Here is a 70,729-nt window from a genome sequence, read left to right as displayed (position 1 = left end):
CTTGGCTTGTTAACATTATGTCTCTGAACCAGAAGGAAGGAAGGAAGATAAAAACTGGACCAGAAAAACTGTGGGTTGTTGTGAAAAGCTTGTTATTCCAAACTTGTATGTGGCCTAAAAATCCTTAGTTCTTTATCATTTTTGTTGTATTAATATTTAATTACATTCTTTTATTAAAATAGTAAACTGTACCATATAATTGCCCACCTCTGCCCTGTTTGCTTATTTGTGAGTGTGTACTCTGGTTGTATTTCATGCACTTTACAACTAAATGTCATGGCTAGCTCATGATGTGGTAGCATCATGCAGAGATGAAAGTCTGGCTGCAGGCTGCTGCAGGCCACCTGGGACTATAAAACCTGACTGAAACTAAAGAGAGAACGGCTTTGCAAATAGACCCAATAGGAATTTTCCTCCCTTGTAGTGATATATTGATACGTCTGTTAGGTATCTGAATCTTGGGAATTGCATTACTGAACAGTATTTTCCACATGCACTTGCATGCGTGAAAAACCACAGGTATGTTTAATTTGAAGATACATACCCTTGTTAAATGTCTGAAGAGTCATTTCTATAAGTTCTATAATTTAATGCTTGCATTAAATATTATTAAAGTGTGCAGAGCCTTTCTTTCTTCATGTTTGATGTTTTTGGCATTCTTTCAACTAGAATGGTCTTGTTAAAGGACTACAGCAGTATCAGTGATGCAGGTAAAACCTCTTTTGTCACATCTACTCCCCATGATGACTCGGTTTCAGTATAGAGAGCCTAAGCCTCTCCTCTTTAGAGCCTCTAGCGATGCTCTGTACCACTTACAATTCAGTGCATTTACTTATAGAGGGCTTCTTTCATATGTTTTTTCTCGAAGCTAAAAGTATCTACTGTCACTGTACAGTTATTTTGTTAATGTTCTGTTAACATACTGATTTTCTGGTTTCCTTCAGTTTTTCAAGAAGACTGACAGAAAAACTTCTGTATGGGAAAGCTACATGTAAGGCTAACCCAGGTGTTTGGTTGGGACTTCCACTCTCCTCAGCCAAGCACACAAGTGTTGTCCCTGCCTTCTGTCAGACGACTGCACACACGAGTGTTTGAATTGAAGGCAGAATGATGCTGTGTGTTTCTGTCTGTCAAGACTGACAACCATACATAAGTATTTTCAAAAAAGCTTTTTTTTCCCTCCTCCACATATTTGTTCCACTCTAAAAACATTTTGAAAAGCTCAATTTTCAGTGGTACAAAATGTCAGCCTGGTGTGGCAGGTTGTGAAAGATGTGCTTGTGCCACACAAATCATACACATTAGTAAAGACATCAGTGTTTTTAAGCCTCACTCTGCATCCGGCAGAATGTCCTGTGCTTTATTTTAGAGTCATAATAAGCACTGTCACCAAGGTGACTGGCAAAGAAATAGCACTGTGCACATACTGTATGTTTGTACACTACTGTACCCAAAGACATGCTGACAGCTGCTGTAGTGGTTTTATGAGAGCTCTTAACCACTCTGTCTGTTTCTAATCTGTGGAAGAAACATCAGTCTACACATTGTATTTACAAAAGCAAAACTGTTTTGAAAATGGGATTGTGTAATATTTGTGAAAAGGGTCACATGCCCTCCTCAGCAGATGGGACCCATAAGTAAACACCAGGTGCACTCAGAACCAAAAAATGCAACCGAGGCTGTGGAAGTGTAGTAATATTTATTTGCTTGACACAAAGTGAAACAGACCCTTATATTCCACTGTACAGATGCACTTTACTCTGCAAATAATTTTATGTTGGTGTTTTGTGCGTAGGAGCCCGGTCATTTCCATAATTCTTTCTCTGCAGCTAAAGTGTGAATTAAAGCAACAACATCGACTAATACAGTGCGAACAAGGTTATGATGTTCTTATATACTTATATTGATTTGTAAACAATGTTTGCTCCTTACTCCTTATTCTGACTGTTATATGAAATTACACCTACCCACTGCTTTTGGCAGCTTGTGAGAGTTCGAGTGCATACTAAGGAACAGGAAAGCTGGATGACAGACAGATGGAGCAGCCTGCTGGAAAACAACGAGGCTTCCTGACCGGAGAACAATGGGGAAACAGGATTGTTCCTCGACGAGGAAGCAGCTGATAGGAAACAGGAAGATTTACTCTGCAGAGAAGGAGATGCAGTTTAGAGAAAAAAGAGACAAAAGAACCATTCAGCAGATACATGACCCCAAACAAAAATAGAGTTTGAGGTCATCCTGGCCTTTAATTGTTTTTTTTTAGGTGCATTAATTGTCTCTAGTAACATCTAGTGGCAGGAAGTACAGTGTACTTCCTGTGCGTGTCTTCAGATGCTTTTACTGATTCATTCTTTGGTTTTGACTTAACTCAGAGAGAAACCTGAGGCTGTGAATCATAACAAGATTTTATGTAATGACTTGGACAAGCCAAATCATACACTGACATTATCCATGTGTCCACCTGCAGGATTCCACTCAGGTGAGTCACACTGCTTGAGTTAGCAGTAGAAGCTAACCTTAGCATGCCGAATATTCACTTTCATTTTCTTTGTCTGACACTACTGTTGGATGCTTGTCTATTGGAGATGCTGTAGAGCTTGTAGTTGCCATGTTTTATCCAGAAACAGCTGGTTAGCTTGTGTGGGTAAGTTCTTCTGACCTGTGGTGGCCTGAGATACTGAACAATTCCAGCAAATACACACAGCCCCCAGGTAATATTAAGGATCTTGTAGTCCAGCAAATACCCAGTACATCCAAACAATCTGGGGATAGATCATTGGAACTGAGAAATGTAGAGCCTTTCCAGGAAATAGACACAGCCAGGTCAGCTGCATGGAATCCCCTGCACTGACGAGCAGCACACACAAAGACTCCTGTTGATACATTCCCATTATTTTGGAAGTGAAACCGTCTTCTTGTTGAGAGACTGGACTTGAATGGAGGTATTTTTTTCACAGTTTTTATATTTCAGTGTTGATTAATATGTGTTGTTTGAAAATACCATGATACAAATGCAGCACTAGAACACACTGTTATTTGTGTTTCTTACTTGTCATAAGGTAAATCAAAGATTCAAAATGAGGCTTGAATATATATCAGGTTGTTAAGAGGCTTCCAGGCTTATGAAGACACTTGTTCATGGGCCAAACAATTCCTGTTTGTTCTTTGCACAAATGAAACACTTCCACTGTTGAGTTGCAAACCATACTGACATTAACTTTTTAGGGAGGAAGAGTTCAAAATGGTCAATACTAGCTTATCAAAGGTCATTCAGTTTTCTATAACCCTGCTGTGCTGGAGTGTTAGGCATGGACTTTTGGCAGCATGCTGGTTTGTTTGCTTGCTGCTAGCGATGTAGTTTTTAACAGTAAGGTGGCTGATTGTATGGTTGTTGCTTGGTGGGTTGAACAGCCTGCTGCCAGCGGGCTTGTCAGTTTGGTATTATTACTGCAGCTTCACAAAATGTTCACTTTCTGCACTTTATTAGGTGGAGTGTCAGTCTACCCTCAATAACCTAGAAACCTCATGTAAAGCTAATTTGTCTTTACAGAAGCATTCAGGTCCTTCACTGTGACACTCCATGTTGTGGTCAGGTGCATCCTGGTTATGCTGATGATCCTTGACTTTGATTTGAGTCTACTTGTGGCAAATTGTATTAATTGGACATCATTTAGAAAAGGACACACCTGTATGGTCCCATGAGTCACACTGAAACAAAGCCATGAACTCCAGTCAATTCAAATCTCTGTGATATAATTGTGGGCATATATCAGGGCAGGGGTATGAAACTGTTTCTAAAGCTTTGAGTGTTCCCATGGAGCCCAGTGGCTTCAATAATTGTGATACTGCAGATATCAAGAGTGACACCACATAGACTCTCAGGAAACGTTTCTCACACACACGTGATAACTTGCAGCTGTATCCGGTGGAGTCAGGTATTCCTCGATGGGGGCTAGACAGGTGAGTGCACTAGCATTCAGATAAAGTCGCTATTTAAGCCAGTGGGACCATCCACTGTAGTTTAGCCTAAGCAGAGGCAGGATCATGCTGCGGAGTACCTGCTCTGGGTGGGCGAGTGTAGGAGGCAGGTTATAGGTATGTTGGGTCGGGCCTAGAGAAATAGTTCCCTGTCTCAGGGCCCAGTAGATTTATGACAGACCCTGTAGTTGTTTTATGCTGCGATCGTGTGTAATCACGTACAAAACCATTGACTTCTGTCACAGTCACTTTCCTTCTGTATAAAATGTATTGCAGTGCACAGTGATTGTCACGTTCTGCCAAGCAATCACAGCACATCTTCAGGTTGTGAAGCCAGAGGGGAGTGCTGAGCTGATTAATAGCTTGTGGTCTCTTCTGTGAAGAGGTTGGTATGAATCTCTCAGATGTGCAGGAAATTAGACTGAAATGCAAACAAAGCCCTTATGTTTTTTTGTTTTTACTTGGCAACAGATATGAGGAAGTGGGTGTTAAGACCTAAGAGATTTCTCCTTCAGTTCTTTTTGTGCTCAAGTTCATTTTGGGGGTATTATTTTCACCAGCGTTAAAAATCTAATTGTGGTTGGTGTTCCGCAGTATTTAACTGTTGTTTTGCCAACACTGCACAAAAAAGTGGCAAATGACAAATTAATTGTTCTATTAATGTCAGATATGCTAATGTTACATGAAATGTAAAAAATAGCTGAAATGATTTCTTTTTAGATTTCTGTTTAATTTGTAGGTACAGTATTCAAACATAATAATACTCAAGGGACTCAGTTCACAAATGAATATTTTAATAATAAAATGTCTTTAATTTTCCATCTGTAATTTCTACAGTGGAAATCATGATCTGTTTTATATTGCTTTGGCTCCACCACTGTATTTCTGGAAGGACTTGTCATTTTGCTGCAGTAGAGCTGTAATTTCTCTGACACTCCTCATGATAAGATTTGATAATACCACGATTTACTAGACTTCTTTGTCGTATTAGTTGAAACAAAACTAATAAGGAAAAAATATCAATAAACAGACAGATCTCCAGCCAGCATTTCTTTATTTACTGTTAACATAAAAGTGACATCAGTAGATTTTCCAAAAATGAACATATCTGTAGCACTCAGTTTATTAGGTACAGCCAGCTAAAACTAATGCAACAGGTGTACAATAAATCCTCCTGCAGGAAGGCGATAATGTTGAACTGTGGCGCTGATTGAACTGTATGATCGTTTTAGACGCTGTAGTTTGTGTTGCTGTTGAAACGTATTGCCTTAAACTGTTAAATGAGTGTACATACTACACTATATCCTGTAGTCATAGAAACAAAACAGATGAAAATAGCTTGTCATTTTGACAAATAGCTCACTCCCACAACTGTACACCCCGCTAAGACATCAGGTCTGTGATATGTCACATCTTAATCTAAGAGAGCACTGGAGCACTTATGGAAAAGTGGAAATACTACAATGGAAAAAAAAAAAACTCAATTTCATTTAAAAGGTATTGAAATGTCAAAAGTACAACCACTCACTGTGAAGAATAGTCTCCGACAGAGTGTAAATTACTGGTGCCTGAAGATTGAGCTACTGTAATATGTTATATAGTCCTGCATGTCATAAATGATGTAGAAATCTTTCAGCAAAAAACAGTAATGTGACTTTTTCTTACAGTAAAATATTAATCCTATAAGTAATGAACAACCACAGTTTCAGGAAAGAAAAATGTACAAAATGTTCTCTTGAGTAATTGTTGAGTAAAAGTAGAAAGCATGCCAAAAGTGTAATACCCTAAAGTATTATTACTGCAAATTATCATATTTGTGTAAACATATTTAATAACCTGCTCCTCTGCCTGATCCCAAAAAAGCAATGGTCTCCTGACTGAAACATGTGCTACGAATAGACACTTCTCAAAGAAGAGACTTTGGAAGGTAGTCTGGTCCCACTGCTGATGATTCAGCCTCTGTACTTGCTGGCATTAGTGTGTCCATGTTTTAAAATAAAGAATCCATCAACGCGTGGTGGATATACATGACAGACACTGCTGGTTAAAGAAGGGAGTGGGAGTATTGAAAGAAGCCACCAAGCTCCACTCGTTGTCAGTAAAGATAAATGACAGTGTGAAAATTTGTCAAATTTGCAGGAATTATTGAAGACAGATGTGACAAGATCCCGCTAAAACAGTCAAACCCAATCTAATTTCAACACATCAAAATAAAAATCCCAGGTCTGAGGAAAAACCAGTGGCTTAGGTCGCTTCAGCTGAAATTCTCTCTTTACCTGCAGTGGATCTGAGTGTATCTATATTTCAGTAGAATAAACTTGTTGAATGTATTAAATCTAAACATGGGAAATACTACTCAGAGAAAATGATCAGAAACTTGAATCTACAAATTCTAATCTGCAAGCAAAGTAATTCTATTTTAAATTTTTAAAGAAAATCAAACTCAACTAACAACCAGCAAAACTTTTTAGCTTCATGCTTTTTGCCTTAAAGGTAGACCAAGCACCACTAGATCCTCTCATTCCAAATGCCACTGAATTCAACAAGTGGAATTTAATTGTAGCTGCTGTTAAAGTACCCAAATCAGTTTTATTAAGAATAAACTACTTTCTAGTCATGGGTCACTTTGTATTGGTATATCTTAATGCAATGGTGCATGCTGTCGGATACAGCAAGTTGGCCCTCGGGAAGCAGGGTCAGGCCACGTGGACTACTCAAGCCATGGGTTACTAAGGGCCTCCCCATTCCCTGTGCTGGGTATACCAGGACTCTGTGCTGCTCCCCCCAGTCTGCTACCAGCACATTCCCATCTGTATCTATACAAATTCCCCAGGGGCAGGCCAGGACTGGTCCCATCCCAGCACATACACCCAGAACTCTCACTGTGTTCCAGCCTGGCTCCAGCACTTTGATGCAAGGCACGCGACCTGTTTCATTGCCCCTTTCAGACACAGCTATCATGCCTGAGCTCAAACAAGATGCCACTAAGTAGGGCCGATGGAATCCGGTCACCACTGTGCGTTCAAGACGGGAGCCTGTCTTAGGGTCAAGTTTTAGGGCTATGAGTGTACCTTTGCGGATATCAGCTACCAAGAACTCATCCAGCCTAGTTACAGTCACACCTCTGGGAGCCTCGAGCTCATCTTTTGCAGTGCCCGACCCTGACCCGCCAAAAGTCTGAAGGAGGCGACCATGCCGACTGAACACAAGCAGGGCTCGCTCTGCTGCACAGCTCAGTGCAATCAGACCTTTGGCATTGACGGCAATATCAAAGTAGTTCCGACATCGTCTGGCAGAGCCATCAGAAGTTGTGGAAGTGACTTGCTGGAGGACATTCCCTCGAGGGTCAGTCACCTATTTCAAAGTTTAAATTTAGTTTGAATGTAATGGGACATCTTCATTTGTTATAGTACATACAGTGTTGTACATGTCGGACAGACATTAATCATAACACGTACCTGAACACGTGCATTTCCACAGTCCACTATAAAGAGCTGCCTCTGTGGTGTGGCATGGATACCACTTGGCAAGGTAAGGTCAGCCCGACCTGAACCCTGCTTCCCAAACTGCCTGATCAGAGGAACATCTCTTGGGCTGAATACTGCCATAAATGGGTCTCCCTCCTCTTCCAACTCCACCAGGGCTGGCTCCCCTCTCTCTCCTCTGCCTCTCTTTGGCTCTTGAGAAGAACCATCTATGACAGACATGGATAAAGACCTCGCCACAAGGGCTTGCTTTGAGCCAGCTGCTGTGAGTTTTTTCTGTGGCTGGTGCAAAACATTACAACCTCTATATGGAGGATATGATAAGGTCTGTCCTAAGTCAGAGCTTCTAGGTCCCCTACTGAGAGTTGGCGAGGTTGAAGCAGAGTGTGACATTGAGTTGAAGTTGCTGTTCTTCACCCTCCACACTCCTACATGTTCATTTGTCCCAGCACTGATCAGAGGGCGTGTCTTGTGTGTCAAGTCCACTGCAGATTTTGATAGATGAGAGTTGTAGTTTAAAGAGCCTCTGTTCATGCTGCTGTCATGACAAGGGCTGACAATGAAAGTGTAGTTCGAGTCAAGGCTGTCGGTTGGGGATGGAGCTCGCCCAGAGTCACCAAGTGTCCCAAGAGAGTGTTCGTCAGAGGACTGGCTGAGGCAGGAGTGAGGCCGGCCCCTGGAGGTGAGGTCATGGCAGCTTTGGCTGGTCAGAGGGTCTCTTGGACTCATCCTGGGAGATGTTAGAGCACCGTTGCTACATCTCAAAAGTGTGTTATTGGATTGTTGACTCACTTTTCCTTTAACTGTGTTCTGGCTGTCTAAACTTGAGCAGTGACTCAGTTTAGGATAGTCCCGTCTTCGTTCAGGTGAGGGGGACAGCTTCCTATCACGGACCACAGTAAGGGACTTTCTCTGGGTTCTGGGAGAGTAGTGTTTTTCATTTTGCTCCTTGCCTTCAGTATGCATGCCTTTAAGTACAGGGACAGTCAGAAGTACATCTTCCCCTTGTTGCTCAAATGAGCCTGAGTCTATCTCATCATCTTGAAATGACCCCCCATCAGACTGTTCGCACTTTGGATGCCAGTGACCTGTCTTTGAGGAAACCTTTTGCTCCTCCTCTGATTCCAGGTCACTCCGGGTAGAGAGGCTGATCTTTCTGACCACCCTGCCTGTTGATGAGGGCCATTCTTGTCTTAGGATGCTTCTCTCTCCTGCAGAACCTACATGGTTTGTGTCTTCACATTGTATTTCCTGTGAATGAAGAGCACACATCTGTCCCTGTCTCCCACAACCACCCACATGCAGGCACAGGCTTTGATCTTGCACACGGATATCTCCAAAGGTGACAGCATTCGGTTGTGAACTCAGCTTGAAGTTCACTTTCTTTAGGGAAACAGAGATTTCCCAGGGTTGAAGGAAATCGCTGACCTCCTTCAGCAGCAGCTTTTGGTTTGGACCACTTTGATCTAGATCTGACAGCTGAACCAATTCCTGGAGCCGTTGCTGAAGTTGAACAAGTTCGAGCAGCCTCTGGTCCAACAGAGACTGGCTGACTCGAGCAGCAGCCATGTTTTCCTTCTGGACCTGCTCCAGATGCTGCTGAGTATCCCGATGGTCCTGTTCCACCCTCTCCAGCAGGCGCCGCTCTTCTCTGCGTGCTCCCAGGATGGCTCGCTCTACGCCTCGGTTCACAGATTCAATCTCAGTCGCATGACGCTCTTGTAGTTGAAGCATCTCTGCCTCTGCCTGGGCAAGGTCACACTGTGCCTGTGCTAGCCAGCATGGAGGGGTGTGGGGCAGGAGAGTAGGGGAGGGACTGTCTGACTGACAGTCTGAACTTGAGCTGTGGGCTGGGGTAGGCGAGGTGGTGCTACCCAAAGACGTTCCCACAAACATCGTTATGAATGTGTGGATTTTTACTTTTTTCAACAATCAATTTGAATTCCTGCGGAAAGACATTATAAAGGGAAACAAAACACAAATGCATGAACAAAAAAAAAATCATGAACATAATAAAAGTTTGGCCCAAACACCTACAGCCCAGTTAAATGTAGTAAAACATCTTTTAGTTGAGAATGAGATCTAAACTCTTTTCTGCAGCTATAGCTTGTGGTGTTGTAACATAAGATACATGCAGCACATTGTCTAATGCACCTGTGCTAACCAGAGACGTGCACACACGTCAACACGTCAACATCGGTGTGTGAGTGAGCAGGACTGTGTGCATGAATGGGTGAATGGCAAACAGTGTAAAGTGCATTGAGTGAACTTGAGTGAGGAAAAGTTCTATATAAGTAAAAGACCATTTACATATAAAACATTTCACTACAGTGAAAATGACTTTCTTCAGATGTGCTTCTCTTTACGTTTATGTGTGATGGGCTTGATCAAAGGATGTAGTTAAATCCTTAACACGTTCACCACTTTTGAGCCAGACTATTGTTTTATTGGAGCGATTGTTTCGCTGCCAACTCAACAGCTGCTTATGGAAAGGTCAAACAGCTGAGAAGGAAGGCAGGGCCGTGGGCAGAAAGAACCAGCATAGAGGAGGAGAAAGTTTTGAGTTTTGCACTGAGAACTCTATTAGCATTTCAAATGGTGGCAGACAGCCAGAAGCATCCAGAGTGAGGGTGAGAGTGGGAGGTAGAGAGACAGCCCGAGTGTCAACGCAACAATACCTCTCAACTCCCCACTTCTGCAAATAGACCCAGCTTTGATATTTTATTCATGAGCAGAACAAAGTGATGTAGAGAAACAGCAATGAAAGGTGTCTGTCCTCTGTGATGTGATGTGATGTGATGTGATATGATAATACTGGAACCTTAGGGAGCCATTGTATAATATATGGAGTGTGTCTTTCACCTGAAACCAAATATGTTTTTATATAAGAAATGTGCAGTTGACAGTCCTATGCATTATTAGTATATCTAATCTTTGTGCTACCTTATGTTGTTACGAGTGTTTCTAAAATAGGAAAAACACGTTATTTTAACTAATGAGCTTGTACCTCAACGTACAAATGCTCTAATGTTTTCAGTACCTACTTTAGTTTCTTTACGATGTATATTATTCAGTGTTGTGGACACATATTGAGAAATATGTTACACACAGACCCATTCTTATTGTAACTGTTAAAAAAATACTATAATTTATGTTTGCTCCTTCGGATTCTGACTTGAAGAGTTAGTGTTCTCATAGTTTCAGTCCCTGGCTATAAATATAATGAAAGTCTATTTGATGATTATACGTGGAAGTCTACCACACTTTCATTGACGGAAAATCAGACTTAGAAATTTTGCTTGTAGAATATTTGCACTGTTCAGCAGGCAGCATGCAGCTGAACACATGTATCAGAGCTTTGGTACATTTGGTAGAGAAAGAAAGTATTTCACGTCATGGTGCACTTCACAAAAACATACATAAATCCTTCTGATGAGGATTAACTGGTCATTGTTATTACACAATTAATGTTGTTCAGTTCAGCAAAAAAGAGAATAAAAGTCAAATAACATCTTGGGTCTGACTTTATTTCCCTGACAAACCTACATTGTACCTGTCAGTAATACATATCTTTACTCTGATCACAGGTGGTGTCACGGCTGAGGCTGGATAATCCAAGTGGCTATGGGTGCTGCTGATGACTCCTTAAAGTCTCCTTGTGGGTGAGTCTGGATTGTTTGTTTGCGCCTGTTGAGTGTGTTGTTTATCGCTCCTCTTGGTGTTTTAGGCATTTAAGGCAGCAGCAGCACCTGCATGTTAGCTCAGCTCTGGGTTGGTCTCTGGTGCAGGGAGAACCACAAGTTGATCCCTCCAGCTCTGCTCATATAGACCAGAGCTGGAGGGATCAACTTAAACACGGGGTGACAGTGTTGAAAATGGTTATGTTATGCTATTGCTGTGAACAAGGCTTATCTCTTATTTTAGCTACGGTTTGTTCCCTTTCACCCAGTGAGTGTACAAATTAATGAGCTACACCCTATCATTTTACCGTAACTATAGGTGTTATTGTAATCCCACTCAAAATCCAACTCAGCCCCGGTGTTTAACTCCGTTGTCATATCAGCAGGCGTAGGGTGGACTGACACTAGTGTTGTGCTTTGGGCAGTTATTTGACGTAATACCAGAAATACCAACAAGCTGTTGATGTACTAGTTGAATTGTAGTCTTTGAGGGGGTGGATTTAATATTTTTGAGTTACTGTGGCATTTGGATCAGGGGCATGAATAGTTAAACGTATCCAAGTAGTCTACTGTAAGTTCTTGGTGCTGTATCAGTTACATGACACACTAATATTTCAATCATCTGAAAAACGTACACTAAACACTTTAGCTGACTTGTACTTGGGTAAAATAATAAATGCAGAACTTTTAGTTGCAGTAGAGTTTCTTTTGTTACGGTGCAGCTTCTTATGTTTGAAGGAATGGATTTTGGGTACCAGTACTTTTTCCAGCACCACAGCAAGTGGAATTATTTATGTTGGAGATAAGTGACATGCGAGTCTGAGGCGCTGTACCAGCCTCATCTTTGTGTCTGCTCACGTTACCAAACTACATTATAGATGAGAAGGATCCAATTGCTCATCTTGTGGGTGCTCACTATAATTGAGAAGACTAACTACTACGTGTCTCTCTCAAACTATTAAACTTTAGAAGCAATTTAAAGACGTTCAAAACTATCAGCACATTTAATTATAAATAGTTATGCTTTTTATTTTTGAATGTTTAGAGAGAATAAATATTAAGTCAAGGGCAATACTTTTAATAATTTCAGCAAATTTAGGTTTTGTAGAATGATGAGACACATAAATCCATAAATATCTTACCTGTAGTCAGGTGCCGGTGCTGCTACGACCCCATGTTGGACTCTTTTTTTACCACATCTCTCGCACTTTTACCATCCACCCCGGACCCTCCCTCCGTGCCGACTCCCCTCTTGTTGGCTGTTGCTAGGAGACCACCAAACCAACTCCAGTTCCCTCTGTATGCAAACTCAGACATGTGCATCCACACTTTATTCAATTAATCGTTGCAGCTCTACACATTATTCAGGTTTCTGGTTTTCTGTTCATCGGTGCAGGTGTGTCTGACTTCACTGTTTCTGTGTTTGCATTTATGATGCTGATGCTTCCTTTACCATCTCTTGATGAGTAATGGAGGCTGAGACAAGAATTAAAGCTGTTCTCTACACACCAGACAGACAACGATCAGAAACCTGGACATAATGTTATTTTGGACTGTTTATTTTATTTATTTATTTATTTTTTATCAGAGGTAAATCTTGTTCTTTAAATCAGACTGTGGATGTGTTGGGGATCAGTGTGCAGGTAAAGTCGCTCAACACATGTCAGAACAGACTCCAGCCCCCAAAATAGATAAATGATTAACACTTTCCAGTGTCTGTGCAGGGTGTTAACAAGCTTTTATCACAGTTCTTCCTCACCTGGGCCTCAGACTCAAGGTGTCCCAATGAATATTTACAGGGTCACCAGATTCATTAGATTTTTAAAAACAATGTATATTTTTAACTTTTTCTTTTGTTTCTTGTTAAAAATTGGGGAGTTTCAGCTTTTAGAGCCTATAAAGCTCAAAATTTAACAGTTAACAGAAGAAAAATCCCTATTTGGTTTAACTACTGTTCACATTAAGCTCATGCACAACCTGTGTACATTACTTATTGGACAAGCCAGAAAGCCTGGGAACTACTGTTTTAATATACTGGAGTTCAGGGATTAACACTCTCCATGACTCAGAGTTACATTCATACAGTACGATATGACATGGCAACAAAGAAATGACACCAGGACAAAAGCAATATTGCTAGGCAAAGAATTTATAAATTAATAAAAACATTCCCTTTGTAGTGTTCTTCTGACAGCTTTTTCCCACTTTGTATTTTTGTCCTTTTTGTGATGATTTCAAAATATAGAAAAATATGACAACATTCATCATTACATTATTTTAGCATGATTTCCATTCTGTCCTGCTCACATACCTCTGCATTTTCTACCCATTACTTTTTTTTTTATTTTTTTTTTTTACAGTATTTACAGATTAAATCCATCCACATCTTCTCAGCCTCTGACAGGGGACATTAGAACATGTTTTGCATAGATCACAGGGGAAAGAAGTTAGTGAAAATTCAAAGCTTTACAACAGAAAAGCAGAACTGAGAGGACACTGTACATCCTGTACATGATAAGCATTTCAAATCAACACATGGAAAAAAAAAAAAAAGAAATGAAATCATTGAACACAGTGTTCATTTTGTGTAGAACATTGGCTCTAATAACAAATGCAAACTGGAAATGGAGTCTTTCAGATGAGCTGTTGTTGTAATATTGATATAATCACAATCATTGTAGAAATAACCATAAACACATTTGCAGCTGAAATATCCAGCAAATGTGGAAGCCTCATCTGACACACAGCTTTTCTCGCTAGAGCTCTGCTGCAGTTTGTCACGTTGCTGCTTATAATTTGAAAATATGAGTTAACTTCAGGCAATGTTTATGCAAAAGCCAATTGTAACCCACCCTGAAACACAGGGCATGTTATAAGCTATGTCCAATTCTAATGAAAATCACTGATGGTTGAACACTTCAGAGTATGTTTGCAGAACACAGAACCTCAAAACACAACGTGCTCCGAGTCCAAAAAAAAAAAAAAAAAAATCATCTGAAAGATTCTGTTTTCCAGTAACTGACAGATCAGTTGTAATATTCAAGTACATCTGCCTGAAACACATACGGCAAAAAAATGTTTTACATAACACAAAACTTTCTGAAGCTTAGCTTTGGGTTTCCCACTCACCATCTTTGTCAGTTAGCAGTCAAAAGAAGAACAAAAATCAAAATCTGATCAAACACAAAAACTGGAGTCTGAGTAGAACTGAGGTGAAACAAGGAAGCCACAACCATCGTGGCTGAGATGCTTGTTGATACATTTGTGTTTATCCATCTTATTATTTTTGTAGAGAGCTCATTAATTTGGTGATCTGTCTCTTTTATTATTTTAGTTTTTTCCTCTTCTGGTGGCCATTAGCAGAACTGTAATTGAAAACACTCCTGCATTATCTTCTGCATCCAGCTGTGGTAGCTGCTGCTTAGTTGAAGTCAAAAACCCCTGTACCAAATAAGTCAGTATTTGTCAGTATATGTATTATTTTAAACAGGCTGTCCTCCATCTACGGCTCTCTGAGCTGCTGCTGCAGGGCAAAGAAGCCATTCATTCCTCCATAAAGCTAGGTAATCCATCCCATTATCTCTGAATATTCATTATACTTTGCTTGCTTTTTTTCCTCTGTGATGTTCTTCCATGTCAGCACTGCATTATGTTAAATAGTCATCTGATAACTCCAGGACAAAGTCAAAGTTCCTGGTAGGAAAAAAAAATCCCTTGTAAAAACATCCCATTCCATTTGATCTTACAAGCAAAATTCATGCGAGCATTAATAAAATCCAAACTATAAGCAATAAAAATGACTGCAGGAAGTGCACACAGGTGAACACAGGCTGTTACCCCAAATCAGAAAAAAAAAAAAAAAAAAAATTCTCACAGAGGACCAGTGCCAACTATTTCATTTCTTCAACTTGCTGAGCAGAACATTTTTTTAAAATTAGGCCTGAGCCTCAAAAACACACTTTGCCCTGATCAGTAAAAAAAAAAAAAAAAACTTTCTGAGGATAATTCTGGTTAATTACAGTTTGGGTCTTATTCTCATAGGTTTGGATATCTGCTTTATCATCCAATGACGCTGTAGCACCAGGAGATTTGGTAGGTACGTTTTTATCTAACATTTTTGTTGTATTTGTTGTATTTACTCCAACTGTATTACAATAGGCATTGTCATATTCTGTGGAGTTATTTGAAAGCACTTTCAGCATTCGAAATGTGCTACATGAGTAAGGTTTATTGCAGTGTTCAGATTGTTTACCTGCAATTATCCAATTGCTTTAAACAGAGAGACTATCTTTGGTGTCCATGAGTGTGTCACAGAAACACAGAGCACTGAAACTGCTTAGTTACAGCGTAATGACAGCACTGAAACACATTTACCACCATGCTCAAACTATGACCTACCTTTAAAGAATTGTTTGTAAAAACAGGATTGTTAAAAATTACAATCTCGAGTGAAAAAGTAGTGGAACCTGGGGAACAGTGAGACCTTCTGCCCTTTTTTTTTTTTTTTGTTTTTTGTTTTTTTTTCTCTGTAAAGAAACAATAAATCTTTTTCTGAACACCGATGTGCCGCAGACTAGGTGAGCAGCTGGTTGGACGGATGGCAGTGGGTAAAAAAAACAGAATTGAGTCTTCTCCCAAATTTAATTAAGAGTGCACACATTCGCCGTGAAATGTGTTCTTGTTGTTGTTGCTGTGCTCTGCAGGCAGCAACTGATGACTCACTAGCCACTAAAACCTACTGCATGGAAGTTAATTTAGGCACAGCACTATTGGAGAAAAAAAACCAAAGAAAACTTACTCTAGACCACTTAAGTAGTATTTAATTATAAATCTGCCTTTAATTGGCATGCAGTAACTCTTTAACTAACGGCATTTAAAAACACACTGTGGAGTATAGAAATGTCTAAAAATTCTGTAGAAAAGTGAGTTACAGCAGTGATGGAGCACTACATTTCCAATAGGACGACCATGCCTATGGCTTTGACAAGCTGAAAAAGCATCAACTTGCTGAGAAAGATGAAAGTTGTCTAAAAAAAAAAAAAAAAGATGTGGTATTCACTTTCTGAGAAAAGTCTTTGCAGGATGCCAGGCAGTTTCTCTACTGCTAAAAGTGGAGACACAATGGGTATATGTGCAAAAAAACCCCTAATTATTTACAATGCAGTCATACAGCTTATGCTTCATTTTACAGGTTCTTTGTTTCCTAATAATTTACTCATCATTTCCTGAGGGTGTTTACAGAAAAGAACTAGAAAACTATTAGGAAATATTACCTTGTAAAATAAAACAAACAAAGAAAACCACCAACACATAAAAAATCCAAACCCCATAAGGTTGTTTCATGTTGAGGGGAGAAGTTAAGAGAGTATTTTGTCTTGGCAGAAGCTTTTAACACTGTGTGGGTGCAACATTCAACCTCAGACACAAGAAAATAAATTAAACGGTAATCACAACACTGGCACTGACTCCTCTGCATCCTCATATACGCATTTATACTTGGTACCCAACAATGAAATGAAGAGATAGTTGTCGTTAAATTAACAACTACTAAAATGGGTGTTTTTGTTAATTAGCAGCATATCACGTTCAGAGATAAACCGTTGTATGTTTGATTTGTCCTGTCTCACCCAAAGGTTGACCAAAAAAGAAACATCAAAAAAGTGAAATGGCGATTGCTTCTTACAAGCTTCATTTAAACTCACAGCTCAAAAAGTTAGGAAATTCCTCACCCTCTCCGCCTTTTGCAAATGTCAGTTCAAAACAAATGGAAAATAATGCCAGCAGTCCCTAGAAAAACCCCTTTTCCCTTCTTGCAGAATCTCAGGTCTTTAATTAGACTAAAAGACACATTAAAGGTATGAATTGTAAATCCCACTGCCTCCTTCATGGTGACAGCTCAGTGCTTACTGATGGCCTGGAGAGTAGCGGCACCTTTCGGAAAGGAGTCATGCTTTCAACTAAACTCAAATACACGACAGACACACCTGCTTCTGGGAGTTGCTGATATGTCGAGAAAACGGTGCAAATGCAAAAAAACAAACACGTTAAAAACAAAATACTAAAAATGGCATTAATTCCCAAAAGTTTCCAGTATATTTGTGGTTGTCCTGCTGATTAACAGGAGAGAAAAAGCGACTCTCTCACTTCTGTTTTCCAGTTTATATCCTACTCTTTGATGAGTAGTCTTTGCAGCAGTGCAGCTAATGGACACTTGAGGTGCTCCAGTGTTACTGGGAGCACTTAACTGTTTTCCTGTGCGCTCTTTCCTCTTTGATAGGAGGGTGAAAAACTCGGTGACAAAAGTAAAGATGAGCTTGTCACACAGAGATGGCCAAAGATGATTGGATCACTTCGTATCTGATTGATTAACCTGCATTTTCATTGTTTTCTGCCAATTTTTGGTTTTTTGTTGAGGGTGTTTTGTTGAGGATAAAACCTTCTTCTCTGTGCTGCCCTAAAGCATCGTTTTAACCTAAAAGATAAAGAGTATCAACTAGCACCAATATGTGCACCTATTTCTTTTACCTGTGGCTTTACTGTGTCATATTATACCATGACATGGTATGTGTATGTACAAGCTCAATCTCAAGAGTTTACTGAGATTTTCTGTGTATATAATGCAAATATAGTACATGATATGCACAATATCATATAAGTTTACAGATGAGGAAAATTCTTCCAGTCCTATAGGTATCCTATGATTTGGGTGCAAAAATGCCACTGATTTTCTGCTGCTTTTTTCTGTGTAATTGCAGACGACCCACTTCACTGACTGGAAAGTCTCTGTGCTTCAGTCTGTCCTCTGGGTGATGGGAAATTCATAACTCGTTTTACACCCTAAACAAAGAAGTGGAGAAGTCTGTTTACCGTCTATTCCTCTGCCTCCTGGCTGCGAGGGAAGGGCAGACTGACGGCGTGCTCTTGAGCCAGGGCGGCCAACTCCTTCAGGAACTCGGAGAAGATAACGGCGCAGTAGACGGCGTTTTTCACCCGCAGTGCCTCAGCTTGCTTCTCCAGACCAGATGTTCCTCCACTGCCACCACCCTTGAACAGAGCGCTGTGAAGTGATTGGCCGCCATCCCGTACGTGTGCGAGGGCCAGCTGAGCGGCATGTCGAGCCCGGGTCGGGCTGTTGGTATGACGAAGGATCAGATCGCCCAGAGACGTCTTACGACTCTTTACTGTAAGAACACAAGAGTAACTTTGACTTATAACAGTGGAAACAAGGATATGTGACGTCAAAATGAATCTGTCTTTAAGAGAACCAATTCTGTTTCAGTTCCCACCGGAATTCAACCATAACCTCTTTGAGCAGATAAGAGCAGCATGAGCACATTTCACTGGTTTTGACACTCACCCAGTGAATCAGAGCGACGTAGGGGGGGAACAGCTGCAGGTGAGTCAGTCCAATCCACTTTGCCTCGGGCCACCAGGTACTGTTGGGCTTTCTTCAGCATGGCAGGAAAGTCCTCATGGGAGGCTGCAAATGCCTCGATGCGGTTCTTCACAGAACCTAGAACCTGAGGAGAGCGGGGAACAGATCTTTACATTTTTCCAAATGCTGTCCTGGTTTAGGTGATCAGCTGGGTCAGTAAAAAGAACTTATGACTTTAGGAGCTGTAAGATAACTGGACTAAAAGTCTAATGCCAACAATGTTATTGTACTCTACAGCAGCAGTAAGTTCAATAATCGTGGAATGGAAAGGTACTTAAGTATGTTTTCTGGGGACAAATGTTGCCACTTCCTCTCTGTGATAGTGCAGTATTAATATTACAGACACAAATAGAATATGGAAAGAAACTCTATGCAAATATCACTGTGGGCCTGATGCTTTTGGAACAGGAGCTAGCACAGAAGTAAGGTGGGCTGGAAATGGACAACTCTGCCTAAAAACTGTCATCAGAGCAAATACAGAAACTTTTTTTTTTTATACTGAGCACCTGGTTGTGAAATGTTATGAAGTTAAGGTCAAAGAAGGACATACAGGGCATTCCTGGGCCTTTAAGTCACAGGTGTAGCAGGGTGCAGTCTACCTGGATCAGTGACTTGACACTGGGCTGGAAGACCATGTTGGTGTTGAGCAGGAAGGAGCGTAGGAGAGGCTGAGGATAGCAGGCCAGCTGGGCCACGATGCCCGTGAGCAGGATGTTGACGTAGAGTGAGTTTTGGAGCATGTTCTCCAGCTTGGCAAACAGAACCATCATGAATGGACCTGCACAGAGAAACATGGAACGCTGAATGGAAAGATATGACACACAACTTGCTGATCTACATGTGCTAAACCTCGGGATGAAGGCACAGGCATATTTCACAGTTTTTTTTAATAAGTGAGGTGGCATAGAGGCTGTCAAACTGTGAAAAATAGGCAGCGGGGTTCTTTCACAGCTTGAAGTTAAATGCAGACAATTAAAGTTGTCACTGCGGTTTTTGGTGAGCAAAAAAATCCATGATCTAACAAGAAGGATGTCATGAAGTGATGGGGTGGATACTGGTGCTATAATAAGTGTTCAAGGTGTTTTAGAAGCATAAAGTCAGTATTCCTCTCTGCTTCAGTGACTTGATGTGATGAATTTTTTTCATTTCCAAAAGACTGATGTTTAAAGTGATTTTACACCTGGGAGAGCTAAACCACTTTACTGTTCAGGGCCTGAATCAGTTTGTATCTTGGAAGTAATTGCAGACATGATATGGGGAAAGATAAGGTCATCAGTATGGTGGATTATATGTTATTCTATTGTAAAAATGAGAAACAGCAAATAGTATTTCAGTAAAGACTGACATGGAGCTCTAAAAACCACCAGACTTTGTAAATTATGATGCCAAAACATGAAGTGCTTCATAAATGGAATACACAATGATTTGCTACAAACTTGGTGGAGGTGTAAAGATGAACTAATACAACACAATAGTCAGAGAAACTGATCCAAATGCTGTGTGAAGTTGCTGCCGCTGTCAAAAACTGATCTTTTCACATAACTTTCTCTCTCTGCGCCCTTCTGGCCAAGCTTGTGCACGTGGTTGTGCATGTCCTGCCCCTCTCCTGTCGGCTCACTACAATAACAAAGTGACAGTAAAGTTCCAGAGAGATACAGCTGACCTGAGGGGAGTAAGACTAGAGTTAGCAGCTGCTGTTTCCAAGTCCTGCTTACTGAAGCCATGAGCTGTATCTGTGTGTTTATATACTGTGTGTGTCAAACTACATGAGAGATGCATCAACAATGCAAGACTCACCTGTGTACGGCTGAGAGGCAGGCTGATTTAATGGCCTGGCAGGACTACAGAGGTCTGCCTTGGCTTCGCCCATCAGTTTGACATCCACAGCGGAGGACAGCTGTTGTTCCTCCTCCTGTCGCTCAGCAGACAGAGGCTCTCGGTCAGTTTCCTCTTGCTGGCAGGTAATTCTGCCGCGCTCCTTCACACGGTCCTCCAGCTCCCTCAGCTCCTGTGTGAAGGCCTCAATGCTGATGCCCTGTCCGTTGGAGTCTGTGGAGAGCTGTGGGTCTCCTGGGGCCTGCTCCAGCAGCTCCTCAATCAGACGCTCTACAGATTGTTGCATCTGGTTGTCTTCTGGAAGATGTGAGGATACACTGTGTGGATTTGAGGTGTCGCTGGTTAGGAGTTTGGTGTCAGACGATGCTTGGGTGACGGAGCCCGGCGATGAAATCTGGTTAGGGCAAACAGATTTTGCATCGCTGATGTCACTGTTGCTAAAAATAGACTGTTGGAGAGCAGTGCAGCTTTGAGAGGGGCAGGTGACAAGGGATCCATTTTGGTTGGCATTTTCATCCAAATACTGCTGCTCCCCCAAATCTCTCTTCACTTTCTTTACCTCTAGTCCTCTGTCACGACTGTCTGAGCACCCATCAGCCTGCCCCATCGTTCCATTATACATTGTCTGGTAGCTAACAGTGATGGCAGAGGTGGGAATGTGGGAAGCTGGAGATGAGACAGGATGGGAAGTTGATAAAGGGGCAGCTGAAGAGGAGGAGGATGGGATGAGAGGAGGTACAGGTTTTGGCAGGAGCTCCTCTCTCTGCAGGCTGCGTTTCTTGGAGCGAGGTGTGAGGCTGATGCAGTTGTTTTTGCCGATTGTAACATCCCATTCTCCACTGTCCCGTTCTGAGCTGCTCCACTCAGACCGTGCTGCAGCTACAATGGCTGCCCTCTGCTGGCCTGGAGGGGTGTTAATGCTTCCACCTTGCTGGAAAGAAAAGTGCTCAGGAAACATAATCATTGAGGGGTTGGAGGTCGGTGGAGGTGGGGGTGGAGGGGCTGTATTTGGGGACGGGTTTTCTCCATCGTATAGTGCTGACCAGTCACGGCAGGCCCAGGAGGAGAGCTCGATGCCTCTCCGGGCGTCTCTGAGATATTCCAGGTATCCAGAGTCCCAATCCAGACACTCTGTGTGAGTCTGCTGCTGGTGCATTGGGCTGTCAGGGGACAGAGGGTGGGAGCTGGAAGGACCTGAATGCAGTGGGTCCATGCTGCTGGGGGCAGAGGGACCCCCTCCTCCTGATCCTCCTCCACTGCTCTGTTGGCGGATGAAGAAGGCTAAGCGTGATGGAGTGCTGGGTTTAGGTGGAGCTGGAGATTCTGTGCTGGGACTGTTCAATACTGTAGTGTGGAAAATGCAGATGCAAACACCATTTGTAATTTAACATTACGTAAAATGTACTGGCTTTATAAGTCTAAAAACACACAAACATTAAACAGTGAGCTTTTACCAAAGTTTGTCTTGGGCTGATAAAATAATCATGTAGAAAACTGGTCTGTCTGCAAAGCCCAGCAGATGTGCAAAAAATGGCCTGTTAAATTCATTTCATAATATTAACTTCTAGCAATATTCAGTTTGTGTTTCATTGCTCAGTCTACACAGTTGTACATGCACTTAATTGGCAGCATCCAAACCTGGCCAGTCCTCCCAAAAAAAAAAAGGGAAAATAGACGACTGAAGTAGAGGCAAAATTATTGTTTAGAAAAACTAAATACTTCTACCCAGCAGAAGAACAAACATGAAAGAATATTTTTTATGCTGACACACCTTTGCCCCAGAATGCACTATCCTCATCCCGCTCAGAAGAGGGTGCTGCATTCAGCCGGCAGCACTCTGGGATCAGTGACAGGAACTTGTCTGCAGACTTTCCATAAATGTCAGTCTCCTTGATGGCACGGCGTTGACTAAGCATTACATGGGTACAGGGCAGTAGATACCTGGGAGAAAGCACACAAACTGCTTAATGTGCATTGACTTACAGGTTGTAAGACACATTATTATTCGGAAACCTGATCGGGCTGTTTTTTTGTCTTTTGGGGAAAGCAACATAAATTCAGTCATTTTGATAACACACTTGGTAATGTTGGCTATTTTAGTCAAGTCACAGGCAGCTGGATGTGCTGCTGGACAAAATTACACAGGCAGAACTGGCCTTGGATATTCTGAAAAATATAATACTTGGGAAGAGATGTTCAGAAATACAAACATACCTGAGAACGAGCTGCAGCATGATGTCTTCACAGTGCAGGGAGAGAAGCGTTCTGAAGAGGCTTAACGACACCATGCAGAGCTGCAACACACACATATTAGTATTATTCAGACAGTATTACTTCTATCATAATGCATTTTACAGCATAACGTTGATCATTGCAGGATCTCTGACAAAGAAATGGATGTTGTTGGGTTCACCATCTTTACAGAGTGAGGTGGGTGAGTTGATGTCCTTGATGGCCAAAATTGCAAAGACACTCATTTTCTCTTCAGACCAAAATCTTTACTTTGTGCTTTATTTCTGTTGTTGTCCTCTGAAAATGATGTTTTAACAAAGATGATGGCCTGTGTTTCAGATGCTTTCTAATGCTTATATCTGAATTCTATTCTATAAAGGAAGAAGTCGCAACATATTAGAATTAAGTCTGTTTCTTTTTCTAAAGCACCATAACTGTCTCCCAGAGATCAGAATGTTTTTACTTTAGAGATCAGATTGTATGAAACTGAGGAAACTCAGGATTGTTAGCAACTACAAACTATATGCAACAAGACATTGAACAGATGCACAAGACTAGATGACATTTACTTTCCATGTACTTCTGTTTTGCTGCAGTCACCATCACAATTGATTTGTGCTCTCAGCCCCCTCACCACCCACACTGCTGGATGCATTTGATGGCCTTGAGGCTCTATCACACACACAGATGCATATGAATACAAACCCTTGAATTGCTGCTGATGCGTGTGAGCAAAGTGTCCAGGATGGTGTCATTGTCGTGGCGATGCAGCAGGATGAAGCGCAGGAAGGTTTTGAGAAGGGATGTTTCTGTCACACTGCGCAGGAAAAGGTCCAGGTAGGCGGTGCTGGCGATCATCTCATCCACCGACGACTACAACCACACACACACACACACACACACACACACACGCGCGCGCACGCACACACGCACACACGCACACACAAATCTGTTGTAAAGGGCAACGTAGCAACTATCCGATGAATAATATGAAGCCTAAAAACAGGCTGTAAGATAATGTCTTCAAACATTTTGAGCTAACCATTTGCTTTGACTCATTTAATACAAATGTTCTTCATTTCCTAATTAATTTCAAACATGATAAAAATGTTTACCAATATTTATATGTCACCATCTTTTACTGGGTCAATTGACCCAAATCATAAAAGGATAACTACTGATGTTGCCTGTTCTACGATAAAAATAATGTAACCTGCTGACAGGGAGGTCCAGACCTGTGAGCTTGTATATGCAACCCAACTCTTCCTACCTTATGCAGGGCAGGACCCATAACAGGCACAAGAAAGCCATTATGGAGGTAGTCCAGAAGCTGGGAGCGGACCAAAGGATGAGCGACCTGCACCACAGCGTTGCAGAACTCCAGCGAGTTCATGAACAGCACAAGTGATGACACCCCCATCCAGTCCTCCCGCCGCAGCGCGTGCCAGTCGTCTCCTCGAACCTCAATCTTCCTGGGCAGAGAGGAGTAAAGTGCGCTGAGGCCTGTCGCCAACACCTGAGTTGAGACAGACACATTTCATATAAGACTGCCTCATAAAAAGAAATCTATGTTTAAAAAGCTGAAATCTCTCTTTTACAAAATCATTCAGACCCTTTGCTGTGGCACTTAGGTGCTTTAACCATCCTTCACGTGTGTAGAACTTGACTGGAGTTCATTTGTATTTACTCGCAAAAGGAGCTTTTGTAAACATTTAAGTTTTTGATTTTTAAAAACATTTTAATTTTGTCATTGTAGATTCTGCAGTGCAGATAAGGGCAAAATCCATTCTACGCATTCTTCCGCAAAAGGTGAAGGAGTCTGAACACTTTCTGAAGCTATCCTTTGTACAACAGCTCACTCACCTACTGCAGTTTTGTTAGTGTTTTAATTTTTTAATAAGCAAAATCACATCCCAGTGTGTAAAGACATAATGAAAAAGATCCAACTTTACAGTCGAGGCAAAGATCTTATGTAACTTGTTTTGACAGCGCCTTGGTATATTTATCAAACAGTGTTTTTGCAGTTTTGGTTTCTGGACCTGTAAAAATATGCAATATGTGGATCTACTAGCCAGACTAAGAATATATATGAGAGAATACATAGCAAATGGTTAAACTCAGGCACAGAGGAGCATTTGCTCTTTAAAGCCACTTTCACTGGTTCTTCTAACCAGTAAGTAGGTCAGACTGAAGATGCTGGAAATAGGCTGAGGAGCTGAGCCAGCTCTTTAACGCCAGAGTGAACAGTCAGAAGACACAGTACTAACCAAAGCATTAAACTATGTTGCACAGATGTACACATTACGCAACAACCTTCACTCCCATACTTCATAAAGATGTTTTGAAACTAAAATTTTGCTCTGTTGCTGTTGTTTGTGACCAGATTTTGGCAGGCGAGACCAGATTTAGAAGCGTGTTCAAAAACCTTCACACCGTAACCAAGTCACGCTCAGAATGAAATCAGTCAGGTAAGTGCAATCTTACTTTGTAAATACACTTCTTATTGTGCAACCAGTAAAATCTGGCTCTTTAATTACATCTAGTGGCAACTGTACCAAACTACAACGCATCTCATCACAGACACAGCTCACTGATCTTTGTCCACAAACTACCGTTATGTTTCTCTCATTTACACACTAATTAATAAAATGTAGGAGCAGAGACAAGTTTTGTCATTTTATCTAAAAGGCAAACTTCACACCAAGAATGTGTTTCAGTTAAATTTGTTGTTTGGCCTCCATGGTAGTTCAGGCGGTGGTGGTTTGTGTAAAGCAGCAGAAAAGAGTGCAAAGGATTTTCAGTGGACCTGTTCATCTTAAACATTGTAAACGTCTGCTGGTCTGAGGGGGATATTTTTTATGTTTACAGGAAATCTAAGTAGAGACAGAGCTGTTGGGATATAGATAAGGGTGAACGGTCTGTCAAAGTGCATAGTCATCTCCTTCCCCTTCCTTTTATCACACACCATCACAATGCATTAGAATTAGGCAGCACACACACATCTTTCTTTAATGCAGTGTTGAAAACAAGCCAGGGCCACGCATTCAAACTGTCCTCGACTACCACGTCACAATATAGTAGGTCATTTGGCCCTTTTCTAGATTGATTAGATACGGTGTAGATTAAAGTAGTATTAATGTAGTGTTGCATAGGATAGTGAATTAGAAGCAAGTCAGCTAGTATAATAAGAAAAAGACAGGTTATTACCAGGTAAAGCTCCATGAGATGTAGCTTATGACTGGAAATTGAAAACTGTGCCAAGATTCTTAGGATGTTGACTCAAACCATAATGGTGAGACTTTCTTTGGAGTTGTTTTTAACAATTGAACAAGGGCCTGAATATGAGTCATAATTCAGTGTCATCTATAATCACCATCTTATACAAAAACCCCAGTTAACGTTTAAAATACAACACTATGCCTGACAACATAGATTTCATGTGCACATCACTCACCGGGCAGAAGTAGGAGTTCTCAGCGATGTAGCGTGCCACAGCCTCGTGGCTGGCCGAGGCTGCCATGACCAGCAAAAGCGCGTCTCTGGCCTGTTGTCCGATAGCTCCATCTCGGTGAATGAATGGCACGAGCAGGGAGAAGATCAGCAGATTGGTGGAGCCCTGCTGGGCAGGTGCCGCCCGGAACAACATCTCTAGAACCACTGGCTGCCGGGCCATGGACACGCAGACCTAGTGAGGATTTAAAGAGTCAGAATGCAACAGAATAGTATTGATTAAAAGTTATTTATTGAATTATGGTTAGGATTTGTGCTTCTTGTCAGATTGGACCACATTAGACCAAGTCCCTTCTGGGTCAGCAGATGTTTACAACTGGGAGAAAAAAATGCTATCAGTGAGTGGTGTTTTTAATGATTCCGTTTGGCCTGTCACTGTAATGTAAAACTAATATAAGTCTTGTTGTCGTGTCATTCAATTTGCTCCTTTTGATTGTAAAGACCTAATGTCATGTTTGTTAGATTAGATTATTTGTGGGCCTCAGTACATTTTGCTAATTCAGAAGTCAACACACATGTACATTAGTGAGGATGAAGATTACTGAAGATTTTTGCATACCTGATTGAGCAGCAGTACCAGGCTGTTCTCCAGGACTGAAGGACAACCAAGTTCTGGGTCAGCACAAGCTCCCAGCAGCCTCAGTAGGGGGTGAAGGATGGCTGTGTGCTGCAGCAGAGGCTGCTGGGACTGGCAGATCAGCATCTCAAACAGCTTAAGCAGCGCCCCCTGGCTGTCTTGGTCCAGGCCACGGCGGAGGTGCCACTGAACCAGACACTCGAGAATATTTTCAGTGACCACCAGCTCCAGAATGGGGCCCATAGGTGGCATGCTGGTGCCACCATCTGAGCTCTCAGCAGGTCGCTCCTCCGCCAGCAGGCATAACATCTGGTCAGTGTGATTCCTCACTGCTGTCAGGTCATCACTGGAGGATGATGGTTCATGCTGCTCCAGTACCCAAGAGACCTGAGTAAGGGAATAGTGTTTTAGTGTAATATTCGATGCTTAACATTGCTGTCCTGTGAGGAGGAGAAATAACAAAAGTGTTGTCTTCAACAGGCATTTCCATTTCAAACGATTTCTCAACAAGTTTTCAATAAAGCTGGGTTATTATACAGGTTATGTTCAGTCATCTGGATTGAATTTTGTTTGGGATTTGTTTTATAAGCCCTTTTCACAGAAGACATTTAGAAGTCTTGAAAAATTAATGATGGATGAATTTCATTTAGCTGCTTCAGCTTCAGGGTTCTGAGTTGTCTGTGATTCACTGTAGCAGCTGTGCCCAAAATCAATATAGGGAGTAGTGAATGAGTGACTTGGGGCACAGCCAACATGGCATACAGGTACACCTGAACAGAACGTACTGTAGCCTCTTTTAAACATATTAGTAAACTTGTGCTTTTTCTACTATGACAAGTCAAAACAGATGGAGTGATCATTATTACTGCATTGCAACATGGTTATTTGTAAGATATGAAGAGGTCTACCAGTCAGCATGACTATAACAGTGATGAATTTGCAGATTTGCAAGCAGTTTGTGCAGATAAGAGATGTTGTTCTTTATGTTTTCACAGCTTGAGGTGTGTGGTAGATGCATGTGCAGAAAGTCAGAAACCAATTAAACAGTATATATTCATGTGTTTGTGCACACAAGCTTTGAAACAAATCTGTTTGAATGTCACTCATTCATTTACATACAACTTAGACCTCTACTGTCTTCATAGAAACAATAAAAACAGGAAAGACTGTGTCAAAAAACTCACTTATACCAATACTACAGTATTTAATGATCTTATGGAAAGAGAACTGCTATTAAGAGTAGTGTGTACTTCTTCTATTAAAGCTTTTCTTGAACAGTAAGTACACATGGAAAACGTCTCATCTACAAAGAGCACTTGCAGAATTTAAACACAGCACGAGCTCACACCAGGTCAATGAGAAACACTCAGCTGTGGTTTGTTTCCTCAAAGCAAATTGAACAGTCGTGCAGTGACAAGACTCTGCAACCTATAAAACCTTCAGCCAGTGACTGGACATGAGCCAGTACACTGACTGACTACTCTCACCAGCAATGGTGCAGCCAAATGAATGTGTGAACATCCACACTTTGTGTTTGTAATTTTCTAACTGGTCCTCACCATTGATGGTCAACAAAAACTGAGCATTTATCTGTGTGCTGCTCAAAAGAATGAGAACAAAACATGCAAATATTTTCTCAACCACAGTAAATAATTTGAGATGAACAGATTTAATGTTTCAAAAATATTTTGAGAATCAAACTTAAAAGCAAAGCTTTGTCTCCAGTTCACCTGTCTCCAGTGGTTCTCAAACACCATGAGGCAGGTCTCTGGGTCAGCAGTGCACGGGCTGGAGGGTGTGGTGCTCCGGCCAGAGCGATTCCCGGGACCCCGTGGGTTCAACCTGCTCAGCCAGCTCATACTGGACCCAGTGGGAGGCAGGTCAAAAGTTGCAATACCTCCAAGCAGAGGTAAGGAGTTTCAGTTAAAATGTCAGGATATAGAAGCCACAGAAAGCAGAAAGGGGTTTAGAGGGAAAAAAGGGAAAAGATGATGTGGGAATGAGGAGGAGGAGGAGGGAGGAGAGAAGGAGGATAAAGGGGAGGCAAAGTGTATCCAAGAACAGATATGGAGATCAAGGAAGTCGGCTAAACGGGCTGTCGCTGTCTAGGGAAAGTCCACTGCTGCTCTAAAAACTGTGTGTCCCAGTCCTCCTTGTAGACCCTGTCATCCAGTCTGAAGCCAACACCACTCCATAGCCAGTCAGGGCGGGCACACTGGACTGTGTAAACAAACAGGGGAAAAAAACCCAAGATGCTTCATTACATCAAAACAAAAAATATATATAAAAGCATCATTTGCAGAAGGCAGTGATTCATCTGCCACACAGCTTGAAATGGAACCATACATGTATTAAAGTGACGGAGTGAAGCTAACAATGTAAAATGTAAATATCATGTATTGTCGTACCTTCAATACACCCATTCATTCAGAAATAATTGGTTCTAAATAGCTTCTGTGTTTTTCCATGAAAAACAACAAACATAAGTCAGCCTCTACAGTATGTTGTTTCCATGGAAACCATTCACTCCACCTACATCCAGTCGGCCTTCTGCTTATAAAAATGAAAAATGCATGGTTTTCTTAGGGCTTTACTTAAGTTACATGGCCCAACTACAAGATAATCAGTGCTTGATTCAAAACACCCACGACAGCCCAACCTGGGCAAAAAATTAGGACATTAAAAGAAAAGTCTTTTTAGCACAACGTACAGGCTTTACACAAGGGCATAAGTTAGATAAAGCTCTACATGTCATGCAGGTCACCTAAGGCAAAGCATAATTCATTTTTGTATCAGGGCTGGAGCTAAAACTGCTTATAAAGTGAACATGAACAAGTCCATATGGTCAGAGCTAGGTCACATATAACGTGTGTTCACTGTAACTCCATAAAAACATGATCAGTTTTGCATGAGATGATAAGGGAGCAAAGATTTCAGAGGAAGCAGCCACAATAAAGGGACGAAAAACAGCAGGTAACAGGCACTTCAGTTTATTCAGTTCACTTTTAATCAGTAATGCCTTTTCCTTGATGCTAAGAGAAGGGAAATCACCATGTTGGTCTTGTAGTTGAAGGGCACTGATGTAAACAAATCCTCTTGCTTCATCTATGTGCACTTTCTCTACAGTCTCCTGAATGATCTGAGCGAAAACAGCTTCCCTTTACATGTTTACTTCTATTAAATTAAATGGTAGTATGGTAATTTCTTAAACATTATGTAAATGGTTTCTTTAAATGGTGAGCTTAGGAAAAAAAAAAGAAAGTTTTCGGAGTATCAAAAGTACCAAAGTTTTAAAAACAGCCTAAAGTTGTGTATTTAATGATTTACTGTGAGGATTACTTGAAAATGATTGAACACTAAAGAAATTATTTATGCTGCTGAAGTGGATGTATTGATACCTTTTTTTTTTTTTTACCGAATGACAGCGGATGCCCTTTGTTAGAGGAGTAAGCTACAAACTTCAGAAAGACATTTCAAGCCAACAGGCCAGTTTGATAATGTAAAATCTGATTTTCAGTGGTGTACTCCTTATCATGAGCAGATTTTTGCTGGGGAAACCGGATTTCACCATAATGCATTTAAAGTTAATGTCTAAAGCATTGCCTAATTCAGCTTAAAATCTATCATGGGACTGTTTGCTTTCATCATTTGAATTAAAGGACTCGGGTCAAACATGAGTTAGAAAACTGATGACTTCTTTCTTGACTTTCCTAAAATCAATGAGACTTCATGCTTTTGTTATTACTCATACACCAGCTGTGTAGGTGTAACTGCAAACTGCACTGTATCATCCACACTTTGTTTTTAGTGATTCACAGCAGATGAATCAATGTTAATAATACTCATATTAACCTGAAATGATGACTCTGAAGTAATTAATGTGTACCTGAACATCTAAAAAAAATCAGCCAGTCAAAAGTGAGATACCTACAAGTAAACTCAATAGAAGCTCTGTGGAAACACAGTCCATGATTAAATGCAATTACCTTAAATGCATGTCAGCCAGTCTGCCTCAGCACTTCAGACCAAATGTTCTGATCCTGCCATGCAGCTAGTATGAGGTGTACCACATACAGAAACTCAAATGTTTTCAGGTCACACAGAGCTCCATCATAAAAACACCCATAAAAGAGTTCAAAGTTCAACTTCCGATTCCATTACAGGGTGGCTGCCTTTATAACGAGGAGGAGGTTTGTTATAGATTAGTGATCAAACACGTCATAGCACAGCTTGTCTGTGCTGTTATAATCTCAGACCACAAAGTCTAAAGGCCAAGACAGACTGAGAAACATTTTTGTGACTTAGTACAGTTAAGAAACCAAAAGCCACGCCTGCATTCAGCAGGAAGTGCACAGGTGTGAAAACAGGTAGAGCTCTGCAGATTCTGTCCTTCACATTCCTCACATTTCTTTTCATTATTGAACCACGTTAACATCTACTTTTGCAGCAACAGAGACATGATGCACATGACAAAACTCTTTACTGAACAGCGGTGACATATATGAGCTGATACTAACACCTGCTTTATACATTTAGAAATGCGGTGGAAAAGTTGGTCTTTAATACACAGCAGAAAGTGTAAATGCAACACTTTATTTACTGTAGACTCTTTACTGATGTGCCAACAAATATTTCCACTCTTTGAACACCACCCTTCACCATGACTACCAGCTCCTCGACCCACCTCCAAAGGTAGTTGATGGTTTACATGCATAACTTAGTGGTTTTGATGTGGGGAACAACAAATCATCTGAGCCTGTTCTGAGAAAGTAGATATTTACAATCAAGTACACCTCTATGGCAAAACAGCTATTTAAGCAGGATACATTATAAAATATTGTCATGCGTTACGTAACTTAGTCAGGTGAGATGTCACTTGACAAAATGTCTTATGGTGACTTTTTCTCAAACACACTTCCTTGTTTTTATACAAAAAGACAACATAACATTAGTTCCTATAAAATCATTTATAGACAACTAGGCTGATTACCAGAAATGTTTCAAAGTCAATTAGTTGTTTCAGCTCTACTGCATCCGAAAAAATTTGCATAGTGAAAACTTATTTTTTAAGATTGGAAAGAGTTTAAGATTAAGGCTGTGGAATGAGGTTGAACCTTGAATGAAACAAACAGAAATAAAACAACAAAAAAAATTAAATATGAAACTGTGAAATATGAATAAATAATTTAAGAAGCCCAAAATATGACCAAGCATCTGTGTTCGTGACGGATACCTTGCTGCACTCGTGTGAATGCATTTATCTATCTCTAATCAGATAAAGCACTGTACCTTTAATTAAATTACAGTTTAGGAGTTAAGAGGTGACTATAAGGGACTTACATAACTTTTAGGAGTATTTACACTAGAGACACTTGAAGAGTTCAGTGCTTTTTTGAGACATTTGATGATGTGTAATAAACCTCCAGAGGATCTTATGTGTTTCAGGATAAACAAAACTTATTTAATTGAAGAAGAGGTTCACAGGTCGTGTCATGCAAAGTCAGACATCAGTCCCTGCAGGGTTTGGGCTCTTTCTTGTGTCCCCTTCACTGACACACTGTTAGCAGAAAGCTCTTGACAGCAACCACTGCCTTTTTAAACTAGTTGGTTTATCATTATCGTATTAGCTTTTGGGGGCTTGTAGTCTTCATCCTGCACCACATCTTTTACCAAACCATGTGAAGCAGCTAAACTGCTGGGCAGGAAAACAACAATCAATGCATTTCAATGGCGAGATGATGTAGCAAGCTAGTTGGTACTGCAAAGACAATTAGCTAGCTTAGGAAATGACAACCATGTAGAGTCAATTTATCCATCTGAAGGATGTGGTGCAGTGTCATATTATGTGTGTCCAAAGTTACCTACCTTGGATATTTGTATTTGTCTGAGCAGATGTTGTGAAGTGCTGATTTCTGCCTGCTAGCTGCTTTCTAGTAAGTTAGCGCTGATCGGTGGCTAACGACTAGCTGCTAATGAATCCCACAATGTCAGAGCAGTGAACGGAAAACCAGCACAAAAGTAACCCGGACACAACTGGTGAGCTAAACCATACTGGGCCAGGGAGGCTACCGAACTGACCACTCCTTCGTACGGGCTGCTGTGCATCCTGTTAGCGACAGATAAACATCCCAGCTGATGATTTCTCAAACACTCTTCCCTCTCCCGCAGCCATCTTGCTTTAGCTCCGCCCACACTGACTTCTCTGACTCACACCCACAGCACCCACAGCACCGCTGCTGTATGAAGGGTGCCAGTGTTAAGCAGCACCCCCAAACATCCATACCAACACTGTCTGAGTACAGACTCTGTAAAAGTGTTGATGTTGGTGCAGGAAAGTTATGACCAATAATAAATGGATCCTGATACCAGCATCACTCCGTCCTGATCATGGTAGAAGTAGTAGTAAGACAGTCCCAACTCAAAGTCCACTTTTTTCTGATGTTTGCATCAGTTTGCATAGTTGGGAATGGACAGGCCATGATTTCACCCAAACACTGTGCTCATCATGTGGACACTGAAGCTCAGCACATTCATATCCCACTTCCATGATGTTGGGAAGCACAGATAAGATAAACTTTAAAAGGAATGGTCTAAAGATCCCCAGACTTTTACAGCTCATGTGCTCTAAAAATGACTCTCTATACATTTCCCCTAATACAACTCAATAGTGTCTACTTCAGAGAGCCATAGTAAAATTGCAATTTCCATAAGTAAGAGAACCTCATTCAAGACTCCACTAACAATGCTATTTACTACAACTGCCAATTAGAGTAGTATTTTATATAGGACGCTGTGTATATGTTTATTGGAAGTGAAATATTCTCTGTCATTCAGGCACAATACTCCAGTTGATGTTTGTTGTCTCCAGCAGCCTCGGGATGTGCAGAGGAAGAGCTCACTGCTATTCCCAGAGGACGTTTGACATCTGTTGTGGTTTCCTTCCATAGAGACCAGCATCACCAGGCAGTACTCAGGTAGACCTGGTTCGTTGTTAGGTGAGACATTTAATGTCGCCTGATCCAGGCCCACGTTGTTTGAATTATTGTCCAATAAAGTGCGATGCTTATTTAGAATAAGAGAAAAGGCTAAAAAAATGTGTTAGTTTAAAGCAGAATTTTGGAGAATGGAGAAAACAGGTGATGCTGCGATTAGAGGTAATCAGTGGCAGAGACTGTTCAGGTGGCAGCAGGGTCAGAAAGTGAAGGATGATGGAGAAGTGAAAGAAAATGGGAAATTTCTACCCAATCGGGATCTGAAGTTCAAAGTTAAGTGAGTAATTAATGGTTTGACTGGAAAATATTATATTTAATTATATTATATTTATTTAATTTCAGTCATATAGTGAATCATAACTTTAATATTATTCTTATTTATATTCTTGTGGACATGAATAGAACCATTATATATCTCTATATTTTAATTATAATTGATCACATAGAAATTCCTTCTCATTTCTTTCTCTCTTCTCTGTCACTATTTTCCTTTTAGTTGGACTGGGTGGGTGGTTGATCCAGCAGATCAGTTTTATTATATCTGGCTACAGGTCATGATCTTTCCAATTGTCTACAACTGGGTGATCATCATTTTTAGGTACAAACATGGAATATGATCAATATGAAATAATATGCATCATATTTAGAAACATGTAAACTGTAATCATTTGTCATCCCTTGAAACTTGTTTGAGTCGTTGTTTCTGTTCAGGACTTGCTTTACTATAATTGCACTGAGCTACCTGCCTATGTGGCTTGCACTGGACTACCTGGCAGACCTCATGTATATACTTGACATGATCGTCACTCTTCATACAGGTACTGAAAATTTCTGTTTTAATGTTTCTGCTGTTGTTGGACTGAGTCTTTAAAATAAAACTCATCACATTAAAAAGACATTTGTAGACATATGCAGTTATAAAATGATAAAATGATAAAAGCAAAAAATGAAGGCAAATCACCAAAATGATAACATTATGTTCCCATTATGTAATACACTTACAACTCCACTTAGAACCTGGAACCAATTTTCACCAAAGTAATGTTTTTTTCTCTCCTTCACAAATTGGCTGCAATTTGAACTGTGGATTCCTGGTTATGAAAACTACAAAATGCAGCCCCCAAGGCTGAAATTAGCATTAGCTGACTAACAAATCCCAAATACTCTCCAGGAGTATCACAGTGGCACAGTGTCAATCAACAAGGTTGACAGTTTAGCTGTTTTTATAGTTTATGAAGAAAAAAACAAGTTAGGTAGATCTCACTGATAATTAGCGCCAAAGCTTTTATAAAACTTGTTTTTTTTTTGTCTTCAGGTTATTTGGATCAGGGCATCCTGGTAAAAGACCTAGCTCATTTGAGGAAGCGATACCTGGCTTCTAGACATTTCTTAAGGGACATGGTTTCCCTGCTGCCCACTGACTTCCTCTACTTTGTCTTTGGCATCCAAACTCCGCTGATGAGGCTTAATCGGCTTCTGCGTTTGCCACGACTGAATGAGGCCCTGGATCGCATGGAGACCAGAACCTCCTACCCCAACACCTTCCGCCTCTCCAAGCTCATGATCTACATTTTTGTATTAATTCACTGGAATTCCTGCTTCTATTTTGCAATATCCAACCTAATTGGCCTTGGAAGTGATCCTTGGGTCTACCCCAACATGTCTGACCCAGCCTTTGCCTCTATGCGCCGTCAGTACTTTCACTGCTTCTGGTTCTCTGCCAATATTTTCACCACGATAGCAGACGGCCCTCGCCCAACCAGGGAAGAAGAGTACTTGTTTATGATTGCAGATATTCTCATCACTGTGCTGGTGTTTGCATCAGTTGTTGGCAATGTTGGTAATGTTATCTCAAGCCTAAGGGACCGCGACAACGTCTTCTTCCCTAACCATGAGCTGGTAAGCTGGAACATAGTCAGAATGAAGGCTTCTTTCTCCCAGTTCATGAAATGTGAAATGTAATATGACAAAGTAAAGTGAAAGAAGCAAATGAAAGACGGCTTCATGTTTATTTGCACTTTTGGAAATTAAAGTTATTTTCCTCATGCAGGTGAAGGCATACCTGCGTACCCATAACGTTACCAAGGACCTTCGAGAACATATCGACAAATGGTACCAGCATCTTCACATTAACAAAAAGATCATAAGAGAGAATGAAATTCTGGAGCAGCTGCCAGTTCACCTGAGGACCGAGATCGCTGTCAGTGTTCACCTTCCCACGCTCTCTAAAGTCACCATCTTCCAGAGCTGTGAGAAAAGTCTGCTGGAGGAGCTGGTGCTTAAACTAACACCTCAGGTCAGGCAAAAGGTGGTACAGGGAATTAAGCCAAGCATAGAGAGGGCCGGAGAATTTGTTGCATGCGTCCAGAACAAAAGTGTCACTGCATTAAAGATATACATGGATTATAAGACAAGGAGCCCCTGGGGATAGCCATGTTAAAGGCCCCCATCTCTGTAGGAGTGAGATTACTCATTGTGCAACCACATGATTTGTAATCATCTTGTATCTTATTGTAGTTTTGCAGCTGTTTTTAGGCAGTTTGTGTCCAATTTTACATGTTTTCCATTACTTTCAATTTATTTAGCACTTTTAAATTCAGAATTATTTTATCAATTTCATTCATTGCCAGGAATGTGACTGTGCAGATTTACTGGCCAAAGCAGTGTCTTTCCAGACATTTCTGTGACATTGCACTGTGGCAAACTTTGGCTACATTTGTCTTGTTTCTCCGAGCGCTGTTAACTGGCACACTCAGTGATGCAGTTTTACTGAAATAAATGAGATGGCTGCATTTTGCCTGAATGTGGAATTACATTGTCGGTTATAAATATTCACAGAATATTGTTGATATAATCTAGGGAACATTGTATTAGAGATGATGCAGTCCTCTCAGATTAATTGTGATTGCAGTTTATTGAATTCCCCCCAGAAGTATGAGCCAATTTTGACTGTCCTATTCATACTGGAGGCTTCTTTATCTAACTGAAAAACCTTGTTGCTTTGCCCAGTTTATTATCCAATTCTTTAGAAAGAAAATAATTGTTGTGAATAAGACAAAACTGCTTTTGTCTTGCAGGTGTTCAGCCCAGGAGAGTATGTCTGCAGGAAAGGAGATGTGGGCCATGAAATGTACATCATCAAGGAGGGAAAACTTGCAGTTGTAGCAGATGATGGGATCACACAGTTTGCTGTGCTGAGTGAAGGGACCTTCTTTGGGGAAATTAGTATCCTCAACATCAAAGGTAGCATCAAGCATGTTAATACATTATGTATTATATATTACTTTTCATTACTGGACAGAAGATGGTTTTGGAGTTTCTGCCTTTATTCTTTGTACAAAGTTGGACTAAAGACATCCTAGTTTGTCTATGTATTGGATGTACAGCAATGTAATTTCATTTATTTTAATTTGTATTTATTCATTTAAGACAATACTCATTAATCAACATGTGTGTTAATATGCTGGTGTTAATCAGCCAGTTAATTTTCCAATGCTGTCCACTAAGCTTTCTAAAACCAATGAAAAAAGCATTAACAAGAATGTAACAGTAAGTTTATTATGTGATAGGATTAACAGCATCAGCATTCTCAAAGTAGTGCACAAATCATGCAGCACAACAGAAAACACTGATGCTGTCAGCACTTATTGGATAACAGAACATGGGTTAATATTAAATCGTTTGTACTGATATTGCTTTGTTTTATAAAAATCTCACTAAAAGAAATCACATGTTTTCTTTTAGGTAACAAGTCAGGCAATCGTCGTACTGCCAACATCCGAAGCATTGGCTATTCTGACCTGTTTAGCTTGTCCAAAGAAGACCTGACACATGTTTTGTCTGAGTTCCCTGCAGCCAAACGTCACCTGGAGGAGAAAGGCAGACAGATCCTCATCAAGATGGGTATGTTGGAGGAGAGTGGGGACGGAGAAAAGAAAGAGGTAGAGGAGGTTGAAACCAAGATAAAAAGACTGGAGGACAACTTGGAGATCTTGCAAACAAAACTAGCTCGACTTATGATGGAATTAGAGTCAAGCAATCGTAAAATGCAGGCCAGGGTGGAGCAGCTGGAGTGGGACATGGCAGCACTGGAGACTGAGCTGCCAGAAGTTGGAGGAGGAGAACGAGCACATAGAAGAGGTGAAGGGGTGGGAGAGGATGTTGAATGGGAGCGAAAAGAGGCAGAGGGAGAAGAAGAGGAGGATTCACATGTAAAGGTAAAGAAATATGGCCAGGGAGATGATGGTAACAATGTGACCAAACAGGGAGCTGGAGAGAGCACTAAAAGTACGAAGGAAGAAGCAGAAAGGATGGTGGAAGGAGATAAATTTGGGCTGAAGATCCCAGATAATGAGGAAAAGAAAGAACGAGACAATGAGAAGAAAAATAAAGAAAAAGTAGATGACAGGCCTGGAAAAGGAGATGGAGCTGAGGCTGAACCACAAGATAAGAAAGAAGAGAAAAGTAAAATGAGAGGATCTGAGGGGAAAGGAAATGCTAAGAAAGATTCAGATAAAAAGACATTGGGCAGAATGACGAAAGGCAGAAAAAAATGAATCAAAAAGCAAAACAAGTGAAGAAGAAAATATAAATTAAAAGACTCTAAGTGTGTGCATTTGTCTGAAGGCATTTTTCTGTTTTTGTATTAATAAAAACATTGAAACATCATCTCAATAGTGTCTGCAGTGCAACTTTGTACCTTTAGATGTCAGCATTGTATCCCCAACATCAGATAAATCTGTTAGCGCCACCACAGTGTGACCTAAAACAGAATAAGGTGCTGAAACTACAGATGACACTTTTTTTTATGACTTATCATTTGCTACTTAGAGTTTTTCTCTTAATCTGATTAAGTACTTAATCTTATGCAGGTTTTGTTTGAAACAATGAGCAATGTTTTATACTACACACAACATGTGTAATTTCACTAAATGGCAGTGTTTTTTAATGTTTTCCCTTTTCATTTAAGTACAGCACCTGAGTATAAGATACTTTGAGTAACTGAATTTTATACTGCTTTATATTTCTACTACATTCCACTGGGAATTTTTATATCTTACTTAACAGATTAAGATTTTACAAATAAACCAAGACACCTTTATTTATACATCACATTTCAGAGGCAATTCAAAGTGTTTTACACTGGAAAAGAAATGCATTAAAGAGCTAAATGATGCTTAAGCAGTAGTGCATGAGTAATAATAATAAAATTATCTACTATACATAGGACATTCACAGGACATACATTTTTCTGCATTGAGTATCTACTTTCCATAACATTTACTGATGATACGCCGATTTACATAACTAACATTTTGCATGCAGGACTTGTGCTTGTAATGCAGTACTGGCATTGGTACTTCTACATAAATAAAGCATCTGAATACCTCTCCGTCGCTGGTCTTTAACACACCTGTAATTAAGAGCCGTCAGAAATAGCACGGGTGGGCCCTTTAATGACGCACAGCTTACGCACTTCCCGGAAGTGCAGTGGGGACATAGGCCCCATCGATTCAACACAACTGCATACATAAGCACTTACTAATAATAAAGCTGTGTTTGTATGTCATTTTCATGGAGTGCTACCGCTAACACATATGGAGAGTCAAGAGGAAAAGCCAATCATCTATACCATGGAAAACAAGCCGATTGTGACATGTGAGTGTTTCTTCAACGGAGACGTTCAGCCTTTTTCTGCTCTTGCTAACTATGCTCATTAGCTTGTTTTAGCCAGGCTAGCAGGGACCTTATCGCGGCGTGTGTGACGATTAGCGGCATAATTCCTGCTTGTTCGTGATATAATAATGTCACTTTTAGTTACTGCACCGCTGTCTGCGCTAAATGCCGACATGGGCACCGGGGTCGCTCTTTCCTGGCTAACACGGGCCCAGCTGACGGTAAAACGTCACGGCTGGTTGCTGCAGCTTTGGGAAGGAGATCACCTTGTTGGACAGCCCCAGTCCCCTCTGTCTGCTGCCGGGGTTTGGTCGTCATTGATTAACCCCATGGAGTCTTATGGAGGCTTCGTGGAAAGGTTATTTTTGGAGCCTCACCTCACACCGGAGGCTGCTCCATTTTTAGGACAGAGTTTCAGAGGTGTCTCAGCTCAGGCACAGAACAGGGACTAGGAAGGCGTAACATGAAGGTGTGAGTAGATTTAACAGGTTTGCTGACAGGTGTCAGAACTATGTTTGTGATTTTTCTTTTTTGGATGATCAGATTCATACAGTATCTACAATAAGCCACTCCATATTCCCCAAAGAATCTGAAACCACCTGCAGAGATGAACTAACTGAACGATGCTTTTAGTTATTTTTATAAAAGTAATGAAAATGCAACACATTGTCTGGTTCCAGCTTCTCATAATGCAGAATTTACTGCATGCTGAATACCTTCAGGTTTTGGAGTTTAGCTCAGACAAAGCAACACATTGAAAGACCTGGCCAGCATTTTCACTACACTTTATTTCGCTGTTTGTGGTGCCACTCAGAAGAAATGTAGTTTTATCCTAAAAAACAAAGATAAAATGTGAAAACAATGTGAAAGCTTTGTTCCTTCTGCTTTTGCAGGGCTCCCTGCAAGATGTGCAATGTTGTACATTTACTGTTATTACACCCCGTGTGTCAGATTCAGTCACGTGGGTTATTCTGGTGTTTATTTTGTGGGTTGTGTTTGATAGGAGCTTTGTGAACATTCAAAGTTCAGTTTTGTTTGAAGTTTTATGATATGAGCTCTGGAAAGATTAATGCATGATATTAATGGCACTTAGCCTTCAGCTTCCACCATGCTACAAATTACATGTACATGCAAATTGCTTAAATCTTGGCGATTATTGTGTATGAAATTTGATTACTGACCACACAGCAAGGCTCCATGTCCACAGATGTGTTATATAGGCCCAGGCACCAATATGGACAGTCATTTATAATGTTTGTTGGCCCAGTTTGTTGTGAATCACTGTGAGGTTCAAGACTTTGGTCTTGCAGGATGTTTGATGTTGTTTACTTCCATACTGAGCAAACCCAGTTTACTTATGAGGGAATATTAAAAAAGCGTTTCCTATGGTTTGTATGGGTGTGGTGGCTGTAGTGCAGTTCCAGTGTAGCTAGAATTATTCCAGTCCTACAGAGTTACACAGATTACTACAAATGACAGTTTGACCATTTCTGAAACGGAGCACTGGCTGTGAAACTGAAGTCACTATATTGCTGAGCTGGACTGAGGATTCTGCCAGGTTTGGGGTCTGGTCCACAGGATTAATGGTAGTTTGGAGAATGGATCGAACTCATAAGTGAATTGACACAGCAAAGAAAGCATAAACACCAACTCCCTCATTTACACACATTTACCAGCAGCAGTAAAACACTCTAAGCTGACCTGTTTAAAATACAGGTATACTACTTGTGTTGCCAAACAATTGGCACACATTCTTGGTACTTTGGCACCAGTGACACATTGTTTTTTTATGTTAAAATGGCCCAGACTGTGCACTGTGGAACATACTGTGCATACAGATGAAGTGGTGAGGAAACTAGGGCTGAGTATAGGGGGTGGAGGATGCTGTGCAGGCTGAAAACCCTCTGGGAAAAACTTGTGATTTTGGGATGTATAAATAACATGATTTGAGCTCAGCTGTTGTTAGATCTCTGATAATGAAGGCTCTTTAAATATACATAGGTTTGATGTATGCGTCTTAAAAACAGATTTGTCATGTCACATGTGTGACTGTTTTCTGTTCTCAATGGTTTTAAGTAGCTGTGCAGAAAACAGTCACACATTTTCAACATGACACTCCCTGAAGCGCAGCAGTAGAGACCATAAAATGTTCTGGGACATATGAAACCATTGCAGTACAAACCTCATTTCTAAAGCACTTATGAAACTTGCTCTCTGTTGGTGAGAAGAAAATAAATTGACCATAATTTATTTAAAAATGAAGAAATAACACTGGAGAAATGGTTCTGCTAGATATTGGGTTGAAGTTTTTTTTTTTATTATTTAGTTTATTTGCCTGGATCATTTGACCTGTTAACAACACAGCGTTGCCTAAGATAACCGCTTACAAAAGAAAAGTAAAAATTGGGGGTTTTCAGAGGAAAAAGTATTTTGTGTTTTGAACACGATGAGTGATTATACTGCAGACCCAGTCATACACCTCCATAAGTGGTAAAATAAGGTTACTCATTCAAGGAAGCACACGTGGAGTCACAGGGCTGGCAGATAAAGGGGCAGACAGCACCACAGGACACTGGGCCCTCCAGTAACTCAGACTGTCCTCCAAAACCGCAGCATCCTTTATCACAGTCTGACAAATGAAAGTCACATCTCAGCTTCACCTTGCTGCAGGATTTGTGACAAACAGTGCCACATACATTTCCTTATACTGTTTACTTGCCTAGTAATATCATGCTGTCTTGTAATTTCTGCCAGGCTCACTGCTGTGTTAGGTGTGAAAACATAAGCATGATGACTTGTTGTAGGAGTCGTCATGTATTTTTGCCAGTTTTACAGGAGAACAAACTTGAAGCTTCTGATATTTGCATGAAATCTGTTGTGCATATTGATCTTAAAATGTCCTCTATTTTGTAGAATCAGACTTAAAAATGTTGGTTTTCTTACGTAGAGAATGAGCTCAGTAAGTGTGTATGGACATGATTTGACCTCAGATAGGGCCCATCCTTTATGCCCCTTTGATGCACTTTCCTGAAGTACTGAAATGTTAATATTTGGGAGCAATTTAACAAAATCACATACCTTCAGCCTATGTGCTATTATTTTCAATGCTTTTTAATTATCCCCCTTTGATCACAGGCGCTGGAGACCAGGGCTTGTTTATGTCTCTCTATACCTCATTGGCCCAGCAACTTCCCAGGGAGCCAATGGAGTGGAGGAGGTGAGTACTAACAGTTTCAAAAATCAGGTCTTTTAGATGATGTAGTTGATGCGCTGCTAACACAAACATCTAATATATAAATATGTACTTTTATTCAGGTGAGGAACAGTATTTAAAACTACAACAGACAGGTTTTCCTTTAAACACTCTTTACCGTTAAAAGTCAATTTTAGACTTTGTGTATATAGGGTCAGCACTGAGTATTCCAAATATATAATATAGTATATTTTGTTGTGGAACAATTAAAAAAAAACTTAAAATTTTGATCCTACAAAAAGTCTTTCGTTTTTGTGCAGGATGTATGGTCGCGCACCAAAAATGATCCACCTTGAAGCTAATTTTGTCCAGTTTAAAGAGGAGCTCCTCCCCAAGGAGGACAACAAGGCTCTCCTCACCTTCCCCTTCCTGCACATCTACTGGACTGATTGCTGTGTGAGTAGTTTGACAGCATGTACACACACCCTGCTTTGACAGTGTCAATCACTCATCCACTCAGTACTTTACTTGACAACACTCAGAAGTATAAGATATTGTGCTAAAGTACCAGCTCTCCCATCTTGCTGGTAGCTCAGGTGGAATGAAAGAACATTAATAAATTCTGTGGTCAGTGTTCCTCTTCATCTTTTGCAGCAACAAACTTTTGCATTTTTGCAATACATTGCCAAGGAGTGCCACTGAATTACACTCATTTTGTCAGACATACCTGAGTTTTAGCTCAGCAGGTTAAACCTCCTTTCTGTTACCTTCCCTGTCTCTGTGATCACTTATTTTGTGTTTCGTTACAGGCAAACACATAGTAGATGCTGTTATTGTTTCAGTGTTGTACAAAATAACAATTCAACTTCTAGTAATAAGTGCTGCCTGTTAACTAAGACTGCAGGTTATTTCTGTGCAGCTGCATTTACACATTGGATCAAATTACTATTTTATGGTCATATTATGGAGAATGTTGTTATAGTGTGGTTAGTTATGTTTACACAGTAAGGGATCACACAGAGGAAAAGAGTCAACAGAGAGCTGGGTTCCTAATTGTGCTGCTGCCAGGAAAACTTTGGAAAGCTGAAGAACTTTTGTGTCCAGGAAATGGGAAGAGCAGAATCTTGTTTAGTCCAGTTGTTTGTCCTCTAAGAATAAAGTTGTACTTGTAGTTAGCTAATCTGGACGAAAATAGGTCACAGACAGCTCTGCATGCAAGATATGCAAACTGTAATATGAGAGCCATAACATACGCAAGGGCACTCAGTTAAGATAATGTCTTATGACAGGGGTGAGCAACTCTGTTTATCGAGAGCCACTGCCCTGCTTGTTTTTCTACTATACCTGCCCTTCCAGCTTCTGATTGGCTGAACACACCTTATCCAGGTAATCAGCAGGTGTAGGGCAGGGAACAAGCAGAGCAGTGGCTCTCGAGGAGCTAACCCTGTCTTATGACAGTGTCTGATAACAATCATGACTGGCCTAAATGAATGAACTGTTAGCAGGCTGCAGTCGCAGAAACTGAACTAAACTGAAGTTGACATCTACTTTTTAGGACTGCTTAGGTCATGTGAATGGGAGAAAATCAAGAAGAGAAGCAGGAACCTGCTGCTGCTGACTGAGCAGCCGGTTAGTTTAAGGAAGTGCTGCCATCAGCGCGTGACTCATGACATTTCCTAAAGTCTCCAGTGTTTATGCGGTATGGCCACAGTAACGTTACAGCCAGTGCAGTATTATACTCAGATAGACCTGCAATAAGGACTGTTTTTGTTGAGGCAGAGTGATTTGCCACATCAGACTGGATTTTATCTAAAAGGAAAGAAATAAGACGTCTTTATTTTAACAGCTCATTCTTCCTAATTTTTAGTTGTCATTTCTATCAGTTGTACCTTAAATATCATCTAGTGACTGAAATATCAATTTAAAAAAATTTTTTTAGATTTTACCTCAATTATGCATTACAATAAACATGTTAACCTCAAAATGTTGCAGATTTGTCATAGAATATTTTTAAAGTACACTTCAGTTTATAGAGTGGACAAATACAGGCACAGATGAAAATATAAACACATATACAGTATTTCTGCTGCCTATGTGTATTAAATGTTCGGGTTGGCCCTTTCTCACCAGCCAACATAGTTCCACAAATCATGGTGTCAGCAGTAGAGTGAAGCCTTTTTGAAGGAGAGGTTGTAAATGAAGAGGTAAACTTTGGAATTTAAAATGGTGCAGGTTGTAAAGAATTACAGAGATGTCAGTCGAGCACAGTCTGTATACACCCACACAGTACAAGATGATGGAAGGTGGCAGAGAAGTAGAGCTGCTGCTTTCGCTTTTTTTTTTTCCCCCCTACAAGGAACCGCAAATTCTATGCACAGTCTGACATCATACAGGCGATAAGAACAGGTGGACAGTGTGAAGGACAAAGTTCAGTGAGCTGAGCTGTGACCTGTGGATGAACTGGTCACTTTGAACATCTGTGTTTCTACATAAGTAATACACAGACCATGGGAGGTAAAGGCAAAAGGAACCAATTTCTATCAACCAAAAATTGAACCTACAAAGTGTAAAACCAAGTTTACTTTTACACATTGTGTAAAACCACAGATTTAATTCCTCTGCCAGCCAGTGGACACTAGGTATTACATAATAATAATAATAACTGACTCATCAAATTCTATCCCATACTCAGTTCCTGAAAATTGAAGATAAACCCTACCCTCAAGCAGCAGTCATTTACAACAGCACATCAGATCCCAGTCACAGTATTCGGTGTCCTATATCCATAGGTTCAGAGTGCAGGGATGTTTTTTGCCAACCTGCCGCTGAAACTATATGTGGTTTGCTTTGATGGATCAGACTTCAGTCATTATTTTGTAATACACTGTACAATAATATTTTTTTAGGAAGCATCTTTTATAAAACATATTCAAAGAAAATGTCTATTTTTCCATTCTAAATGTCCTCACAGTGTCTGAGTAATATATGGATTGTGCTTTATTGTAGGACACAGAGGTGTATAAGAGCTCGGTAAAGGAGGACATGATACGCTGGCAGAACAGCTTGCGGGCTCACGGCTCAACAGACTGGGTCATCGTTGTTGTTGAGACCAACGATACTAAGAAGAAGAACAAAACCAACATCCTGCCACGGTCGTCCATTGTTGACAAGATCCGTAGTGATTTTTGCAACAAACAGAACGACAGGTGAGGAGGCTCCTCTTCCATACAAGAAGCAAACACTTTTATTGGCAAAAGACTACAACAATGGGTTAGAGCGTGACTTTGTCAACTCATCAAAACTATCTGAACATTATGAGAAACAGTACCATAGTGAAGACCTTACAGCTGTAACTGCTGCTGAATAGACAAATTGGAGTCTCCTGCACTGCCTACGTTTCCTATTATGTTTAAAATCTTGCAAACAAGGCACTTGTAAACATGAGAGACCGTGTTGATTCAATTTTCCCTGGTTAATGAAGGTTATTGCCCTCTGGTGCAGGTGTGTGGTGCTGTCAGATCCTCTGAAGGACTCCTCTCGGTCTCAAGAATCCTGGAATTCCTTGTTGCTCAAGTTACGAACTCTCCTCCTCATGTCCTTCACCAAGAACCTGGGACGCTTTGAGGACGACATGCGGACCCTCCGAGAGAAACGTACCCAGCCTGGCTGGAGCTTCTGTGAATACTTCATGGTCCAGGTGTGTAGAAAAACAACAGTGATGGACTGAGGGCATAAAATCGTGTGTGTCTTTTGAATTACATTACAGGTTTTATATTCACTGTCTTCATATGTGTAAATACAGATAATAACAATGAAGCAGAAACAACAAATTTGTCATTGATGTAGAAGGACTCTGTGTTGGTGGTGTTAGTGATAATGATGTTCATTTGACTCCTGTGAATTTGTGTGTGCTTTATGCAGGAAGAGCTCGCTTTTGTCTTTGAGATGCTGCAGCAGTTTGAAGATGCCTTGGTCCAGTATGACGAACTAGATGCTCTTTTTACTCAGTATGTGCTGAACTTTGGTGCTGGAGGTGAGTAACTACCACCCAATATTGTTTTCAACATGGTAGTCATCTTTTGCCGCTTTTCCGTTACGCAGTTTTAGCTCTGCTCGGCTCGACTTGACCCGGTTTAGGTCGTTTTCCATTACAACTGTACCATCTCAACGTGGGCAGGGTCTTCATAGCACAGTGGCACGAAACTGAAATGTCCGCACCTCCTAGTTGGACCCCAGTGTTGTTTAGTGAGTACTGTTGGCCATTAGTCTCGCTTAAAGTAATAAAAATGGAAAACAAACAGTAGCTGTTGCCAGTTTTTAAAAATGCCGGGTTTTTGATTCTCGTGTCGGACATGGTCGGTTACTCTTCTGGTGATGTCACTCCCTGGCCAATCGGTGGCCCGCAGTCTGTTGACGTCACATTTTAGTGTCGGTGCACCTGACTTGGATCCTCGGCTGAGCAGGTACTAAAAAAAAGTACCTCCTATCAGCTACTATCCTCTAATAGAAAAACAAACAAAACAAAGAGTCCAGTCAAGTAGAGCCGAGTAGTTCTAGTGGAAAAGCCCCATTAAGGTCCACTCCAGCTTTGGTTTTGGTCTGACCAGTCTGTTACTGTCCACAGATACAGCTAACTGGCTCGGCTCATTCTGCGCCCCAGTACGCAGCTGGAGCGGCTTGCTGCTTCGTCGGCCCATCGACATGGAGAAGCGGGACGGGATCCAGCGAGGGGAGGCCAGCTTGTTGGATCTGAGGAGCTACCTGTTCTCTCGTCAGTGCACGTTACTCATCTTCCTCCAGAGGCCTTGGGAGGTCACCCAGAGGGCTCTGGAGCTGCTGCACAACTGTGTCCAAGAGCTACGCCTGCTGGAGGTAGATATATTAGATATATAGTGTATATTTATTTGTTAGATAGATGTTTTATAAATGCTGAGCACCAAACTGTAAGATCAAACGGTTCATTTTCATAAATTTTACCTGTGTAGCCAAACCGAAAACTCCACATCCCATATCACCTGAACAGTCCAGTTGCATTGAAATTATAGCAGTAACCAGTTTTATATAATTAAGTGTTTAAGTTACATCAGGTTTGAACAGGTAGTGTTGAAGATGTGGTGCTTCAGTTGTCTGGGCTGTGGGGGAATGTTAGATAAAACTAGACAGGAGGTCAGGGGTTACCATCATTACCCACACTGTGCTAAATGGACAACAGAGCTGACTGAAAATCTAATCTGACTGAACTGATTCTGTTTCTCACTGTGATACTGCTGCAATGCTGTGGCTGTTTTTGTTCAGGTGTCAGTGCTGGAGGGGGCACTGGACTGCTGGGTGTTTCTCAGCTGCCTGGAGGTTCTGCACAGGATCGAAGGCTGTTGTGATCAGGCTCAGCTAGCTGCAAACTGCTCCCATACTGTCGGTCTCTGGGCTTATGCAACTGACAAGGTAGTGCAAATATAGAATCATATAGCTTTGGCTTCATCTTTACTCTAGAACAAAACGGAAGGAAGCTGTAACTGTGTACAAGTAGCATTACCATTTTGTGTATCTTCAACCATTGTTGTCTACATCAAGTTAAGACATATTTATCATGTATATGCCACTTTTTGCTTTGCAGGGTTCTATGTCTTTGTTTAGCCAGTTTGTTTGGCACATATCTGATAGACATTTTCTCCAAATAGGTGTTGTAAAATAAAATCCTTATTCTATCTGCTTTGTGCAGCTGAAGTCACTGGGGGAACTCTGTGGCCTGGTGTCAGAGAAGGGACCCACATCTGAGGACCTGAACAGGACTGTAGATCTGCTGGCTGGATTGGGGGATGAGAGACCTGAGACCAGTGAGTTCTGTGTCACTGCTATTGCTGTTAAATGAAACTAGTGTCTTTTTCAAAGCCATTTTCAAGCCCTTTTAGGGGAGAACGGAATTGCATGTTTAGAAAACTCCCAAAAGCGTAATCCTTCCCACTGTTGACATCATATGTTTTGTGATTTTGAGCCCTGATACAGCAGGATAACAGTTGGCTGTTTTGAGGTGTGTGTTCTTTGTCTTTTTCTTGTAATTTTGGCTTTGCTGAACCCTGATCAGCCCTCGTCAGCAGCACATTAGCTGATTCAGGATTGACTAGTGTGTGACTGGCTGTTTATCCTGATTATTCTGTGATTAATGCAGAGTATCCCCATTTTATGCCTTTGGCAGTCATTGGAAACTAGCAATTGAAATGCTAGTTCTAACTTCTTAGCCTATGTATATCTTCTGAATTTACACCATTTCAAACATTGTTTTGTGATTTAAAGTGTCGTCATCTGCAGTCTTTGGAAGGTGTTTACATCTTTTTAACAGCAGACATGAAGCATCACATCAGTCTGTCTATGTTGGCACAAATTCTCTGAAGTGTTAGTTTGAATTGCTTCTGTAGGAACTTTGAACTTTTTCAGCTAAACGTGTTGCTTAAGGTGAAATGAAGAATTTGAAAAATGTCAGAGAATAAATGTGTGGTTGGTTTTAAGTGCCTTTGTCTTCTTCCACAGTCAACAGTTTGCAGAGCCCTTACAAAAAGCTGAAAGAAGCATTGTCATCTGTAGAAGCTTTTGAAAGGCATTATCTTGTGAGTCAATTCCTTTCCACAGCTTGATGTTGAGTTTTGGTAGTTGACAAAGCAGGAAGTTAACACACATTGTCTAAATTCTTTATTGCAGTCACATTTTTTATAATCAGTATTTTTTCTGATGCAAACTTCTGGAAACTTACAGTCCATTGATTTTCTTTCTTCACTCTCCTTCACTTCCCTCCCACCCTCTGCTTCCACCACCACCTCGTTGGCCCCTTGTTACATCAGGAACTGTCTCATGCTGCTATGGAGATGTACAAGGCCATCGGCCGGCTGAGGTCTGCCAGATTGGTGGGGAAAAGCCTGGCTGAGTTCTACATGTAAGGAAGACTGAAGCTGCTTGTTGTCTTAAAGGCACTACACACTCACATCAATGTTTGCAGTATTCTGACTGATTAGGCCTCTTCTCCAGAACTGTCATTGCTTGTAAAGCACCAAGTGCTTAGGAGATATCTAATTAGGCTGAATACATGAAAACACCAGTCTGATATTATGGGTGTGACGGGGCTTTAAAATAAATGTGAAGCCCTAAGTGCAGTTGAATGTTTTAAACACATTTCTTAGAAGACTCACTCATTACCCAGTGAGAGACATGCTGTAAGTTGAAGTGGCTTTCAGGAGGAATCAGAGCCAAAAAAACAAATAGGAAGTCTTATGTGGCATAAACAAGAATTCTCCCTCTGCCATTGGCTGATCTTAGATGTCAGGTGATGTCAGTTTCTGTGAATACTGATCACAATATCTGAAGTTACCCGATGCCAAAAGAAATTTTGATGCTGGGTATTGCGACTGTTAATGTGACAAATGTACAAATAATCTTAAAGGGTTAGTGGTGGCTAATACATCACTTATTGTCACTTTCTTTAATCTCTGTATGTTGTGTATGTTTGGTGTTTTAAATTTATTTCACTTCATTAAAGAGATGTGTTGTCAAGGATACATCCAGTTATTATAGGTATTGAAAAATTAAGCAGATGAACTTCAATATGTGTGTGTCTTTATTAGGAGGAAGGGGGACCCCGAGCAGGCTGAAACCTTCTTACAGGAAGCTCTAAAGTCATATGTGTCAGAAGGATGGAGCCTCCCTGTCACTCACACCAGGAAACAGGTCGCAGAGTGTCAGAAATTGCTGGGCAGAACTGAAGAGTATCCTTCACAGCATCGACACTGAAAACTGTCTCACCTGTACAAGTCACCTGTAGTGAAGTATGTTGAGTTTGCAGTGGTGCAGACTCATTTAAGGAAAGAGGAAACATTGTTCAGTGTGCCTTTTGTTTTTTTTATACCAAAAATATGTTATTTATAGTTGGATCATTACAGTGCTGTTTGATTTTAAAACTTCACACATTCAACAATGTTGAATATTATTAACCTTGTAAAGATGGTTTATCTTTCTTGCATCAGATTTTCATTTCAAAGAAATGTGGTAGCCAGAAAAAGTAAACTTGTGATAAATATTTTTATTCAGGGTTTTATTATGCTGCTCTGTTGGTGATACATAAAGTTGTTCTGTGTCCTGCAAAGGTAACAGAAGTGCCTGGTTCTTGATTCTTGCATCCATGCACTATAGAGTTTAGCTTCCTTCACCACCCACCACAGCTACCTGCAGACCAGCGCCTTGTTAGCTGGTGATGTGAATCTCACCACAGAAGAGAGGAAGCACTTTTGTCAGGAAATTCTAACCTTTGCTGGCAAGTCTGGGAATAAGTGTAAGTAATCATCTTACATTACTAGTAAATACCTTTTATAAAGCACTTCTTAAAGGCAAATGCTGCCTATAAATGCCATATTATCAGTCTGTTGCTTTGTGTAAGATATTTTAAACTGCGATCAATCAGAGCAAAAATACTGAGATAACCAAACTTTGTCTCCCACCACAGCTCAGAAAGTGACTCTGAGCATGGACGTTTTTGCTCAACTCACGCGGCTCCAGTTTCATCCAGCGACAGCCTCGGTGCACTCTGGAGCTGTCCTGCAGGTGGAGCTCACTCTGCGGTGTTTTATGCCTATGTCAGTGCACATGCAAGAAGTAGTTGCAAGCATTCACTTTGATGTGGATCATGGAGGGACTCATGGAAAGTCTAAGGGAGCTCAGAGACAAACAAACCCAGGATCAGTAGAGTTTAACCAAGGTAGCTCATCAGCGGGCCCCCCTTTGTCCTCAACCAGAGGTCCTCCTTTAGAATTGGATGAAATTCAGGACAGGAGTCCTTCGGACAATTCTCTCAACTCTACAGGGGTGGTGTGTAAAAACGCTCACCTACTCATGCGTCGTCATGATAGCAACTCGCCGTCCAACACACCCAACTGCATCAGCCCTCCTACTGTTTCAATGAAGGAAGGAGCTCAGATGCTGAAAGTGCAGGATGTAACGTTGGAGCCTGGTAACAACAGCATCACCTTCACAGCACCAGTAAGACACTATTTGCTGCTACAACATGTTTGTTCATTTATTTTGTTCACTCTCTCAATCTTTACTAATCTGTTTCATAAAAATTCCCTTGTACTTTCTTACTCTGTATTTTTTGTTTTGTCCTTCTTGCCTTTCCTCTGTAGAGTGGACAAACAGGTACCTATACACTGCGTCAGCTGTGTGCTACAGTGGGTCAGATACAGTTTGTATTACCCCATATCTACCCGTCAGTTCAGTACGAAGTGTATTCTCAGGAGCCCCAGCTCACCGTGGAGCCTCTCTCAGGTGTGTTTTTTATATGCATATATTTACATATACAGAGAGACACTTACAGCTCTGTTTCCCTTATTAATCCAAAGACATAGATTACAGACCAAACCATGACACACGAGCTCATCATAGCATTCCTGTGACTCTCTAGAATAAGTTGGTTATGCTCAGATATCAGCTCTTAACCCTTAGAACCAAAATGAAAACACAATTTCTTGATTTTTATCATTTGTTTTTTGAGGTTCTAGTTTCATCAGATGTTTCTACTCCTCAGATTATCACCACATCACTTTTATGATCATGTATAAATCACTGTACAGTATGTGTGTAAGGACGTTCCTCACTGTGGTTGTTTTTGTGTTTTCAGAGCCGCTGTTGGCTGGTCTGCCTCAAATGGTGAAGTTCACTCTGTTAACGGGTCACTACACTGTGAAGAAAGGAGTCGCTCTGCAGCTCAGCATCACAGACAGCATGCCCATCCTGCCCTCCACCAGCTGCACCGCTCGCATCAGCAACCCTGCAGCCGGTCTGTACACAATCCACCAATTAGCTGGTTTTCTCTTCAACCACCCACCTTTAATGAAACTGTCTTTTTTTAACATAGTGGTTATAAAATCACAGAAAGATGGCCACAGCTGGGTGTTTGCATGCCTATAAACACCCTGACTCCTTCTCATGGCTGCCTTTTCTGTCCCCTTTGTGTGCTCAGAGTTGGTGGGTGAAAGCACCCTCTCCATCCAGTCATCTGAGAAGGTGACCAGCATCAGCCTTCCCCCGACCCCTCCCTACCACACTCTGGAGTTCCAGCTGGAGGTTCTGTGCCTCATCCCGTCTGGGTCCGAACGGCCCGGCAACGAGAGGCTGACCAATGGCGAAGTCCGCCACCGACCACGCAGCTACAGTCATCCTGACACACCCATGACTGCCATCGACCAGAGGGTGAGTCCCTTGCACAAATGCACACTTTAAGAGTAAAATAAGTTGTAAGATATATGGGGGAAACGGTGATGTCGGCATTTCACATTCCTGTTGGTGCAGCTTCTTGTGTTCAACTATGACTTTGTTTGTGTGATGATGGTAAACTTTCCTGAGCTGCAATGATTAGTTCACTGACAGAAAATCACCAGATAATTGAAAAACTGATGAAGTGTTTGTCATTTTTCAAGCAAAAATATCACATTTCCAGGTTTTCAAGTGTAAAGATTTGTCGTTTTTTTTTGTCTTCCATTAGAGTAAATTCAATATTTTTGGGTAGGGGCCTGCTCTGATGTTTCATGAAGTCACTTTGGGCTCTAGGATTTTTATAGCTAAGCATTTTGACCGTTTCTGATGTTTTACAGACCAAACAATAAATTAATTGTGAAATGATCAATAAAAACTGTTACATGTGGAGCAGCTAAAGATCCACTTGTAATTAGCTGGTTAGCTCATGATACTTAGAGATTTGCTATTTAGAGTCTTGCTGGGTTCTGTCCACAGATATCTATCGACTGTCCATGGTCGATCTACTCTACGCTGCTTGCCCTCACCTTCTACATCCCCTTCAAGACCAAACACTCACTGCTTTCTGCTGGTAACAGGTGAGACTTCTATTCTCACAGAAATGCCTACATGCATCACGAATATTGAGATCTCATTAAAATATGAGAAATCATGACACCATTAAAATGACCTTGTTGATGCAGCGATGTTTATTTTTCCCAACCTACTCATGTACATCTGACCCGTGACCTTTGACCTGACCCCACAGGAAGTACATCCAGGTGTGTGTGCAGAATGTGTCAGATATGGATTTCATGCTGGCAGAAATGAAGCTGACAGAGAAGCAGCATGCATCCCTGGAGCTACAGTCTCTCAACACTAAAACACAACAGGTGAGCAGAAGAAAGTGAAGGATGGATTAGTAGATACTGTAGCTCCCAGTACTGGAACAAATGCTTTAGTGTTTGTAGAAAATACAATATATGTATTATGGGAAATTATTATGAGTTAGGGCATCTGGACAATAATGAGGGTAAATATGAATATTAGTCTTCCAACTAGAGGGAGCTTTTTCTACTACCAGTTGATCTGTGGTCAAACCCTCATTAACTTTGGAGTGTCTGAAATATTTATTGTGTTTACAAAGACCCAGAATGAGACTCCTTAGCAGGCCTGAGCTGCAGGGAGAGACTGAGGAGCTCAGATGTCTGTGGGGGTCTTTAAGTGGGGTTAAAATTGGCCAACTGATCATTCAGGCATCTAAAAACTTGTGTGGCTGGAGTCCTGTTTTTCATATAAACAGCATTTTTACATTAATTCACAATCATCTTCCACAACTTCAACTTGTGTGTGTGTGTGTGTGTGTAGCTCCTTTGCAGTAAGCACAGTGTGTTCTGCTTGTGGGAGGTGAGGTGGAAGGATGACCTGCCCTCCTGTCTCCAGTGTGTTTTCTCTGCCAACTTCGCTCCCCTTAACCAGGATGTCTCTGCCTTCAAACCGTTCCACTACCAATTCCAGCTCGAGAGAGTCACTGTAAGTCCATTTAAACATGTTTTTATTCCTTTAAATGCTCAGACCCTTTTGGAGCATTGGACAGACAAACAAGAATCTAAGAATTCCTCCTACAATCAGACCCTCACCCAGCATTAAGTAACCACTGTTTGATGCTGTCAGACATTGTACAGTGTGAGAGCTGAGATCCTGCCTCCTGTTGGCGAGCCGCACTGTCGCTCTGGTTTCCTCTCTGGGTTGGAGGTGTGTATAACACGGCTGACTGAACCTGCAGAGGGAGAGATAGTAGAGGAGAACAAGAGTGACACTGATGTCCTCAAAACCACCAAACTCATGTATGAAGGTAAGTTTGTAAACCTGTCAAACAATACTGAGAAATAAAGTTTTATTCCAGTAACATAGTAAATTCTAACATTTTAATGTGAATAAACGCTAAATTTCACTTTAGTTTCTGGTAATTTGTGATACAAACCAAATTATTATGATTCTGATTATACATAATGAAATAATCATTATTTGCAACTTCTGAGATTATAGTAAAATATTCAGATAACTATTACAGATATTGCAGACAAGAATGACCAATATAAGTAAAAAAAAAAAAAAAAAGAAAGAAATTAGTGATGAATTAATTTGTTGATTGATATGATACATTGACAAAAATGAGGAACTTATTTTCATATGAATATCCAACTCTAAAAAAAAGACAAACATCAGTTTTCTTGTGACTTCATCTTGTGTGTGTGTGCGTTTGCACAGTGGCAGACAGCAGCAGTAACTGGGCTGTGTGTGGGAAGAGTTCAGGGATGGTGTTGATGCCTATGACAGCCAACGCCACCCACAAGGTGCAGATCGAGGTGATGCCTCTGTTCGCAGGACACCTGCCCTTCCCCAAGATCAAAGTGCTGAAGTACCTGCCTCACACTGCACCAGTGGCCATTCAGCCAGACCCTGGTGAGGCGCCCTGAATGCAAATATTCATCTTCAATGTTAAAGTTTTAATGCTATATATTTTAAACAGCATTTGCTTTGATTCTAGGAGATGGATTTCTGCTGACATGTTGATCTCATTCTGTCTCATTCTTTTGTTTCTTGTCATTTTCAGACAGCTGCGTGGAGAACGACAGCCTGTCCCTGCTAGATAAGACACTGGACGATCAAGCGGACACGGCAAGCATCCGCAGCCGGGGTAGTGTCCACTCTGTGGGCAGTGGCGACCAGCAGCAGAAGGGTGTGGCCATGCCCCGTCTGGAGCCCTTCAGCCCTGGACAGGTGTTCAATCACACCCACTCACGGCAGGTCCTGGTACTGCCCGCCACTGACGACCACATCATGGAGGTCAACGCTACATGACCCTGGTGGCGAGACAGCTCATCCCCTTCTTACGGGGCTGAACCCAGGCCCTGGATGGACTGCTGAGCTTTTGCTCTGGAACAGATTGGGTCCATGAGTCCATGTCGAAGACTGCTGCAGGTTGCCAGTATGGACTCACCCCTAAGCATGAAACGTTCACATCACTGGAGACATTACAGACTAGACATGGTGAAGAGCCAATGACATCTGTTGATAAATTAAATAAAGATTTTTCTTTGCCATACTTTGTACATAGTTCATTGGATGGATTTATAGTTATAAATATATATATGGACTGATCAATCAGATCGAAGCCTGTCATGCTTCTCGAATTGAAGAATAACACTCCTGTTTGCCCCATGATGCACCAAAGCCCTAAATGTGTGTATGCCTCGATCAGCTACTCAAGTACTGTAACTTTGACTGTGTCCAGCTGTTTGTGCTGTTCCTGTGCCTCTCAAATAGTCCTCATTTTTATATTTGAGACTTTTAACTGCTGAAATATGCTGCTTTTTTCCATCAGAACTATGATACATGTTAACAAACTTTAGTGTGCAGTCTAGGTTCAGTCAGAACGACTAAAATATTCTGCTGCGATTTAAATAATGCTATGTTTTCACTACTTTTCCTGCTTGTTAGTAAATTAAGCCAATACTAAATCCATAACTTCAGTTGCCTTATTGATGAATAGAGCATCCTCTGCCAATTACTAGACAGAAATCACATCATCTGTTTTCAAGGTGAATTCGAGAAGGTTCTTGTTCATAAACCATATGCTGTAAACACCCTTAACATGCAGTGCTTGAACATTGGAACAGTGTTTCCCTTTTAAAGTACAGGTTTAGTTCAAATCATCTGCAACACCATGATGAAACTGTACATGACTATACTGTGAATTGATATAAGTATCAGTTTTATTACAAGTTTACAGCAGAGACAATAGTTTTTGTACTAGTATGATGGTATTAAATAACTGTATTTGTTTTTGACAAAAGCAGCAACTCCCCCAGTTCAGAGTAAAACCCAAATATAAAATCATTGAGGACACGAGAGGCTCAGGCTGTGTCATGTGTCTCTGTTCAGCTGTCAGTCAGTCTGTGTGTGTGTGTGTGTGTGTGTGTCTGTGTGTGTGTGTGTGTGTGTGTGTGTGTCTGTGGAAGAACAGGTCAGGATCAGCCGGTGCACATTATTGTCTATCTGTTGTCTTACCTAGCAGTGGATTGTTCATATACACTGTGTATATTTATTCTCTGTGTGTATGTGTGTGTGAGAGGGGGGGGGGCTACATGTATGTGCGTCGCCAAACCGGTGCCCGAGCTATGCACACATACTGTTGCTGATGAATGAAATAATCGTTATTTATTCATTCTTTTATTTTGAAAGGTGAATGTCAGCTACTTCTGCCCTGCTCCCCTCCTCCTCGCACACAGCGTGACTACAGCCTCCTATTGTTTGACTTCTGTACATACTGATCTGTAAATAATAATTCAAATACAAATCATCTTTGATTGCCAACTATATTAAAACAATCACTGGAGTGGACTCTGTATGTGTGTAAGCTGTGACCTTGCAGGTAAAGAAGGTATCCAGCTCAGGACATGTTGCTTGTTTTCACATCAGTGACAAACCAACAGGCTTTTCTCAGGACGTTTGAACCTGCCTGTGGCCATTTGCCCCCATTCAACCATAAGAGCATTAGTGAGGTCCAGTATTCATGCTGGATGACACTGCTTTATATAAATCACAGGACAATTCAGGAGTTAAATTCAGACCTGACAAGTTTGCAGAAAGACGTGCATGAATTACTGCTAATAGACACTAGATGGAGTAATAAGGTCAGTCAGTCAGTGCAGGAGCACGAAGTCCCAGCAGCAGTCCAGGCTTTTCACCTTAAGGCTTCCAGCTGCAGCGTTTCTGAAAAAATCAAACTAAAAATTGGGATGCAGCTGCACCTCTGACCGATGTCTGTGCTTTACTGAGGATGAATCCTAAAGATGTCAGCGTGTCCTGCTGACCAAACCGTTTCCACTGAGCTCTTTGGATCATATTGATTCTGTTAGAAGAGAGTTTGGCCCCCACTCCTCATCTCTTTATAGTCATGTTTGTTTCATTTATTCATTTTGCAGATTTATGCAGTTGTTTTTCTGTCTTTGGTTTTGGTTTCTGTTTAATTGTTTTATATATTTTGCACCTACTTTTTCTCATTTTGTGTGTTTTTGCGGTCATTACTTCGACTTTACAGAAAGGTAAACAGTCCCTCCATGGTCCTCTGGTTTTGGGGCTCAGGAATCTCAGAGGAACTGACCTGAGATCAGTCTCTATGTGTTCCCGCCCCCTTCACCTTGTCTCCGGCCTGTCTGAGGTCTTCTAATTACCATAATTACGCAGCTGCACAGCGGGAGGTCTCGCAGGCTAAAACAAACATCCTGCAGCCCACAGCAGAGCTCAGTACAATCAAGCATGAGGCCCAACATGTGTCCTCTGCTGCTGTTCGCTCTGTGTCTGTTGGTCGTGCGTGCTGTCTCACATGTGGGCGAGGAGAAGAAGAACCAGGAGCGGCTCTTCCTCAGCTCTTTGGGGCTCTCCGAGCGGCCAAGGCCGTCAGGGAACCAGCAGACTCGGCGCCACGTGCCCTCCGCGCTCTGGAGGATGTTCCGGAGGTCACAGAACTCCCAGGCCCAGGTGAGCGACCCCTGCACGGTGTCTGAGTACGGGGTCCGCGGGAACATCATCCGCTACGTGCAGGACCAAGGTGAGCAGAATGTGATGAAGCAAAGCATGAATGGAGCACTCAGATCTGCTCCTTACTCACAAACCACTGTTCAAGTGACAGTGAGACTTTTATTAGTCTCATTTTTCCTCCACCAGATCAACAACATTGAAAAGTTTTAGACCTGCAGCACAAATAAAACACTTTTATTCATTTACTTTAATAATCGTACTATATTTTTTTGTACAAAGCGTGAGTGTGTAGTTGGTTCACACATTTCACATGTGTTGTATTTATCTGAAGCTTGGCAGGTCTTTGTTCATAATGAAGCAGCCTCCTAAGATCTGGGCACAGGTATGAGAGATGAACATGTGCTATTATTTATGGATCAAAGGTTTGTCAGTGACATGACAACAATCCAGATACAGCAGCTTAATCTTCTGTCAGAATTACTTTTAAAACAGATAAACACTTAGCAACTTAGAGACTTGTTTTTCTAAGGTGTTTGCACTAAACCAACCTGCAAATGTGCTTCAGGCAAACTTAGCTGTGAAAAATCACAGTGTGTGCCTGAGAGAGAGGTAACTGGTCATGGCAAATGATTCTCCGCCATGATTTAGATGCTCATGCACTGAATATCCAATAAGTGATTCCCTAAAAAAAAAAAACTGCCCTTGTTAAAGTCTGGTCTCCCTGCTGCTGTTCTGCAGGCAGGCTGGTGTCTGGCTGGAGCAGCTGTCAGGCCTGTCTGGAGAAGCAGCTTTTCTTCAACATGTCTGTCCTGCAGCCTGTGGAGCTGCTGTCTCTGGCTCAGCTGGAAATCAAGTTCTACTGGCAGCCTCTCATATCTGCAGAGCTCCTGCGGTGGCCCCGGGCCCTCAGCATGTATTTGTATAAAGTGATCAGGCCCACGCTGAAGGGAGCCAATCCCCAGGCCAACCGCAGACTCGTGGTGTCCCAGTCTGTTTGGCTGCAGCCTGAGCCCACCTCCATCACCCTGGACCTCACCTCATTGGCAGAGAAGTGGCGCAGACCAGGACACAACTATGGTTTAGTTTTAGAGCTGCTGCCTCTCGGTGCACATCCAGAGGAGCTGCTTCTTTTTCACCCAGGAAACTCCCTGCCTGTGGAACCAGCCTTCACCCTACCAGTGATCCAGGCCTCACTGGTGGCTGTGTCCCTCAACCCCCACCAGTGTCGCTCCAGACAGAAGAGAAGCACTGTTCACCTCCCTGTGACGCCCAGCAATGTGTGCAAGGCCCGAACCCTCTACATTGACTTTAAAGATGTGGGCTGGCAAGACTGGATTATCGCTCCACAGGGCTACATGGCCAACTACTGCCATGGAGAGTGCCCATTCCCGCTCAGTGAGAGCCTGAATGGCACCAACCACGCCATCCTGCAGACCCTGGTTCACTCCCTGGACCCACATAGCACACCACAGCCCTGCTGCGTCCCCGTCCGGCTCTCCCCGATCTCCATGCTCTACTATGACAACAACGACAACGTGGTGCTTCGACATTATCAAGACATGGTAGTGGATGAGTGTGGGTGTCGATGATGTCCCTGGTCATGTCCGATTGGCCACTGGTTACTTAATATCAACCAGTGTAACAGTCTGTCAGTGTAGGATGTGATGTTTTTAGTTAGTGCTTTTTAAAGAATGTAAGATTTGTTTGTTCTCAGGGATATTTAGACGTGTTTTAACATGAAAGCTGATGTTAATAAAAATTACAACAGTGATTTCTTTTTTTTTTGTCACCGATTTGTTGATGTAAATCTTTTTTGACCAGGGCTTCAGATTAAATTAAGTCATAGGGACAGTCCAAAACATAAGTGTTTGGACAGGTAAACATTTCTCTGTGCTTTCCACATTTTATTTGAAGCAAAATAATGGATGCTACATTAAAGTGCCATGTTTCTCCAATCATCAAATTTAATATTTTGAGATAAATACTTTGCAGTCAATGACTGGTGGAAGTCTTCAACCCACAGTCATCACCAGACGCCTTTAGCCTGGTCTTTAGAGGAATTTGGCTCGATGGGACTGAGATCAGGCGATTGACTCGGCCAGTGGAGGATGTTCCAGCTCTGCATGCTCAAGATGTTGAGATGAAATGTCCAATGACATTTGACATATTTATCTGCTGAAATTAAAGCTAAGACTTGGTACTTTAACGTAACTGTGCAGATACTTATGGTCTGGCCTGTATGTCTATATAGGGTTGCTGCTGTACATATGAATACTGTCTGGACTTCAGAGGATGAGGTGAAACAGCTTAGCTATAAGACATAAGACTAATACTGAAGACCTATTTCCCTTGGGTGTTAGGACAAACACAAGACACTACAACCTTCTCCTGACTGAACATTTTACTAAAAGTCAGAACTAAGGCTGCTTTTTTCTTAAAATGAATCAGTACTAGTTTATGAAGAGCAGAGAACAGTGGCCATTACAAGTTCCCAGAGCCCAAAGGGTGTGTTTAAATATATGTTTTTCATTTAATTAACGGTCCAAAGCATAAAAATATTAAAAGATGTTAAATTTGTTAGGTAGAAGACAGAAAAGTAGCAATTTCTCACATTTGATTAGCTAAAATTAGTCTTTTTAATTTTGACTGTTTCTGGGTCAATGTTTGTATCATGTTTGGTTTGCCCATGTCAAATACATTACATTTGTTTTAGAACAGAGTAGTGAGTTTCAGAGTCCTCGATTGCTCGTGCAAGAATAAAAGACATGTCTTCTGTCATATTTAGGCTTAAAAATGCAGCATTAAGAGTCAACATGTTTAGCCTTGATAGTGCAGACGTCAGCCACACAGGCTCACAGAGACAGTCTTGGCCTTAAAGTGTCACCGCCGTTTCCCTAAACGTTTCACTGACACAGACCAGCTACTCTGTTATCTACTCTATGGGAAATTAACTCTCTTATCTCACCTCCCTGCCTGATAACACCCCCACCCCCTCCCACAACGAGCCAGACGGACCACTCAGGTTGCCATGACGACGGCTGGTCGCCACAGCAACCGGGAGAGGCTGACAGGTTGTACTAATTAGTGAGGGATGCTGAGAGAGTTTAGGGTGCAAAGAAGGAGAGAAGACGAGACCCAGCGAGCAGATTTTTAATCCCTGGATGTTCTTCTAATGTTCCCAGTGGGTCTGGGTAACGTTACTTCGAAAAGCATGTGCTGTTGGTTGAAACGTTCCTAAAGAAATATTAATAACCCCTTAAAGTTGTTCTGACTCCAACTTTGGCATATTATTCCAAACCAAGATAAGAAAAAGACTAAATACGTGTTTGCAGTACATTTAAATGGGGATAAATAAAATTCTTAAGATAACCGAATTCCCACACACTAAGTTTAGCACTTGATTTATTGCAGATGTACTGTTTATGGTTTATGGCTGAAATGTTGGAGCTCAAGTTCTGCAGGAATTGAACACTTTCCTTTGAATAGTTTTAGACTTTAACATTGCAGCAGCCATTATCAAACTTCACTATAAACCACTTTATGGTCACTCCAGCAATTTAATATTACACCTCTATAAATTTGCTGGGTTTTATTAAGAAGTAAGTTCCACTTTAAGCATGGTTTTAATAGCTTTCAGCACCTGCTAAGTTTCTTTAAAATCTGTATGCATGTGTTTACAGTAGATTGCATATAATGTCATTTAAACAGCATTTAAATTGCAATATTTCAGCATGTTCTTAAGAGCTACCTCACACTGAAATAAAGGAAATAACAGGCATTTTTCACTCTAGAATTAGTGATTAAAACATGATTGAACCAGACAAATGTGTTTTTGTTTTGGCAGTTTTTTCAGTCTCTTGGTTTTCTTATTCTGCTCTTATGTGTAACACCAAGGGACAGAAGCAGAAGATGAATGAAAGTGAGAGAGAGTGGAGCAGAAGAGAGAAACGGAAGCAGCCTCAGGCTCTTCAGCAGCACTTTGCTGTCAAAGACAAAGTCATTTCCACTTTACCCTCTGGGGCAAACAATACGCAGTCTATCTCTAACAGTCAGACTCATGGAAGTGTTTTCTTCCTGTCTCTAAAACTAAAACACGCGCTCTCGCTCCTAATCCCAAATGGATCTTCAGCTGAGTTACAGACGAGCCACAGAGCCAAATTAACTTTATTAGGTTTTACATGAGTGGGTCTCTGACTGAGGCCGGGGGCGTCCTCAGCTACTGACACACACAGAAAACACGATTTACAGCTGAACCTTTGGTCACTGTTGTCTATTGTCCACTTTGCTCCAGACGGAAATGTCTCAACAACCTTTAACCCTTTAAATCTCTGGGTCACAGAGGATGAATCCTACTAACTCTTTTACATTTTTACGCTGAGGTGTTTAGTGTCTGAACTATTACATGGATTTTCATTCATGTCACCTTCATTTTTAAAATCTCTTTTTGTCTGATGTTATGTTTGCTCCTGCTCTACTTTGCATTAAGTGCTAATTAAGTGTTAACTTATGTTAGCACTGTCACTGTCAGCATATTAACATGTCAGTGCTGGTTAGCACTTAGCATAAATCACAAGTAGAGCCTCACGCAGCTGTTAGCTTGGCTGCAGGAGCCCTGAACAAGACACAGCCTGAATGCACCAAACCTTCACTGCATCATCGACAAACAAAAAAAAGCTAAAGTCGTCAGAAACAATTGACAGACTGGGTGAAGCTGGTGGGATTCATTATTAAAAATATGATTGAACACATAAAACCAAGCTTCCAGTCACTGAAAACAGTAGTTTTCTTTGAGGTTTATTACTGCACGACTAACTTTTTACTTAAATTAGATTTGTTACAAATATTTTTCAAAATCAACAAGCCTGCTACTCACTTATCTTACAAAGTCAACAGCCGATTGATTGGGAGATTAAGGTCGGCTATAAATAGATGCACACTAAATCTGAGCTTTATTGAGGGTCGTGAACCCACTTGTTGGCCCCTGAGGTTACTAACTTGGCTTTCTTTCTCTTTATCCTTCTGCAGTTTTACTCTCCCACATGTGCACAACCAGTAAGAAATGAGTAATCAATACCAGTCGAGATGGAGGCTATAGGGCCACTTCTGTGTGTTTTCTTTGTTTCTCGCTCCAGTCCTTTACTCATCTGTTTATTCTACAGTATACAATTATATTTTATAGAGTAGTGTTCTTTTGCAACCTTGTAGCTGCAGTTTGGGAAAAGCCTGATCCTGACTCACCTGCATGTTGCCCTGAATTCAAACTTATTCAGCACTAAACACTGTGAGATAAGAAGACAGCAACTGACTATGAGCCGGACCTCATCACCCAGTATCAGTGCAGGATCTCAATAATGCTCTTGTGGCTGAGTAAGAGAAAAACCCTGCAGTCGGACTCCAGAATCTAGTTGTAAATCTGTGTGATTGCCATCTTTTGCTTGGGTTGACAAATGGAAACGCATCAAAGTAAATTGTTAGTATAGTTTTGTAGACCATCTGCTGGGTTTTTAGAGTTTGACTTCTACTTAGGTTGGCCTAATACAAAACATTCAAATGTAAAACTCTTAATTACTCGTGTGTAGAAAAGCAAACTATTTAGATCGAGTCTTCACTCCTGCATAGTTAAGTTGAAAGTGGCAGAAGGAGACTGGTTCAATAGTTTATGGCTTCACCAGAACTGCCTGTTTTTCTTATTCATCTCACAGAGCAGGATGTGAAGACACAACAGCTGTGAACTGATAGATTGACTGGGATCTGCTGCTCTGACTCCCCATTAAATCAAGGAACAACACATTATAAAAATGCTGATCTTTCTCGAGTAAGAGACTGTAAGTTGTGATATTTAATCAAAAAAACAGAACAATGGACAGTAAAAGTTACTCAACCACTGTACTTAAATCCAACTTTGAGATGTCTGTACTTTTACTTTACACATAAAGATTAAAAAGGTACGTTTTGTGATTTCAAATACCAAACAATAGAAAGAAGCAAGTCTACTGCTTTGGGGTTACCACAGCACGAAAGAAACCAGTCTTTCTAATGAGCAGACTTACTTGGACTTGACTGGAAGACGTGGAGTTGCTTCTTTTATTTTTAGAAAGGGATCTAAATGTTCCTGGTAATGAGAGGAAATATTCTTCTATTAACCAGCAGGGGGCAATGTGGCTGCAGCTCAAAGTTCAGAACAGTTTAGCTGTGGTATACCGTTTCTTTGCATCTTCTGGTTCAATATGTATGTGTTTGAGTGGGTGTGTGTGTCTGGGGTGAATGCTCTCAGCATGAGGTAGCTGGTTAGCGGTTAGCAGTGGGTGGATGCTGAGCTGACCACTGCAGAGCCTGTAGTGTCTTAGTGAGGACTGGGTATGGACTCAGTGATCAGTTTTTATCATTATATCCTAGTTGCTTGCCGAGAAGGTAAATATTTAAAACACAGTAAACCTCATGCATAAATACACAGTGTCATTTCCCAATTGACTGACAGGTCTACACAAACATAATGTGTGCTGGTGCTGTTCATAGATTTATTTGTAAATGGGTATGTCATTTATTTCTCCACTTCTCAGTGCAGTAAAACATGAATTACACAGTTTATTTTACTTCATATGGCAGATACTTTACTGTAAACAGCAGTTTTTTTTCCAATATTTTAAAAAGAATAAGAATTTCTGCTTCAGACTTAAAGCTGCTGTAATTAATAATTTTAGCCCTAAACCCCAGTGCAGAATTTGTCATGTAAATGTTGTTGTAATTCCCCAGACCTACCACTAGATGGTAGTAAAGAGCCAAAGTTTGCTATTAGCACTTTTAATAAGAGTAGACAATCTTGAGCAGCAAAGATGACAGTGAGGCACTTATTCTGTCTCAAAAACACACAGACTCATCTTTTGTTGACCTCCATAATCGCTACTGTAATACACCGTCTGATATGACAAGCACTCTGACTAATGTTCTGTCAACACACACACACACACACAGACACACTTCTTGGCTTCCATATTTCTAATCCTTTTACCGTCTGTGTCACACTGACATACATTTGGCACACGCACTCTGTCAGCTAATCAATGATAATGGACTCGTGTATCCTGCCTAGTAACACAATCCTCTGTGTCATTACTATGCAAACACACGCTTTCTGTAACACACATGTTTGCATGTCAGAATGTGTGCTGTATTTACATCAACAGCACAATCACCCAGATGTTACACTGCAGATAGAAAGAGTGTTGTGACTGAGCCATGAAAAGCCCAGAAGGATTTGGAGAGAATCTGTATCGTTTAATACTCCATAAATGAATCTTTTAGATAAACAATGAATCAAATGACTGTAAGAGCTCATACTTTTGGTTTTGTGGCAAATTTACTCTTTGGTTTCTTGTCACTGCTCTTGCTTAAATAAGCTGTCAGACAAAGTTATGAACTGTAGTTGTTGAAATAAGCGAAGGATTTAACAACAGAGGAGTCAGATATTTTTGTCATGAGTTGGTGGAGACCAAAGCAGAGCTACCAGGTGGACAACAAGAATCCAAATGAACATTAATACTGCTGTGAGTGAGCTGGATGTGTATTTAGGCAGCTTAGTATTTGTCTCCTACAAAACCTCTGTCTTTCACGCTATTGAGTTGGTAGATGTAACAAATGAATAAATTCCAGCCTTATAGCTTGGTTGCACCAGAATTCACAACAGCATAACGATTTCCCCCCCAAAAAATGAGGGAGAGTTAAAAATGGAGGAAGCTTTCTTTTAATTGCTCCCGTCTTTCCATCCAACCTATTTTTTGATGACACATGAATTTATTTTCCTTTTAGGAGTACCTAGAGATCTGTTTTAGGTCTTACTATCTGATCACACTCACCATCGGCCTCGGAAAACTGTTTCTTCTGTGATGACGATCATGTGGTCAGAGCCGATATAGACGTCTGCTCCTATCATATGGGGTATCAACACACACACCGAAGTCCTGCTGCAGTAGTTTGGCCTGAGTCGGATCTGTGTTGGGTCTCACTTTCTGTAAACCTGTGAAAACCACTAATCTGAGCACACACTTATCTGGTAAGTATTACATCACTCTGCTAAGTACTAGACTGAAAAACTAACAAGAAAAAGTGTGACGTTAACCATAACAGGGCTCAGCCTTTCCAGTTTAATTGGATAACAAATGAATGTTCTGTATATCCTATTTTAATTTTATACAAAAACTGACGAGACTTAATAAGTGAACTAAATTATCAAAATGCTTGTTGATACATTTGCGTAAGAGAATAACATAAGACCATGGAAAATGCACTTTTTATGGCACAGTCTTTAGCAGTTTTTTCCAGTCCTCAGTAAAAATTGCTCCCAGCAGCTTTGTGAACGAGTCTTACGAGGAAAATCTCTTAGCTCAGAACTTTTTGGTGCCATTTAGGAGAGCTCCTGGTGGTAAAATAAAATACTCTGTGAATACGGCCCCTGGATGTCAGTGTGAGTTGTGGCCAGAGGTGTCCTGTAATGAGGTGACAGCAGGTTCCCCCCAACACACTTTAACACCTCAGATGGACACACACACACACACACACACACACATGCAGCAGAGGGAGGTGACACCATTACCCCTGACCCTTCAGCCTGCATCTGTGCATGTGTCCAGGTGTGTGTGTTCACAGGGGTCATGGCAGTTTTACTGTTTAATTACAAACCATATGGCTGAGCTCCTGCTTAATACACAGTTCAATGCATTCTCATTAATTCTTACACAACTATATGTTTTTAATGAGAATCGAACAACTGTATTCAGACGTATCCAGATCTGGTGATCACTGACCTTCTGCAGGTTAAGATGAGACAACAAGACAAGTCTGCCCTGACCTCCATGTGCTGAATGAAAGTTACACAGTTATGGAGCCAGAACAGTGACAGTAAAACTTGAAATTGGAAGTGAAAAATAAAACACTGGCATTGAAGCTTTTGTACTGAAAAACACGTGTAAAAAGTATTGACAATGAATGAAGTTATATATGTCACTGTTTTAGCATGGAGAGGGTGGGAGCTCTGATCGGCCATGGGAGCCTCACCACAGGCTTATAAAGTTATTTCATATTAATATTGATATTTAGAAGTTTGTATCTGTTTGGACATATAGCTGTAACCACAGGTATGTATGTATGTATATATATATATATATATATATATATATATATATATATTATATGAATTTTTGAAATACCAATTAGAAAACACAACTTCTGTAAAAACTAAAAAAAAAAATCTGATTTCTAATTTAAGCAGATTTTACATTTTACCAAACATTTTGTCAGTTTTCTAGATTTCTGCTATTCCTAATACTCACTGGTTTGGATTTGATTTTGAACCATATAGAAATGAAAGAAGTGGCTGAGTGGTTAGCACTGTTGCCTCACAGCAAGAAGGTTCCTGGTTTGAAACCCATCAGGGGCCTTTCTGTGTGGAGTTTGCATGTTCTCCCTGTGCTTGTGTGGGTTTTCTCCAGGTACTCTGGTTTCCTCCCACAGTCCAAAAACATGTATGTCAGGTTGATTGGTGACTCTAAATTGCCCATAGGAGTGAGTGTGAGTGTGTGAGGTTGTTTGTCTCTATGTGGCCCTGTGATGGACTGGTGACCTGTCCAGGGTGTATCCCTGCCTTTCACCCAAAGAGAGCTGGGATAGGCTCCAGCTGATCCCTGGGACCCAGGTTAGGACTAAGTGGGTATAGATGATGGATGGATGGATATTGCACAGTACAGTGAGCAGCAAATTTCCATTAGTTTTCCTTAATATCACTTTATTATAGCAGATAATGCAGTTCAGACTTTTTAAAGTGAAATCAGCAAATGATAATGAAAACATTTTTGTTTACTTTTATGGGATACATTCAAACCAATGGATGTCTGTAATGGTAGGAGCTATTTATTGACATTTTAAAACTGATTTACGATGCAAAATTGATACTAGTTGAATGTGTAAAATTTATTTGGTCATTAAATATGTGAAGAGACCTTTCATTTTAATTGTTCTGAACTGTAATCATTGAAACAACACAGGAGAAATCACACACACACACACACACACACGATCCTGCTCTGGACAGGATTAAAATCACAGATCAGCACATGCAATATTAAAATCACAAGCTCCCCTGGAGAAATAAATCCTGTGTGAATAAGGCTTTAGTCTATCTGAGTCTGAGTTGGAGTCTCTGCCAGCAAACCTCTTCAGACCTTCACACACACAACAACCTGAGCCAGAGAGACAAAAGATATTGAAGATGGGAAGACCTATATATAAATCTGGTACCAGTTGAACTTTGTATGTGTGTGTGTGTCTGTGTGTGTGTGTGTGTGTGTGTGTGTGTGTGCTGGTGAACCAACTGGTGAACACACTGCTTCAGTGTCTTTTTCCCCCCACTGGGAATCTCAGACCAGCATGAGTAAGCAACCAGTCGGATTTACAGCATATTGATTAAATTAGCATTCGTTCCACAACCTGAATATTAACTGATTCAACACGCACACATGCATACATGCACAAACACACACACACACCTTTGACATGAAAGTGCACACTAGGTGTATTCCCTGGAAAATGATTAATTTCCCCTCAGAGAAAGAAAATTGACTCTAAAAAAAAAAAAAAAAAAAAGTCTGTCGTGAGGCCTGAGATGCAGCTGGTTTGTAGGCTGGTGAAAAATGGCGGCAGGTGATGATTACCTGTCCACCTTTTTACAAAAGGGTGTTTTTGTTAACCTTCTAATTTCTCCAGGAAATATTGACAAAGCTGTTTTACAGAAACACCCTGCAGTGTCCTGTCCCACCCGCTTTGAATGTTATCGCCTCACTAATGGCCTTTATCAGTTTTTCATCAGAAACAGAAAATGTGACTTAGTAAGGACCTGCTCCACCTTCTGTCTGGCCCAGCGCTACAGACGTAATGAATACAAACATACCCTGCACACAGCACTCGACTGAAGCTCTCTCCACCACATAATGTACGCTCCATAAGTAATACCTAGAAAGCAGAAATTTCAATTAGATTTCTTAACCACTCTAATATACACCTCCAGAATCTACTAAAAATATCTTGGTTATATTAGCCTATTAAAAACAATCTCATTAAAATTCATGGAATACCTTGATATACCAGCATAGCAGGAGACTAATGATATGCACTAATTAGGCTTTCAGGATCATTTACTTCCTCGGTTGTTCTGGTGAATTTCTATGATCTTTTTCCTTCTCTCCCTGTTGACAATTTTCATTCATGAATTTCTTTCATCACCACTTATTGTATTTTCATCATTTCACCATTGTAACAGCTGTTCCATGCCATCAACGTGCCTCACATTCACAGGTCTATAAGTCTGATGTATCTTTATTTAACAGATAAACATTCAGCTTTCATCCACCACCACTCATTTAGTGGATAATCATTTTCAGAGCTGCAATCATTGTCTGTGTGTCGCCTTATAAAGATTGTTGCTTTTTTACATATTCAGCAGACACTGAGCATCTTTAGTATTCATTCCTGGAGTCTGACTTGTATCCAGCTGCTGAATATTACTCTAATATTCACTCAGCTTTTAGATCTGGTTTGGTCTCTACCACCTCCATCATTGGCTCTTTAGCTGCTACATGTTTCACTTTTTTGTGTTTTATCTGCCTTGTGCTGAGCAGGGTTTATCAGATGTAGTCTGCTGAAAACAGCTGCCTGCCTGCTGCTGGAGATGAGATTGGTGAAAGCAGTGAGACTGAACTGCAGAGGAAAATCAAATCTATGTCTCTTTTGGTTTTACACTGTGGTACATGTAGTCTTCTAGCTCATTGTTAATATAAACATTTTCATCAGTACAGCTTTATATAAACATCACTGCATATCTTCTGCTTCAATACAAACTCTTTTGCCTTTTTCTGCCTCTTCAATTGAACTGCATTGTATATAGTAATGGTTTAGTATCTTTATCTTGCATGTTGGACGTCACTGAACTGTGCAAACATGTTTGAGTGATGTTCAGGTAAATTCAGTCTGCACTCCTGTTGAACAGAGGGATCATTTTCTCCTGCTCTCTTGTTTCCCCTCAAGTCTGTAAAGGAGAAGAAAATGCACAACCTCAGCACTAATTACATCCTACAGTCGTTCTGCCTTGTGTTGAATTTAAATAATTTAACTTTGCGGTTGCTTTTCTGACACTACCTGAATTTTCCCAAGGCCACATGAGATTTCAAGAACTCTAACCTGAACTTAGTTTTCCTATGTGCTACTTCTGGCAGGTTTAAAAACAATAACTATATTGAACATGATTGTGTGTGAAGCCAAGAGATGAGCCACT

At 41.0% G+C, this 70,729-nt stretch overlaps 5 protein-coding genes across 9 annotated transcripts in view; 4 read left to right on the top strand and 1 right to left on the bottom strand.

Annotated features, from left to right (window-relative positions):
* The window catches only part of ankrd50l (ankyrin repeat domain 50-like), a 14,206-nt gene extending 13,750 nt beyond the window's left edge, over positions 1 to 456 (top strand). For all 3 annotated transcript variants that reach the window (XM_026296377.1, XM_026296376.1, XM_026296374.1), the window contains one exon: positions 1 to 456. This exon is cut by the window's left edge and continues 4,490 nt beyond it. The gene's annotated coding sequence lies outside the window, so the exon portion shown is untranslated.
* Positions 457 to 13,274: 12,818 nt separating this feature from the next.
* On the bottom strand, positions 13,275 to 32,910 carry fhip1b (FHF complex subunit HOOK interacting protein 1B). 2 transcript variants are annotated; one of them, XM_026295303.2, is made up of 13 exons: positions 32,599 to 32,910; positions 28,464 to 28,953; positions 26,716 to 27,120; positions 26,101 to 26,331; positions 23,917 to 24,162; positions 23,352 to 23,519; positions 22,629 to 22,708; positions 22,186 to 22,355; positions 20,376 to 21,758; positions 19,178 to 19,356; positions 18,501 to 18,663; positions 18,011 to 18,324; positions 13,275 to 14,836 (listed from the first exon to the last, which is right to left on the bottom strand). In XM_026295303.2, exons 2-12 carry the CDS (start codon positions 28,590 to 28,592, stop codon positions 18,014 to 18,016), a joined length of 3,465 nt encoding a protein of 1,154 aa, XP_026151088.1. In that variant the 5' UTR covers positions 28,593 to 28,953; positions 32,599 to 32,910; the 3' UTR covers positions 13,275 to 14,836; positions 18,011 to 18,013. The 2 variants fall into 2 exon arrangements, with proteins under 2 accessions (XP_026151088.1, XP_026151087.1); XM_026295302.2 differs by having other exon boundaries at positions 13,275 to 18,324.
* Positions 32,911 to 33,640: 730 nt separating this feature from the next.
* cnga4 (cyclic nucleotide gated channel subunit alpha 4) lies at positions 33,641 to 38,338 on the top strand. Its single transcript, XM_026295304.2, has 7 exons — positions 33,641 to 34,002; positions 34,222 to 34,323; positions 34,437 to 34,543; positions 35,041 to 35,624; positions 35,776 to 36,021; positions 36,803 to 36,968; positions 37,470 to 38,338. The coding sequence occupies exons 1-7, from the start codon at positions 33,857 to 33,859 to the stop codon at positions 38,279 to 38,281; spliced, it is 2,163 nt and encodes a 720-aa protein (XP_026151089.1). The 5' UTR covers positions 33,641 to 33,856; the 3' UTR covers positions 38,282 to 38,338.
* Positions 38,339 to 39,210: 872 nt separating this feature from the next.
* trappc10 (trafficking protein particle complex subunit 10) lies at positions 39,211 to 57,270 on the top strand. 2 transcript variants are annotated; one of them, XR_003294976.1, is made up of 24 exons: positions 39,211 to 39,383; positions 42,537 to 42,618; positions 42,915 to 43,050; positions 45,601 to 45,800; positions 46,096 to 46,291; positions 46,516 to 46,627; positions 47,219 to 47,466; positions 47,890 to 48,036; positions 48,314 to 48,428; positions 49,120 to 49,196; positions 49,428 to 49,519; positions 50,205 to 50,345; positions 50,799 to 50,908; positions 51,080 to 51,612; positions 51,756 to 51,897; positions 52,250 to 52,408; positions 52,592 to 52,821; positions 53,362 to 53,462; positions 53,633 to 53,756; positions 54,232 to 54,396; positions 54,538 to 54,718; positions 55,135 to 55,329; positions 55,481 to 56,847; positions 57,002 to 57,270. XR_003294976.1 is itself a non-coding variant. In XM_026295976.1 (23 exons), exons 1-23 carry the CDS (start codon positions 39,323 to 39,325, stop codon positions 55,726 to 55,728), a joined length of 3,795 nt encoding a protein of 1,264 aa, XP_026151761.1. In that variant the 5' UTR covers positions 39,211 to 39,322; the 3' UTR covers positions 55,729 to 57,270. The 2 variants fall into 2 exon arrangements, 1 of the variants encoding a protein (XP_026151761.1); XM_026295976.1 differs by having other exon boundaries at positions 55,481 to 57,270.
* A 930-nt stretch (positions 57,271 to 58,200) lies between these two features.
* gdf3 (growth differentiation factor 3) lies at positions 58,201 to 59,999 on the top strand. The gene is made up of 2 exons (XM_026296039.1): positions 58,201 to 58,480; positions 59,149 to 59,999. The coding sequence occupies exons 1-2, from the start codon at positions 58,201 to 58,203 to the stop codon at positions 59,997 to 59,999; spliced, it is 1,131 nt and encodes a 376-aa protein (XP_026151824.1).
* Positions 60,000 to 70,729: the final 10,730 nt, after the last annotated feature.

The sequence above is a fragment of the Mastacembelus armatus genome, chromosome 21 (genome assembly GCF_900324485.2).
Source record: "Mastacembelus armatus chromosome 21, fMasArm1.2, whole genome shotgun sequence".
Classification (NCBI taxonomy): Eukaryota; Metazoa; Chordata; class Actinopteri; order Synbranchiformes; family Mastacembelidae; genus Mastacembelus; species Mastacembelus armatus.
Note: the sequence above shows the minus strand (reverse complement) of the source record. Positions and strands in the feature narration are given on the sequence as shown.

What these genes read in the sequence shown, in the direction of transcription:
- fhip1b (XM_026295302.2), bottom strand. Translation starts at nt 28,592, where the DNA reads ATGAGCTGGCTGAGCAGGTTGAACCCACGGGGTCCCGGGAATCGCTCT. An exon ending in TGGTACTGCTGCTCAATCAG is followed by an intron (nt 26,332 to 26,715) that starts GTATGCAAAAAT and finishes AATCCTCACTAG; the next exon opens with GTCTGCGTGTCCATGGCCCG. An exon ending in TGCCTCTCAGCCGTACACAG is followed by an intron (nt 19,357 to 20,375) that starts GTGAGTCTTGCA and finishes TTCTCTGTGCAG; the next exon opens with GTCCATTCATGATGGTTCTG.
- cnga4 (XM_026295304.2), top strand. Translation starts at nt 33,857, where the DNA reads ATGGAGAAAACAGGTGATGCTGCGATTAGAGGTAATCAGTGGCAGAGA. An exon ending in TGCTTAAACTAACACCTCAG is followed by an intron (nt 36,022 to 36,802) that starts GTCAGGCAAAAG and finishes TTTGTCTTGCAG; the next exon opens with GTGTTCAGCCCAGGAGAGTA. An exon ending in TAGTATCCTCAACATCAAAG is followed by an intron (nt 36,969 to 37,469) that starts GTAGCATCAAGC and finishes GTTTTCTTTTAG; the next exon opens with GTAACAAGTCAGGCAATCGT.
- trappc10 (XM_026295976.1), top strand. Translation starts at nt 39,323, where the DNA reads ATGGAGAGTCAAGAGGAAAAGCCAATCATCTATACCATGGAAAACAAG. An exon ending in TGCAACAAACAGAACGACAG is followed by an intron (nt 45,801 to 46,095) that starts GTGAGGAGGCTC and finishes CCTCTGGTGCAG; the next exon opens with GTGTGTGGTGCTGTCAGATC. An exon ending in GTGAATACTTCATGGTCCAG is followed by an intron (nt 46,292 to 46,515) that starts GTGTGTAGAAAA and finishes TGCTTTATGCAG; the next exon opens with GAAGAGCTCGCTTTTGTCTT.
- gdf3 (XM_026296039.1), top strand. Translation starts at nt 58,201, where the DNA reads ATGTGTCCTCTGCTGCTGTTCGCTCTGTGTCTGTTGGTCGTGCGTGCT. An exon ending in CCGCTACGTGCAGGACCAAG is followed by an intron (nt 58,481 to 59,148) that starts GTGAGCAGAATG and finishes GCTGTTCTGCAG; the next exon opens with GCAGGCTGGTGTCTGGCTGG.